Here is a 60,948-nt window from a genome sequence, read left to right on the forward strand (position 1 = left end):
GTAAATGCATGCATGTATTGCTATTTGTGAGGATTTCCAAGGCATGAATCGTTTTAAAATTTTAGAATATCCATTTAACTTTTTCCTTGTTTTGGAATTATCTATTCCCAGTGCATTTAAGTTTGCAAATTGAGCCGTTTTCTAATAGATTGCAAATAAATTGAAGTGATTTTGAATCTCTTCACTGTCATATGTAAGATGTCCTTGGAAATGTGATTTGCTTAGAGAATGAAACTGTAGATTACTCAGTACATGTTTCTTGAATGTGAACATGGCTGCTAAATAGAAAGTTAAATTTTGCCTTTCGGCTTGTCAAGTTGCGTCATTGTCTCATTGATTAAGGTTGCTGTATTCTATAGGTGCTGAAAGCATTCCCTTACCCAGTTACAGTGACTCTCGCGCAATTTGCTGTTGGCTCCGTCCTTGTAATTCTTATGTGGACTCTCAATCTATACAAAAGGCCTAAAATCAGTGGTGCACAGGTAACTTCATTGAGACAAATTAACTACGGTTAGGGGTTAGACCTGATTATGTGGATGTGTTCTGATTTTAAATTTTCAATTGGCAGCTTGTTGCAATTTTGCCATTGGCAGCGGTGCATACCTTGGGCAACCTTTTCACCAACATGAGTCTTGGAAAAGTTTCTGTGTCATTCACTCACACTATCAAAGCTATGGAGCCATTCTTCTCTGTTGTCCTCTCTGCTATGTTCTTAGGCGAGGTGTGCTTTAGATGAATGTCCTTTACATTTCTATATAAATATCTTGTATTCATTTGTGACAGCAGGGTGAAGCAACTATTTTTCAATTTCTTCTTCCATATATTTTCATCTTAATTCAGATTATATTTATGCCTCCACTACTTTAAAAAGAAAAAAAAGTTCACTTCAATTTAGTTGTTTGTCTACTGTCTGTGTTAATATAGTTAATGACATTGGATTATCTTGTTCACGCAGTTCCCTACCTTATGGGTTTTATCTTCTCTTCTACCAATTGTTGGTGGAGTGGGACTGGCATCAATGACTGAGGCATCTTTTAATTGGTGAGGGACTCAAATGTTCTGTGCTTATATAATACCATATGATTTTGTCGCTAGTTTAGTATATAAGTGGGAGATACTTTAGATCAAGTTTTATTCCAAAATTTTATATTCAAATCATGTGTTGTTGATTGCTAGGGCTGGATTTTGGAGTGCAATGGCCTCTAATTTAACCAATCAATCACGTAATGTCCTCAGCAAGAAGTTTATGGTTCGGAAAGAGGTAATTTTGGTCTGTTTCATGCTATTAGATGAGGGTATGAAGAAAATATGTACCCAAAGTTGAAGGTTTCTTTGGTTGATGTTTCAAGCTTATATGAAATGTTAGTTGTAAGAGAAAACTATGTGGGTTCTTTTCGAGAATTCTTTTCCATTTTTCATCAAGTAACTATCTTGTTTCTGGATTAACCTTATTGCATTTACTAGACAAAACCCAAGTTTCTTGCTAGTCTTCTTTGGTTTCTGAAATGCTGTGAAGTTTACATTTCCAATTTTTTCTCTTCAGGAGTCATTGGATAACATTACTCTCTTTTCAATAATCACTATCATGTCCTTTTTCTTGCTGGCCCCATACGCCTTTTTCACGGAAGGTGTCAAGTTCACTCCTGCGTACCTGGAAGCTGCAGTAAGTGATATATAAAGTGGATTTTTTTATTGTTTCTACCCCTTTGCTTACTCTGTGTCTTTTTTCATTGTTCCGTTGGACAGAAATTGCAGAAACTATTTTTAAAATTTTTCATTATTTTCCTTTGGTGCTAGGGATTGAATGTGAACCAGCTTTACACAAGGTCTCTCATTGCTGCTCTCTGCTTCCATGCTTATCAGCAGGTATAAGAATTCTGCATTCGGTTTCTCATTGATTCCTTGGAGTCCTATAACATGATTCAATTCAAATTCTAGCATACCTTAGTGAGAACACACAAAATTTATGTTGCTACAGTGATACAGGGTTATGCGAGATCTAATTAATGCATTTTTGGTCCACTTCATCGTTAGATAAGACCTTGACATAATTTGTGTAATACTGTACTTTGATTTTGTGCTGTTATGTTGCTTGCAATTTGTGGTTGCATGGTGTTACGTTGTTCTAGTAATGGATAGAACCTTCCTTTCCCTGCCATCTGTTTTGGACAGTATCAAGCATACTGGAAGTGCATATTCCTATCAACTGTAGACCGATTTGAAACACATGGCTCTTCCTTTCTATCTCCTTAAGCATAGTTGTTTCCTGCCTGCCTTGTTTGAATATAGGTCCATGCGATTTTTTTCCACTTCACACTGAAGCAGTCCGTTTGAAAAAATTGAAGATTTATATGAGGGAGAAAAGCTTCAAATTGCATGCTTTTAAATGTCAGAAAGACTCGGAAAATTTGAAAACACACAGGTGGATATTTCATCTGTTGGCGAATTTCGGCTATGATCAATGGCCATTTTAATGCAGAATTGGTTAAAAGTTTCTGTTACAGTTATATACTCATGGCTGTGTGAACTGCAAATCAGCAGCTTGGCTTGCTTGAGTAGAATTCCTTTTTTTTAAAATGTAATTCACAAACCAATGTGACAAAATTTGATGAATTACTGAAAATTTGTGACAACTGCTGGTTATGTTATTTCTTGCTGACACTGTATTTTTGGTGCAGGTTTCTTACATGATATTGCAGAGGGTATCGCCTGTTACTCATTCTGTGGGTAACTGTGTGAAGCGAGTGGTGGTTATTGTGACCTCCGTTCTCTTCTTCCGCACACCTGTATCTCCTATTAATGGTTTGGGTATGACACCTTACACTTTATACTTGTCAACCTATTGCTGATTGAGAAACCCCCTTTCCCCTTTTCACTCCTTCCTGTTAACAGCTCGAGTGATAATGTTTTGTTGAATATAAAAAGGTAGTAATTACCTTTTTTATATTTTTTTCACAATAGAGAAATCAATTTCTTCCTTTTTGATGTAGGAACTGGAATTGCCCTTGCTGGAGTTTTCCTATATTCAAGGGTGAAGCGCATTAAGTCTAAGGCAAAAACAGAATGAAATCTCAATCAATTTTGATGGTAGATTATGATCATTAGACGGATGACCAAAACTTGGTTGTATTGTAGGCAGGATCTTCTTTTAGTCTGTTGTGTCATGTTGGACGAATTATTCTTTTCTTAGGCAGTTTAAGTGTAATTGCTGCCAATTTGACGATTTTACTAGGCTGCGGGCACTGAAACATCAGAGTTTGAGAGAGTCTGTAATATTTGATAACAATACCGTTGCATTCAAAATATTTATCTTCCCAAGGTGTTAATTAGAGAATCGGAAACTTAAAGTTCCGTTTTTTTTGTGTGCGTGCAATAATTCTCGTTATTTGTCGTGCTCCTGCTTTTTGAAGGTTATGTTATGCTCACAAAAAATAAGAAGCGGATGTGCAATATGGGCCAGGTATTGAATTCTATATAATCGAATCTGAATTCCTATTTTATGCTTTCAATACTAGTGTTGCAGTATGAGTAGCCCAAATTAACAAATTGAATTTTATGCAATATGGACCTGATATTGAATTTCTATATAGAGAACCGAATCTGGATTATATCTTTGTCCAATATTGTACATACACTAGATCAGTCCATCAAACAGGAATGTTAATCAATGGTTGAGTGCCATTGCTGAATTGCCCGTACATCATTTTCACCAGTACTGTCCTATTGCTCCATCACAAATCCAGACAGATTCTTTTGTGTTTCTTTTAGGTGACCTAAATATCTCCTTCCATGTCCCATCTTCTAACAAAGTGGGAAAATCCAAATGCATATTAAAAAAATTACTTTTAGCCAACGCCAAAAGTGTGCAAAATTGAATTGTTATAAAAAATAATAGGCTTTGAATTTTTAAACAACGCCAGCTAAGAGTTGAAAAGAAAGAAAAAAAATTCCAAATAAAATGACCTAAGTAGCGTCTTCTTATTCTTGAGGGTACTCTGCATTGCTGAGATCAACAAGTGAAAATTGAATGCACCTGGTTGGTTACAGCCAAGTACATTTTCCAACACCTCAAAGATGTACTTTTTCCTTTTTTTGGGTGTTTAGTTAAACAAAAATTATAAAGAATAATGGTATTTTTTCCCGTTAAAGATCCAATATTTCAGCAAAAGATTGGTCAATCTTATGACTGTGTCATCAGCTTTTTATATGAATAAATAATAATCAAAGGGAAAAGAATTGGTTAGGTATAATCAGAGGCAGGTGTAAGCTAAAATCTATTTAAAAAGTATGCAAAACTTTGTAATTTCATAAATATTAGTAGTACTTATGTAGCAATTGCAATAAACAAAATGGAGCTCTTTACATATTACAACACCATATGAAGCTTTAAGAAAGAAAAAAAACCACGGAAGAAATGATAAAGGCAAAAAAATAAATTGATACTACTTGACCTAAATCACCTCCACAGAGTAGGAAAAAATAATTATACTATTTGAAAATTAATTAATACCCAGTAGCTACGTAGAACCCTATGCAGCATAAACCCAAAAATATTCCTATTGTACTTTTAGTGTTCGCCGCCGACGACTCTTTTTCTCCGAACCTCGGCGGTGAAGATAAGTGGTTGGTTGAACCGTCAATATCCGGCGAATTCACCGGTGAGATAGAAATCTCCGGTGGGTCAGCTGATGCAGGTGCTCCACTACTTGGTTTATTTATTACCTCAATTGAATTCTTTTGAAAATATTCTTTAGGCAATAAAACCTTCGATACCCCAAATATCACCACTGGATTCTGATCAAACACCGTTCGAGTCACCGACGCCTGAACGATCCCGGTATCGATCGATACATCCCCATTTCCTCTAGAAATGTTGAGGGTGAAACTTCCAGCCCCATTTTGCTCCGTCGCCAATGTTGGTTGAACTGGGTTCACTATCGATTGCAGTGAACCCAGAGGGTAGTACGAGTGCAAAACGTGGAACCTAAGCACATCGGTCTTTTTCTCCGCCGGTAAAGATTGAAATATCTTCGATGAGTTCAGATCCGAAAATGCCTGGTCTGTCGGCATAAATAAAGTTATTCCAGCACCCCTTTCGTCATCCTCAAACTCATCTTCCACTCTTGAAGCCATCAGCATTGAAGCGGCAATATTAAAGTCGTGCCCATCGATTAGTGTCTGGGTTATGTTGAGACCTAAAGTGGGTCGAGTTTCAGATGCCATTAAATTAAACCCATTAGGAACTAAAACTGAATCAACGGTGAAAATCGAAATGTTATACGGCACTGTCTTCACAGAATTGATAACAGTAGCGTTGGAATTCGGTGAATGGATAGTGATGGCATTTGAAATCGGGTCATGGGTAATGTTAACAGACCCGGAATTGCTAGGAGCTCGTCCGGTGGTCTGATACAGAGTAGTGACAAGTTTACCGGCGGGTGGTATAAGGAGGAGATCAGGCCAAGAGTAGTACTCGAGCAGAACATGGTAACGAAGGACATCGCCGAGACTAATGGAGGATGACGACGGAGAATGGTTGTTCATCACATCGGAGTTGCGGATGAAGGTATTGGGGACCGCGAAAAGGGTGACGGAGGATCGCTCCGCCAGATCGGCGGCGACGGTGGTGGTGGAAAGGAGATTAGTGAATTCGGAAAGCTCAGGGTATGAAGATAGAAGATGGGTAATGTTAATGGCTAAAATGGGTATGTAGGAAGTGGACAAGAGAAGAAAATAGAGAAGGGTGAGAGGGGTAAAATGGGGAATGAAAATCGTGGCAGCCATTGTTGTTGGTTCTGACTTGTGAAGATTCAAGAGGCAGAGAGTGATGAAGTGAGAGAAGCTTAGGAACTGAACAAAGATTGCTACCCACCCCTACCTTTTTACCCCTTGGGGTATGATAGTGATGCAAATTATTATATTCATATTTTAACATTTAACATGATTTTAAAGTAAGATAATTATAGGGGTAATTGGAGAAAATGGATACTTTTTGGCACACATAAAGTTAAATCATACATTAATAAGGGTCGTTATAGCCGGATAAGAAATAAATTATCTATAATTCTATATCTTAATTTTTGTATAACTTATAAGATATCTAATATGTAGATAAGAAAAACGTTATTTATGTATATAAATATTACGATATTTGATTGCCAATTTAGAAGCTTGTTTAACTAATATATGTATAAAAGTTATGAGGAAATTTATATATTATTTTATACGAATAGAAAATAAAATAAATAATATGTATATAACTATTCTTTGCATAAACTAATACATAAATTCACTTATAACTAATTTCTACATCAATAATATTTATATAACTCTAATTAGCTATCTAACGAGCCCTAAAATTCACAAGGCAATGTACTCTACATGGAATGTTAAACATAAAATAATACTCCCTATGTTCTATAGTACTAACAAAATTTGTGAGGTAATTCACATTTATTAAGAAAAAATATTAGTGTGAGAAATAAATAGTAATGGGATAAGAAAATAGTGATGGGATAAAACTTTTTTATGTTGTTTGGTTGTCATGTTTGGGATAATTTATTCCACCATTTATATCATAGATGGCCGATGGGATAAGTTATCCCATATACATGGTGGGATAAGTTATCCCAGGATAGCTAACCCAAGATAATTTATCTTGGATAACTTGTTCCCAACCAAACGATGAAGGACATAATTTGAATCATACTTTTTGCTATTGTCCTTTATAAAATCATAAATAGACTTCGTAAGTATTTCAATTTATCTCCTAGAAAATATCAAACTTAGAAAAAGGCAAATATGAAAATAATTCAAACATTTATCTTAAATTTTGAACAATTCAATTAATATGAAATAGAAAAAATACATTTTATTTATAAATAAATAGCTAATATATGCACCTATAATAGTTCAATTCTTTCGGAAATATTGTTATCAAGGCTGTCTAATAAGTACCTCCCCCATTCCCAGTTTACTCGTCAGTTTTAGCAAATTACTAATATCTTTTAAAAAATAATATTATTAAATAATTATATAAAATATTACCAGTTAAACTTAAAATTTAAAATATAATTAATATATAATTTAATAAAATAAATTTATAATAAAAGGGTCAAATGGAAGTAACAAAGGAACAGATGGAGTAATAGTAGCAAGAAGAAAAACTAGAGTTGCCCACAGGTAAAGATAAAACGAAAAAGAACAAAAGCGGTTGTTAGTTTTGTTACAATGTGAATTATATAGGAGTTAAACTCTATATACAAATAATAATTAAATGATTTCTTAGAAAATAGGTGGTTTCTTACTTATTTCTAGTATTTATATGTTATCTAGCAAAACACTGTATATAAGATGAAATGGGGAGTGAGGCTTTGGAGGCGGCGAAGGATTGGATGGGTGGGAGGAGAAAATAAATTTGAAATGTCATTGGTAATGTAACTTGTTTTCCTTATTTCCGTTAATTAGGAAAAACAACTTGTTTTTTAAGAGAAAATATTTTTCAAACATTTTTGATCAATCAAACATGAAAAAATTTTAAAAAAATTTTCAAACAATATTTTCCTCTAAACCAAACACACCTGGAAAGAGTTTTTGCCTGTCCTCGACATGTGAAGTTACTCTACCGTCTCAAATTATTTATCGTATTCTTCTTTTTACACATTCTTAAAGAAAAAGTTATTTATCAAGTAGAGTTTTTGATAGTTTTTATTTTATTTCAAAATACAATCTATTTTTATTAAATATATTTACTTTATATAAAATTATGGTATTTGTAATCTTTAAAAAGTTACTGCTTAGGTTAGTGTTTTTCTCACTTTGAGCTTCAAAATAACATAACTATTTTTAGAAGTCACGAAGTAATAATTACCTCCCACATAATTTCACTACTTTCATCAGAAAGTTAATTTTTCTCATTTTCAACAATTTTTTTTCTAAAAGAAATATTGTTCAAAGCATTTAATCAATTAAACATGAAAATATTTTCTGAAAAATATATATTCCTCCTTACCAAACACATTACAATATTGCACATATATATTAAAAAGTACTATAATATCATTCTTAATTTAAACAAACACCTATAATTGTCTCTCTCTATATGTAATATATGTAGCATCTCATAAGAAATTACAGTCATTTTCATGCACTATAACACTATTACTCTGAATAATCAAAATCCATCAAGTCAAGCTCCTTATGATTTTCTTCACCATCTTGCATCAGTTCATATGGAATCTCCAAATCATCAAACAGTTTGTTATCCAAACCAAATTCATCATTGAAATTATCGTAATTTGCAGGAACTTCTTCAATTGTTGGCTCTGTAGATTTACCTGCATTATTATTACTCTTTTCGAAGTTTAAACTTTGGATATAATTTTGGAGGATCGAACTTGGCCTAGGCCATTTTGTGCGACATTTTCGTCTCGAAAATTGTCTTCTTTTAGTAGCATTCCAATGGTTCTTTATCGAATTCTCAGTTCTACCAGCAAGTTTCTTTGCTATTTCTGCCCATTTGTTACCTATTTCTGCATGTGCTTTGATTAATATCATGTCTTCCTCCTCCGTCCACAAATCCTTCTGCTCAAACAAATCAATACACAAATTTCTGTTAAATCTAGTTAATTATAACGATTAGAGTTTTCTCTAGCGTAACAAGTGTGAGTTCAATTCTCACTGAACAAAAATTGAGAAAATGTCTCATCATTTAATTGACGATTATCAAAAAATCAGAAAATGTTAACAGCATTCAATATATATAAGGGCTCTAGCCATATTATGACTTGTGATCCATTCATAGATACCGACAGAAGATAAATAGGTACTCAAAATAAGTAACATGATAAAAAATTATTAGACAACTCATTATCAATCTCGATTCCTTTCGATATGAATAATAATTTAACTGATTTAATTGACTAGTACGTAATAATAAGTACGGTTCTCCTTCGTTCATCTAGTATTTGAAGAATTAAAAAAAAAGGAAAATTAGGTATATATCTAATTTGGTATGACAAAAATCAGTTTCTGGTATTTAACTACCATAAGGAAAATATTATCCATCAAAAGAAAAAAGTTAATTAAACCGACTTTTTTTTTTTTTCACAACAATGTTATCTTTTTAAATCAAACATTAAAACATTATTATTGATCTCTCTTATGAAAATAATAATTATACAACTCCAACACTCGATATTTCCATCAAATACTCTCCGATAGTCCGATTTGCTAATATAATTATTATTAATTTTAATATGTATTTAAATTTCACTTACTAAATGAGCATTGAAATTTTAAAAAAAAATTCAATATTCAGGTGTTTATATCAAATCAATATGTGCACACTCACGCATATCATCCAATTAAACATTTTAGCATTTTTCTTTATATTAAAACATACTTTTTTCGTATAAAATTCAAAATTTATATATATTCCTAATCAGAAATTATACCAAAAAAATAACCGATATAGAAAGAAGGACCTCAAAGAAAGTAAAAGACATTATCGATAGAAGTTGATAAACTTGCATTTAAGAAAATAGATTATCACTAATCAGGGAGGTGAAAAAAAAGAGGAAAGAAATAATTGATTAGAAGTAAAAAATCATACTTTGATATCAGGTCTAAGATGATTGTGCCACCTTTCTCTACATTGCTTCCCTATTCTCCCTTTCAACACTTGTGCTATTTGTGACCATTTTCTATCTCCAAATCTCTCTACCAAATTGATCAAAATCCTGTAAAAATGTAAAACAATCAAATAAATTAACATTGATTTTTTCCTTAAAAAATAATAATTAAGATTAATACCTGTCTTCTTCAATAGTCCATTGACCTTTGACTGATTTTGACTTATTTCGAGTAGCCCTTCCTATTTTTCTCATAGATGAAGAAGAAGATAAAATTTTCATATTCTTTCTTCCATCAATTTCTTTATCATCATAAATATAATTAGTACCATTGATATCAATAGTATTAGTAACACATGAACTTTCATCAGGTACAACATTGAAGTTGATAGGCTTCATATCTTGATTACAAATAAAGTTGTAATTCATATCCATAGAACTCTCAAAATTCTTCATGACTAATGTGCTACCACTTGCACTACCATTTTGCTCAAATGGCTTGAATTCATAACCAAAATTGAAATCTTGACCAATTGATGAGAAGTTATCATCATGATTTGAGAGTGGATCGAATAACGGGTCATAAATATTATTCCTATCGATCATGAAATTTTGATCGAGGTGACAAAAATCTTGAAGATAATCTTTAGGGGGTGTGCAAAAAACATCTTGATTATTACTATGATTAAACTCCATGGGATCAATTAGGAGTAAAGCATGAGAGAAAGAATTAGGAGGATTTTTTTTATTTCTTTTTGGTGATTTGTGTTTTTCAATTTTTGTTTTGCTAGTTTTATTTATTTGTGTTATATATATATATATATATATATATATATATATATATATATATATATATATGTAGTTAAGTAGTAATAAAGTGTGAAGAGACATTTATTACAGTGTGAATGTATCTGGACCCTCTTTGACCTTGATGATCCAATGGCAATTGTTTTGTCAAGGCTTGAGCAAAATATTTGACCAATTTGGGATTGTTTTATAATCATAATAATATTTCTCTTTTTGTCGAATTTTGTAAATATGATGACGTAATTTTAGATCTCTAAAAATTTGATCCAGCTTAAAAAATTATGGGGTATCTCTATTTAATATTTTCTATGTTTTGCACTATATCACTCTGAAATAATTTTGAATATATAATGTTGTAGTTTTATAGAACTAAAATTTTCAGATAATAGATGGTTAAACTCCAGTTTATGAATTTCACATAAAAATGACAATGATTCAAGTTAAAATTGATTATTGCTCTTAAATGATTCGTAATATCTATGAAGTATTGGACATTAAAATTTGAATATATTTAGACAAAGAACATTTTTACTACTTATCTTTCCCTTATATCCAATGATCTAACCGAAAAAATATTCATTCTTTTTTTTAATCAATTAAGGGAACATTTCTAACTTCAACTAATATGGTTGAAATTTAGGCAAAAATAATTTAACTTTAGATCAATATAAAATATTGTTGATTTATCTAAAATTTGGCCTTTTCAAAATTATCTTCCAATACTACATATCTAAAGTTATTTGAAAATAACACATATTAAGAAATCGATAAACAGAACATAGTTTAAGTAGCAACATCAAAATTAAGTATGCATATGCACTTCTCTTCCATCTATTTTTTTTTAATTAAAATTGCGACATGACTTAACGAAATATTCATTTTGTTTGCTATTAATTTTCAATTTCATGGTTAAAAAACCTATTCACTTTAATTAAACAAGTTTTCTTTTCAATGGAATTAATGTACTTATTAAGGTGCCATATCGATTATTATTATTATTATTAGATTAAATAAATATAAAATAGAATAAGAGACATTAGTTTATTGTTTTAAAAGAAGCCTAAGCTAAATATGATACTTTTGGTTTTGGCTATGAATTATGATGACGTTTGATAAGGGATAAGACATAATTCATTCTTATTTCCCATAATTATATCCCTTTGTTCAATAAGGAATTTCACAATTATAGTGCACTAATTTCTTTTCACCATTTTATAAAAAGGTAGTAAAACAAAAGAAGCCTTATGATAGTCAAACTAAAATGTCATTCAATAAAAAAAAGTCTATTTTGCATGGGAAAAATGGCTTAAAAGTTAATTAAATGAACCGAATTGATTTTGTAACAGAAGCTATGTCTACCTAACCATTTTTTTTATTGATGACATTAAATTTTATACTTACTAATTGTCATTTAAAGTAATATCAATACTAAATTGATCAGGTAAGACATAGAGGAACTTAATGAATGAATATTAATTACATTAATTAAGGTAGGATTAATTACTAAAATCAGCTAAACAGAGTATACTTTATATTTTAATTATTTATCGTAAGTCATTTAGGCAGATCCTTGTCAGTGCTTGATCCATCAGATCCGTTGGTGCTTGATCTGTCTGATCCGTCAAATTCGTTGATGCTTGATCCGTCAGTGGTTGATCCGTCAATGTTTTTTCCTTATATTTGAATTTGGTTTAATAAAAACGATAAAGATGAATCTTTTATCTTTTACACATATTATGAACTGATTTTATGGAGCGGGTTGTGTTGATTTTGAATTAAAAAATTCCAATTTATGAGTGAAAGAGAGACAAATGGAGGAAGTATTGTCCATAAAGAACATGTAAGTCCCTAACTTAAAAGTCATAAGTTAGGGATACTCAACTTCTGATTTTTGGTTTTTTTCTTACCTTTTTGCTTAGTAAAAAAAAACTTTAAAAGCCAAAAATTACTTAAATTAAGTTAATCTAAACACCCACTTAGTTTATTCATGACCATTCGTTTATGTTTTCATTATTTGTAAATGATTCTAAAATCTTCCACTTAGTTTATTCATGATCATTGTTTATGTTTTCGTTATTTGTAAATGATTCTAAAATCTTAAGCACAAGGCAATTCAACAACTTTGGGCAGGGAAAAGGATATGATTGCGGGTCTGTTTGGAAAGCCACCTGGTAATTGGAATTGGTGGAATTACTAGGGTAGTAATTACACTGTCTAGTAATTACACTGACCTGTTTGGTTGCCACAGTGTAATTACACTGTAATTACACATGTCCTGTTTGGATGTCACAGTGTAATTACACATGTTCTATTTGGATGCACAATTGCAATCATAAAATTATAATAAATTTTAAAAAATAAAAATTAATTATTTAAAATTTATACTAGACAAATAAGAAACTTAATAAATGACATTAAATTAAATATTTAAGATATATATTATTTTTTGAAAATATATTAATTAATAAACATATTTTCTGTAACTAATATTATGAAAAAATAATTGATTTATATTTTTTCAAATTAATATATTTCAATTGAATTGATCGTAACAACTAAAAGTATGAAGTTTCTACGAACATCATGAAATGTATGTTTGATAAAAAGAATAATATATAAATAAAATGTCATAAATTATTAACTGTTTGACAAAAATATAATTTATCAACTCTAATTAAAAAATGACGTGCAATGTACATTCAATAATACTAAAACAAATGAAACTGAAAATATAACATAAGTTATAAATTCGAAACAAAATTTTTAACATAATACTCTTATAACAAATTTCAACATAGCAATAAATATGATTTAGTTTTAGTTTTTCTTAATAAAGAAAACGTAAGTCTATAACCTTACTTAACAATAAATTCTATTTTAATTTAAAAATTAGATTATAATAAAATTATGCTAATGAGAAAATAAGCATGACATAAAAAAAATAGATAATACGAAAAAATTACATAGAATCACTTAAAGTAAGGTTGAGAATAAGAAGAAAATGAAATATAATAATATAAAATAAAAAATAAACTTTTACAAATTTTTAGAATAATAAAATTAAAAAAAGAACTTAAAATAATAGAAGTAAAAAAAATTAAAACAAAAAAATTAAAATAGAAATAAAAAAAAAAGAAATTAAAAAGTAATCAGGTGGTAATTACACCATGTAATTACCAGCAATTCACAGCCTCTACCTGTGATTGTAGAGTGTAATTACCCCATGCCAATTACACCAATTACCTGCTGACCAAGTAATTACATGTCCTTCCAAACAGGACAAGACAATGTAATTACACCAATTACACCAAATCCAATTACCAGGGTGTCCTTCCAAACAGGTCCTAAGTGTTTGCACAAATTGCTCCTATTTTTGAGTGATTTTTTTCTTTATAGTTTATTTCATAAAAAATATTATTTAAAGAATCCATCTATCTAGACCTAATTCAATCAATATATATTTAAAGAATTTTCATCTTGCTGGACATAAGTTCAATGAAAAGTAAGTTATACAAAACAAGTTATGTCATTGTGTTTTTCCGAATTTGTTGTAGCATTTGAAAATTAAAGCCATGTCTTTTGCGGTATAAGTTCTTTATCCTTTTTAGAGGAAAAAAATTGATAGCGAGTGTGAAATGATAGCGTATATGTATGGATCTATATTAGGATATGTTGCTCAAGCCAAATCACGCCAACGTTATGAAAGTTCCTTGATCATATGAAATAATAATAGCAACATAACTTGTTATGCCTTGTAATATAATCTATGAGATATTATGTTTGATGTCATGAGTGTAACTTGCCATATCTTTTATAACAAAACCTGTGGCATATTATGATACTAACATCCCAAATATAAACTTATACCTCATTCTTCTCAGAGTCCACTTATGGAATTAGATTGGACACATTGTTATTGAAGAGTTACATTTTTGGAAAAACTACGTAACCACACATACTTTACTATCACATATACATATTTTATCTCTAGTTTAAAATATTACACACAATACCATTTTTTAATAATTATACCATATATTTTAAAAAGTTATATCAGACATCCCTTAAATATGATATTGAATAATTATCTTAAAATATAATCTCCTTAATTAATATGACACTAAACATTCAAATTTTATTTTCTCTCACCTCACATCAACCGTTTCCCTCCCCAATCCCATTAACCGTATGTATCTCTCCACACACCCATGTAATCCATTTTCTCCACTTCTTCCTCAAACATCTCTTGCCTGTTCTAAATCAACAACCAAATTTTGAATATTAGTAATATATCAAGAGGTAAGATTTTCTTTAGGTTTTCGATTATTTTCTAATGTATCTCAAATTTATACAATTTCATGTATCTGGGTTAGAGTTTCCCTTTTTCTAAAGTTCGATAGTAGTTATTACACTGTTTGAAGTTGTGTTGTATCCATAGAACAATGTCTCAAAATTCCGAAAATAGTATGAGTTCTTTATCCATAGAGTATTGTTTGAAGTTGTTCAATCAATTTGTTTCTAATATTAATTTGATTTATCCAATATTAATTTGATGTATCAAGTATCAATTTTATACATTATATTAAAAACATGTATCTCGAATTATGTGTATCTAAATATGGAATATACAAAAAGAAGAAGCATATACATCTAATTATGTGTATCTAAATTTCATATGTTGTATCAAAAAACATGAATCTCGAATACATAATAATCATATGCATCTAATTATGAGTATCTAAATATGGAATGTAACTGAAACACGTGAATTTAAAAACAAATCACGATTGTAGAGTATATGTCGTATCATTAATCCAAGAAAAATAGAAAATTATAAAAATTCTTCTTTTTTTTAGCATCTGAATTTTTTTCTCATAAATGTAGAGTATAGCTCTAGAGTATCTATCGTAGAATATGTTGCTAGTTGTGCTTAGATTCAACGAACCTCCGTCAGATCCATCGAAAATTTTGCTTTTTTGTCCCTTTGATTAATGAAGATTTGGAAAAGGTCCTCAAGTGTTGGAGATGAAATTTGAGTCAATTGGAGAATGAAATTGTTAGGGAGAAACCATCACTACAATTTGGCAGGAAAAACTTACAAACAAACTGTAACACCTTGACTTTTCAAAGCGTCTAAATTAACTCGTATCTTTGTGGAAAGACAAAGAGAGTGAGTAATAAATTAAAAAGGATGTGGTATGTCATATTTTGAACAATATTTTAAGTGTTCAAGGGTTGTATCTCAAGTTTTGAAGTTAAGTAAGTGGCGAAATAAAAGTTGGCGGAAGTTATCATAAGGTCCTTTTTAAGATTTCTTTGAAATTTGGGTCAAATGTCTTTGTGATTTTCTCCCAATATATAAAGAGTTATGGGTCCCACGACCTATCGAATCGAAGGTCTACGAGTCTAGTTTCAAACACATTAAACTGTTTGTTCATACGACTTCAGAATAGAGAGATATTTGCGTTTTTGTGGGACTGCGCAAGCAGGCACGTGAGGTGGGGCCCTAGGTTGGTGGAACTTTACATATATCTTCTTCTTCGAACTTTTTCTTCATTTTTAGCTAAAAACCAGAGAAAAAAAAGAGAAACCCATTTCTAGGATCAACTAAGGTACATATTTTCTCGACTTAAGTCCTTGACAAAAGTTGTTCTACGCGTTGGGCTCATCATCGTGGTATAATTTGTTTTATTGATTTCGTAGCATATCACACTTTAGTGTTGGGACAACAAGAGTTTGGATATATTTGAAGGTTTTGAAGCGTATTACAACTTTAAGATCGAGGTAAGACCCTTTTTTCATCGACTCTAGCTTTTATAAGCAACAAATAGCAATTTGCGACAGAAATACATATATTTTATCATATTGTCATGGTATCTTTTATTTTTGTGTGTTGATTATGGTCCTACCTTGTTGTAGTATCGATGGAGTATTGAGTAAAAGTCGTTAGGCCACGTAAATTTAGCGAAAAAGGTATGTTAAGTTTATTCCCTACTTACGGCATGTTTCCTTAAAGCTTAGAAGCAATGTATTTGGGTTGTTGTCCTTGATATACTTGTAGCCGTGATTGTTGATTGTTGGCAACTCGAGTTGATATAATTCTCCCTTGTCGGGATTCTTATTCAGTTAGTAGCGTCCCTATGTTGGACATGACTTAGAGGCTATTTGTATAGGTTGCTTATAACTAAATTGCTCGCTTTTAGCGGTTGGATTGTTATTATTGTCGTTGGGGCTATTGTGGTTAGCTGCATGAATGTGATATATGCCTAGAAGGGCTATGTTCTGCCTACAGGGCTATATTGATGCCTAACATGGCTATGAGTTGCCTACGGGGCTATATTGTGCCTAGAAGGGCTATGAGTTTGGCTATATTGACGCCTAAGAAGGCTATGTGCTTCCTACAGAGCCATGTTGTTGCCTAAGAGGGCTATGAGTTATCTATAAGCTACGTTGATGCCTAAGTGAGCTATATGCTGCCTATAGGGATATATTAATGCCTAAGAGAGCTATGCGACTGCCTACGGGGCTAGGGGATTACTGATAGGGGTATATAGGCTGATTGACACCTTCCGGACTTATGGGGGCCTGGGTAGGTGGTCTTGTGTGCTGTTTGTACCTGCCGAGCTTATGGGGGCTTGGTTAGGTTGTTGTTTTATTATTTTTGATAAGTTTAGATTTAGGAGCAGGTCAGTACACTTATCTTATCCTTGATTTATTTATTAGATTATTCCAGTATATCAGGATACCTCATCATAGTCTATTGTCTTTCATACTCTGTACATTATTTTGTACTGACGCCCCATTGCCTTGGGGGCGCTGCATTCATGCATGCAGGTCCTGACAGACGACTGAGTAGACCTCCTCAGCAGTAGGATTGACTTTTATCCGGTTGGCTAGCCCCTTTCCTTCAGAGTTGTCAGAGTTGGGAGGCTTGTTACCTTTTGTTGTATATATCTTTATGTGTAAGCTGGGACCCTGTCCCGCTAATCTTTACTACTTTTAGAGGCTTGCAGACTAGTGTGTGAGGGTGTATAGCTACGTTATGGCCATACTGGCCTATGTTGTTGGTTTGCTGAAGCTTGTGAGCTGTTTGATGTATTGTATTGATATATACTTGCTTTTAGTTTTGGTATAGATATCATGGTGGCCTCGACGATCCAATCAGGACTTCTGTGCTAGTTGACTATTTATTTATATGATCTCCTGGGAGTAGCTGTTTCTTTTATAGATTAGTTGACAGGGGCCTTGCCGGCTGATGACTTAGTTTTAAGCCGAGATATACTTGTATTTTCTTGATTACGTGTGGCTGCCATGCGCTAGTAGCAAATGGTTCAGCAGGGTCGGCTCGGGCCTGAGTTTTGGCATTAGGAGTCAGTTGCGCCCCTCGAGTTTGGGACGTGATACAAACAACTAAAAACCTCGAAAATTGAAGCTTGAAAGGAAGAAATTGATGAAAAGACGAAGGTTTCAATATCAGATTTAATAACGTTTATGATTTTAATTTTTTAGCAAATTAGTTAATAGTGATACAAAATAATTCTCTAACCTATTTGTTAATTCCTAGAATTTGCTCCGCTACTTAAGACATTCCGTTATAGTAGTTTAATTCAAAAAATTAATCACGTATCTCGACCTTATACACCCAACAGATACACATATCTGATGTATCTCGACACATGTATCCATCATCCGAAAGTGGTTAGCACGTAATAAAAAAAACTATCGAGATTCCTAGTAATTAGGTTCTAAACTATTGGAATTTATGTAGTTTATCCTACATTTTTAGGGGAACTTTCACATATAGTCACTCAAAAATAGTCTAATTACTCTCCATATCTATAGTTTGATAATTACAATTCTTAGCTACATGTTATATGGAGGAGAGAGGCGAGCGAGACTGGGAGAGAGATGAGAGAGGGGGCAAAGAGTGGAGAAAGGTGAATTGTATATGTATATAGGTTAGATAATTGTATATTATACATATATATTTGTATATATGGCAAGAGATATTGGGAGAGGGAGGAAAGAGGCGAGCGAGATTGGGAGAGAGAGGAGAGAGGCGAGAGAGAGACGGCAGAGAGGGGAGAGAGATGAATTGTATATGTATATATGTTAGATAATTGTATATTATACATATGCAATTGTATATATAGCAAGCGAGATTGGGAGAGGGAGGAGAGAGGCGAGCGAGAGAGGGCAGAGAGTGGGAGAAAGGTGAATTGTATATGTATATAGGTTAGATAATTGTATATTATACATATGTATTTGTATATTCTGACGAATTATACATATACAAACATGACTAATTATACAAACTCGAAGTCAGCCCGCGTAATTAATGTATAATGTTAGTCGTGAGTGATAATTATAGCAAACTATAGCTATGATGAGTAATTAAGTAGTATAAGTTTGTTTAACCGCGTAATTTTCCCATTTTTTAAGTAAGGCCCAACTAGAAAGGGGTTGGCCCAATAACTAATTCTACATGTTGAGGCCCAATTCTTTTTCCCCCTCGATCGGTGGTACCGCCTCTCTTCTTCTTCCACACAAACAGGAATCTCATCATATATATACACAATAACAGCGACACACGTATCGACATAGCTCCTTAATTCCCAAATTCAACAAATTAGGGCAAATAACGAAGATGTTGAAGCACGTCGGAAATCGAATTTTGGGGTTAGGGCAACGATCGCCGGTGACGCGAGGGGTTTTGCCCCGGCTGTATCATGAAAGAGTGGTGGACCATTACAATAATCCCCGAAACGTTGGGTCCTTTGACAAGAACGATCCCACTGTAGGTACGGGTCTTGTCGGAGCTCCGGCTTGTGGGGATGTGATGAAGCTTCAAATCAAGGTCGATGAACAGACAGGGAAAATTACGGATGCTTGTTTCAAGACCTTTGGTTGTGGCTCTGCGATTGCTTCTTCATCCGTCGGTACGTTTCGTCATGCTTTTTTCTAGGAATTTTTTTACCTTCTGCACATATTACATTTTATCAACTTATTTTAATATTATGAATTGATTTTATTGAGCATCTGATGCAATTTACGAAAGGTTGTGTTGATTCTGAATTAAAATTTTCCAATTTTCAGCAACTGAATGGGTGAAAGGTAGACAAATGGAGGAAGTACTTTCCATAAAGAACACGTAAGTTTAGTTTCAGATTGTCCCCTTCACTTTTTTTTACTGCCTTCATGATTTCCTCCTCAGGTGACCCTGCTTATAAGTAATTGAACTGCTGGTTCTCTGAGTTATATATTCTGCCATGTTGTTCTTACCTGGGAGTCTGGGACAATATCAATATTGTTTTTGAAATGGTAAAGAGTGGATTCAGTGGCTTCCAAGTTGTGTTGGATTTCAGTTTTCAAAATATTTTGCTGCAAATTTGTATATTAACCAAAGTACGGGTAGCATAATCCCCCCTTTTTTGGTGAGGGGTGGTGGTATTAGCTGGAGTGCACGTTGACCAACTGACTGGATACATGTTATCTCTCACTAGTACAAGTGTACAAGAGTATTTTTGGTCTCCGAGATTTATACAGATGAAAAATTTACGGTGTCATTTTTGTTGAGATTTGAACCTTAAGATCCCAAGAATGTTACTTCAGCTCTTTGGATGCACGGTTTGCATCATCCTTCTAACACCCTCCATCAAGGTTGAACTTCTAGGAATTAGATGTTTTCTTTTATCGTGTATATGTCAGTTCAGCAAAATTGAAGGTATAAGTTAGTTTAGAATGAGTCTACACGGGATATCTCAGCCCCACCTGTAACAGGTCAATCAGAAGGTGGTCTCTTAAAATAGGAATTTTAAATTGAGCTTGAGAATACTTTCTTTTTATGAACTTACTGAAACCTTGGGAGAAAAGCTTATTGAAACTTAGCCAAAAAATACTAACAACTCCTTGTTACCTTTGTCAAAAAAAATACTAACTAAAAAAAGAAAAGAAAAAAGAAAATGTAGCCGAAAAATAAAAATAGAATGCAGCAAGTCTTTTGGTTGAGAAAAAGCTGAAAATATTCCACTTACTTTGGACTTGGGCTCAAAATAGTCCTATTTCTTTTTGGTGGAGCATTAATAGTCCTATATTCCTTAAAAAGTGGTGTGCATATTTAGTTCCAATCCTTACAGCCGTGAGTTTTGCAACAGGGCCACTAATATCACGTGATTTTTGTTCAAGCAAAATAAATTCCTCTCTCCATCTCAAAACAAAGCCGACTGGTTCTCCTCCCCCATTTATTTCCCCAATAACTTATAGGTTTATAAAAGGAAAGCATGCACTTTTTTGGTATTGTGATCTGATACCGTGGTGCATTTTTTTTTTGGTATTGTGGTGCTGCTACTGTGCTGTGTTTGTTTGTATTGTGGTCTGCTACTGTGCTGTGTTTTTTTGGTATTGTGGTGCTGCTACGTGCTGTGTTCTTTTGGTATTGTGGTGCTGCTACTGTGCTGTGTTTTTTTGGTATAGTGTTCTGCTACTGTGCTGTGTATTTTTGGTATTGTGGTGCTGCTGTTCTGCCTTTTTTGGTATTGTGGTGCTGCTGTGCTGCCTTTTTTGGTATTGTGATGCTGCTACTGTGCTGCGCTTTTTGGTTTTGTGGTGCTCTGCTACTGTGCTACATTTTTTTGGTATTCTGGTGCTGCTGTTGATTTTTTTATTGCTGTAAGAAAGTCCCAAAGTTTTATTAGTACTTTATTAACTCTCCAAAACGTCTTATCTTTGTGTGTAAATTTACTTCTTCCTTTTTTGAATTAAAAACTTCAAAAATCTGGGCTAGAACCGTCCTTTTAATTCTTCACATTTGGATCTTCACACATAGTGGGGATCATGAAAGTTAGAGTGTGTTAGTAAGTCAAAGACATCACTATGACTTCATAGTTGCATAAATGAAGATGAAATTCTGTTATGACATTGTCACCTACAGCTCAGCTTCCGCCAAGTTAACCTAAGCGAGATAAACCAAACTCTCATATTAAAGAGCCATGTATTCTTGCAAAGTAACAGTGCCTACTAATCATTCAGGGAAGGCACCAAGACTGCTGCAAACCTGTACCTTATAGAAGATATCTAGCCGTGATTATACTTTTTACACCAAAGTAGTCTGCATCCTTGAAAACCTCAAGCCTTGAATCCAATATAACTTGGAAATGGCCAGTCTTGTATCCAACCATTCATCACATTAAGTTAAGATTGAGGATGGAACCTCATCTGTAAGAGAAATCTCAAAAGCATAACCATGTACATGAAGCACCATTTTGGCTGGCTGTCGGTAACCTATTCAACATAATTTAGTTTAGAGCGAACTTACCTTTAGGTACGGGATATGTGAGGCATGGCCAACTTTCTTTTGTAAGATAATAGGTGTATCATTAATTAAGCACCAAGAAGGATTGACTAACTGGAGGCGTTGCTTGCTGACTTTCTGTAAGTTGCAGTTTATTTAACAGCATTTTTCCAATGCATGTATATATGTGGTTTAAAACATTTTAAATACCTGGATTCTTGGTACATCTGTCCCTTACTGTCATCTTTGATCCACCCCCTCCCCCCCTATTTCGTGACCTTCAACCTGCTTGATGGTTAATTGGTAGTCTGCCTGTGTGAGTATGTATTCTGAAGCATGTCTGACTTTACTGCAGGGAGATAGCAAAACATCTCTCCCTTCCACCTGTTAAACTGCACTGCAGTATGCTTGCTGAGGATGCAATTAAGGCTGCTGTGAAGGATTATGAGGCAAAGAAGGCAAAATTTAATGGCAATGCAGAAAATGCATCATCCGAAAAAGCAGCTTGATATACTAGCTGAGAAACGAAGGATGAAGTTGGGCATAAAAATACATGTATCCCGTATTTTCATAGATGTAAATTAGTTGTCTGACTGTTGGGTTTGTAATGTTGTTACTTTGGATGAAGAGTGGATCTTGCTTTTGCAAGTTTCTGTTACCCACGTCGCTTAGACGTTGTCTAAGTTACAGAATCCTGTTCCTATGCTTTTTCAAATAATGGCGATGATTTATTAGAGCCCGTGATCAAGTTGTAGTAGATGCATCACCTGTGTCACATAGTTGTAATATTGAAGTGATAAAGCTTGAAGCTTTGTATATGTATTTTTTTTACTAAAAACTTGAATTATTATTTTTTAAAATAAAACAATTATCTCTTATTCGAATAGATAAAAATGTGATATAGCATGTAAATAAAGTCAATTCTTTTGCCTATGGTAAAAAGCAAGACTTCGTCAAAAGAATTTATATGTTTGGGTATATTATTCTCTTTTGATCTAATTGGGTATGCAATGTCTTTGTTAGCTCTCTCTATCTCTCTTTCTATATAAAGAAAAAGTTGTTCCGACCTGGTAATTTTTTAAAATAATAAACGGAAAAGGGTCAAAATTGCTCTTGAACTATGTGAAATAGATCATTTATACCCTCCATTACATTTTGAACTCAAAAATACCCTCACTCTTATCTCTAGAGACCACAAATACCCCTCAAAAGTTAACAACTCAATTTTTTAATGACATGGCAAGCCATGTATGATTAATCCTTCCATCTAAGTTGCCAACTAGGATTACCACTAGCTTTTTTTTTAATCTAAATCTCCTAAAATTGTATTAATCCAACAAAAAAAGCAAGAACAAAGTTAATATTATCGAGCCGTAAATTTCCCCTCATACATATAGAAGATACAGGTATGTTATACAAAAAATCATCCTATCAAGTTAGATATATTATATATTAGCTATTTATCAAGTGGAAATATACTTTGTTAATAGTTAAACTACGATGAAAAAAAAACTTTTAATGGCAATAAATATAAATATTTTTTATGTAATTAAAAATAAAAGATTTATTTCTAATTTTAGAAGGATTTCTAATTGTTGGAAATCCTAATTGGCAGCTTAATGGTGGAGAGATCAGTCCCACATGGCTTGCCATATCACTAACAATTTGAGTTGTTAACTTTTGAGGGGTATTTGTGGTCTCTAGGGATAACAATGGGAGTATTTTTTTATCTCAAAATGTAACGAAGGGTATAAGTGATCTATTTCACATAGTTTAGGGGAAATTTTGACCCTTTTCCGAATAATAAATAATGAGGTAATTAACGTTATGATTTTGGACAAAAAAATCTTCACAGTAATTCTAAACAGGAATGAATGGTGTTCCGAATTATTACTCCCTCCCTTCATTTTACTTGTTACGGTTTAACTTGGCACCTCCATTTAGAAAATAATTATTGATATATATATTTTACCAAATTATCTCTTATTAATCGATTTTTTAAAATATAAAAAAAATAATTCCTTTTGTTCATTTTTACTTGTCCATTGTATGAGAGATATAGTTTTTTTTTTTTTTTAAATAATCACTTTTGGATTGAATGTTGTTGCAATAAATTATTTCATTATGAGACAAAAATATATATATTTTAAAATTAAATTATCAGTATATATAAAAAAGTGTTCTTAATCGACTATAAAGAAAGAATTCAACAATTTAATCAATACAATTTCACAAGTAAAATATGAGGAAGATGGTACATATGTGAAATAATTATATAAAAATATCTCCCGCATCCAAATCTTATCTAAATGTGGAAAACAAAATCAGTTTTGAAAACACAATTTTAGTATATTTTAAACATTAATAGGAATTTCACAACGAAAATATTTTCTCGCTGCGCTGCGGGTCTACTCACTGAGCGGACCATTCAGCGCTTTATTTATTACAAGACCAAACGCACAAGTCACAACTCAGAAGAACACGACTGAAAATCAAGAATCACATTCAATATTCAACTGGGTCGACTCACATTCAAGATTCAAGATTCTCTTATTAATAATCGTGGGTCTTTGTTGGGTTTGTTAGCACTCACTGGTAGTAATTTGTATGATCATCATCTTGTTTACTTTTTCTTTTCTGGGTCCCAATATTTTAGGTTGTTTTTCACTTGCCACTGCCATTTACGGCGAATTCATCAATGGAACTTATTGTTGAGATAGAGATAATTCAAACTTTAATCTTCGTCCTGCATAATTAAATCTCTACTAGTAGGGGAAACTAAAAGGCCGTCTACAGCCTGTCATCGGTAATTATTATTATTATTATATTAATAGTAGTTTTATTGTTTTAGTAGATATGGGTTCTGGGTAATTTTGAATAGTTGATAATGACTTTCACTGCCAATAAATACTTGTTTATTCGTCACAGTAGTTTGTTTTGGTTTGGTGGCTGAACTTCAATTTTGTTTGGAGTAAAGAAATGTGCGCTAACCAAATTGGACCCAATTGACTAAAGAAAAATTGTTTAGGTTTAGGAGCAAGGTAGGAAGGACATAGGGAGAGAGAGAGTTAATGGCAAGTCCAACGACAAAGGACCAATCTCACATTGAAATTGACGATATAAATGAGGAATCTCAACAGATCACTGAGAAGGATATTGTAGAGAAAGATATGGCACCTTTGCCTGGGAGTTCAATTCATAGGTCATCTTCTCGTCCACAGTTGGATGTAAGTGGTGCTGCAATTCAGGGGAATTTTGAGGAGAAGGATCCTGCAATTCTGTTGCCTAATCAGACTGATGATATTTCACACCTTGCTTTGGATATTGGTGGTAAATTTTCATGTCTTTATTGGAGTCTTAAAGAAGTTTGGGATTTGATGTTTGTGTAATTCTTATTGTTAGTAAAATGGAATGAAGTTGATATTTTCTTGTTTTTTTTCATACTTTCAGTTCAATGTTGCTAGTATGTTCTTTGATAACTTTGAAAATTTAGGCAAAAAGCTACCACTGATATGATTGTGGACCATGTTGCTCGGAATCTTAAAAAATGTCCGCACAACTTTTTCTTGCGGTGTCTCCAAGTTTGACGTTTGTCCCAACTTTATCTGCTTTTGTATGCTTTTTGGTGTAATGCTGAACTCTTGCACTGGTTCTGAGTTTGATGTGCGAAAAGCTAATTACGATTAACCTAAATCATATTAGTACTGGAATAATATTTTCCATGGATTTCTTAATCCAGGCTCTCTTATCAAGCTGATTTACTTTTCAAGACATGCGGACCGACAAGTGGATGATGGGAGAAAGAGGAAAGTTAAGGAGAGATTGGGTGTTACTAATGGCAGCAGAAGAAGCTATCCTATCCTTGGAGGGAGGCTTCATTTTGTGAAGTTTGAGACATCGAAAATCAATGAGTGCTTAGATTTTATACATTCCAAGCAACTTCACTGCGGTGGTATAGTTCTTTGATTTGTACATTATTCTTAAATTGCTAATTTTGTAAATGCCCTGTATTACCCCGTGATTTTCAAACGTTCTTGATCAACACCACGTACATTGGCTAGAGTAGTTTTTACATTTTGTTCATGATCTTGTGGCCAGGGATGGATCCACGATGTTGGCCTTCTGATGCCCCACCAAGTGAAAATGCAGTAATTAAGGTAAGCATCATATTTGTTGAATTGCGTGGCGACCTCATTTATAAGTTAAAGTTGTGAGGGAGGTGACTTTTATTAGTTTGATTATGTAATAGCACACTTCCTTACATTTGAGCTAGACACTTCATTTTCTTCCTTCGAATGATGTATTATTCTCTTTTCTAGGGCCAAACATGTAAAAGTACTTCTTTGATATCAGGCGTAGTGACATTTAAACCTAGGAACTTTATTTTCTCTGGTACCATGTTGAGCTTTGTGACCACGTGATAGAAAAATTTAAACTGTTAAAGAGGGGACACTTTTTATTTTACTTTATGTATCAATGCTATTGAGCCAGGATGTCTACTTCCAGTTTTAGTTTGATCAGAATCAAGTTATATGGAGGAAGAAGCAAATTGGTTTAAACTTTGAAGTACTCAAAATAAGTGCAAGTGAAAAAAAAGGAGAAAGAAAAATAAGAAAAATGAAAAGAATAGGAATTAAGAAACTAAATAAATGTTAGAGCTCTGAGGTCTCTAAGTGAAGAGAAACTGATTCCATGTACAGCTATACAGGCATAGCTAGACCGGTCTTATAATTGAACTAGTTTTCGTAATTGTACCCCCTTTTCATCAAAGAGCATCCCCTGTCTCATATGTGTGGTAATTTTTTTTTCCTGAGCTACTTAGACTACAGGATCATCTTGGTGTATATTTCATTTGTAATAAACTACTAATAGAAACTTACCGAAGACCTAATGAGATTCTCATTGCATTCTTCTCTGATGATTATGATAATAATAGAATCCACCATATTAGCCCCCAAGGCGTAGTTCAAGTGGGAAAGATCGAGGGACTTATAACTTGGGTCATAGTGATCCCTGTGCAATGTAAATCAAGCTTGGTATTTATTAAGTGGAGAAGGGTAGAGGGGTGGGCCCATTACCCTGAGTATCAAAGGTTGCAGCTGGTCTTGAGGATTAACCTCATAAAAAAAAAGAATCCACTATACTCTGGACTCTGGCTACCACTTCGGAGCAGTTATTTAGCAAGTACTTTAACTATATAATAACAAAGTGTAATGTGGTTTTACTTCAGTTTTCTGCTAGTTATTAGTTTTAATAATTTACACATACATTCACCTATTTAACTGGTTTGGTTTTTGTGAAAAGACTACAGGTTTAACTGGTTTGGTTCTGTGAAAAGATACAGGTTTAACTAGTTTGGTTTTGTGGAAAGGCTACAGGTGGTGGGGCATATAAGTTCGCTGATCTTTTTAAGGAAAGGCTGGGAGTCAGTATAGAGAAAGAAGATGAAATGAATTGTCTTGTTTCTGGTGCAAATTTCTTACTCAAGGTAAGATAAAAATGATCTTTTTTTCGCTCAACTGTCTCACTCTGCATTTTCTCCTATAGTGGCAGCTTTAGATCCAAGTCCTTTGTTTGACTGAATAGAGTGCATAAATGTTGCTTACTTGATCACTTTTCTCTTGGGAGTAGTACAAAGAACAACTCAATGCTGATTTTCAAATTTACTTGTAAATTGTCTTATAGAGGGCTTTCTGGGCCACAATTTTAGGATAGAGATTGTCATGAAGTATCTGACATTCAGGATTTGTTAATTACTTCAAGAAGAGCCTCCGAATTAACCAAGGAAGTTTTTTACAGTTTTAGTAGGATATATTGTAGATAGATCTGTTCTTGTTTATTGTGGAAGTACCTTCACCTAACTTTCAAAAAGTACAGCTCCTGACTATTTTATATCCTTGAAAACTGACTGCCATAGTGCCGTCACCCTTTAGCTCCAGATTAAGAATAGGAAAATTCAAGTTGTGAAAACCAGAACCATCCTAAGCTTTAAGCTGAAGATGCATAAAGAATAATGTGTTAATTTAATTTTTTAATGAAGAACATGCCAGTAAAAAATATAGAAAACTTATAGAACTTTTATTTTTACTACAATAACAAACCCAGTTTTATTCCACAAGTGGGGGCACGTTTTATTTTGTATAATGTTTGTGTGAGATGAGCTTAAATGAAGTTACATGGTCAATGAGGATTCATATAGCCGACCTCAACTTGTTTGGGACTCAGGTGTAGTTGTTGTTTATACTTTGTTTTTTACTGACGAATAAAGCAGCCATTCTAGTATTTTCTTTTATGTAGACTTTGCCTTCATCTCAAGGCTCTGGTTAGTAACAAAACTATTTTGGGATTAATTGATTTCTGACATAGGGGCGTCCTTGCATCTACATGTGTCGTGCTCTTAATGGATGAAATAGTTTGGTAGTAGGTCTATGCATCTGCATTTGTTGTGCTATTTTTTTTCTTGTTTATTTATTGATTTCTGCATTTCCCAGCTACTATTGAAGGAATACTGACTGTTGATGGCTGTTGAATATGTCAGAATGTGAAGTTGGAAAATTAGCCGCTTCAGCAAAATTTTCAATAAGTTTATGCTAGTCTTTGTTATCAATTGCTGATGGAATGTACTGAATTTTGCATTCTGGATACAGCTGTACGAGTGCAAAATAGGCTTAAAGGCTCTCTTTTTTATTTGCTTGACAGATTTTAGTTTTATTTTTACAAATATATTATTGCATGGCTCTTTCATTTATTTGTTTGCACAGATAGTTTCATTCTTACAAAGATATCATTGCGCACTGTAATTGATATTTTTACAAATATATTATTGCATGGCTCTTTCATTTATTTGTTTGCACAGATAGTTTCATTCTTACAAAGATATGATTGCACACTGTAATTGATATGTCCTTAAAGAGGACTCACTTCTTTGTTCTAGTACTTTCATCTCCTTGTTGTTATACTTCCTTTGTCATTGAAATATAGTTGTGCTCCAGCATCCAATCAGCAAGTTGTCCAGGGAGATTCTTTTAGGGGTTACATTTCCACTTAAATGATATCTGTTTTGTTAATTAGATTTGGGCATTCGGCCCAAATGAGTGATGTAATTGTTCTCTTTTCATATCAATAAAGCTGAAAAATTTAAACTAAAATAAATAAATATATATATATATATATATATTAGTGACCTGCAGAAGCTGCACTGGTTTCCTATATCACTGAAATCATACCATTTCATATATGTATATTCCTGAAATCAAACCATATAGCATTTCTTACTTGGCTACAGCTTTCACTTTATTTTGAGGAAGTTAATTCAGAAGTTGTTTTCTACTTTCGTTTCTATGTAAGAATATTCTGTGTCTATTGGATGTTCATGGTCAGGCAGGTTTGGCCTCATCTTTTCCTAGTTTAACGTAATATAGCTTGGGGGCTGTCAGACAATGATCTCTGACTTTTGCTTACATTATTGCCTTTGTTGGTTATATTGTTGAATGCTGTTTTTGAATAGGCGATCCGTCATGAAGCTTTTACGCATATGGAGGGTCACAAGGAGTTTGTGCAGATAGACCAGAATGATTTATTTCCATATTTGCTTGTGAATATCGGTTCTGGTGTCAGTATGATCAAGGTACTCTGCCTTAGTTCTTGTTTTGTGTTACTCAGCTAATAAAAAAATCGAGTACCCGCTAATGTCTTCTTTTTGCGCTATTATAGGTTGATGGGGATGGGCAGTTTCAGCGGGTCAGTGGCACAAATGTTGGAGGTGGTACATATTGGGGATTGGGGAGGTTGTTAACTAAATGCAAGAGGTACTTTTGATTAGACAGCATTCGGATAATGTTTGAAGATCATAAATTAGAGACATTAGTAGAAGATTTAGAATCCTGAGCACAATCTCTCACATCACTCATTCCTCTCGTTTTTCCCTCTCTTGTTTTTTGAGAAGTTGAAGTCAATATTATTATGTAGCACCAATAAGATTGTTGAGAGTTCCAAAGGGTAACAAAAGATTATAGCATCACATCTCTCTCAGCACGTGTATTTATGCCCATTCACAATGGGACAGTATTCCAATTTTTATATGAGTGAGAATGGGATATTTTTCTAGATTCCACTAGCCTTGGGTTATGACTTCCTAAACACTCTAATATGGGGGTAAATGTTATTGCAATTGATTCTGTCAGTTCTCTGTTACAGTTTTGATGAACTGCTAGAGCTCAGTCAGCGTGGAGACAATAGCACCATAGACATGCTTGTTGGTGACATCTATGGTGGTATGGATTACTCAAAGGTACATTCTAATAGACCAGGTTCTATAATCTAGGATTTATTTTACTGATTAAACAGAGGTGAACTTTAGTGGTCTGCTTAGGTGTTTAATCATGTGGGAAAATAAGATCCATGATTTTCTCCTGAGAGCCTGTAGTTGTTTTTCCTTTTTGTTTTATTTAGTTCATATTTGCTATGCATCCTAATGATTATCTACTCAAGATCTATAATATCTCTATAGATTGGCCTTTCAGCTTCAACAATTGCTTCGAGTTTTGGGAAGACCATTTCAGAAAACAAGGATCTTGAAGATTATAAGCCTGAAGACATATCTCTATCCCTGCTGCGCATGATTTCATATAATATTGGTCAGGTATCCCACGTTTAAGATCCCTATAATTCTACAAAGCATTTACTTCAAGTTCTATATTTAGGGTCTGAGTTGGCCCTGTTATTATTAATGGAAACTTTTACTTGATCAAAAAAAGGTTCAATATTTAGGGTTAAGTGCATTTTTAGGTCTATCCTGTTTTGTGCACCAAGTGATAATTTGTGACAAATTTGTAAATAGTTGATCTCGTAGAGACCAGGCCCAACTTATGGGATTACTCATAATAGACTGGATATGATATGTTGTTGATCTCATAGAATGGAACTGGACCAAGAAATCATTGTTTGCGTGTTTTCTTTTGATGAGAAAACGTATTATTGATAATAAACTCAGCACCAAGAAGTTAAACAACACTATCTAGGAATCCTCTAAGGCTGTAAGGGATCAATTAAATCTATCATTACATCAAGATCATTCGAGAATTCAGCATTACACCAGCCTTTTAAACTATGAATGCATCTATACTTCAACATCAAAGAATTCTGTTCCTTCCCCTCATGACATCTGTTGTTCCTCTCGAGCCAAACATTCCAGAATATGCTGTTTAGACTTAAGAACATCAAGATCGTTTACTATTACATATGAGTTATGACTGATATCTTGTTAAAACTTAACCTACTTGAATAAGTGGCTCTGTTAAGAAATAGATGAGAGGATACTGATGTGGTTTACGGCCTGAATAGCTTTTGACCAACTAGGATGCGGGCATCGCTAACCCCTATGGAAATTTGAGTTTCTATTTCTAGCTTCTATTTGGTTTAATATCAAATGCCTTGCCTTGTGAAGAAACCCAAAAAGAGTTTCAAGAACATGAGTACCTTAATAATTTAGTATCAGGCAAATTCTTCTGCCAAGTTCTCCATGACAAGAGGTTTATATTGTTAGTTCAGTTAGCTATATTTACTTTGTCCTGGAAAGAGAAAAATGGTTAGGTATATTTCTGATTCTTTCCTTTCTGAATGAGTAGTTTCTGGGAAATGAGTCATTGCTTGATGGGTATTATATACTGTTAGATATTGCCTAATCATGAAATTTATCTTTAAAACATTTTCTAGATAGCTTATCTCAATGCACTGCGTTTTGGACTCAAAAGGATATTCTTTGGAGGATTTTTCATACGAGGTCATGCTTACACTATGGACACAATATCTTTTGCTGTTCAGTTCTGGTGAGAAATTGATTAATTTTACGAGACTTCATTATTTATAACTAGTCAATAGATCTTTTTCTAGTTCTTTCCTCCAAACCATGTGCGTTTTTCTTTCATTTCATTATTGTCTCTTCATCAATTTCACCCCTACTCCAAATCTTCGAATAGGTCCAAGGGAGACGCACAAGCTATGTTCTTGCGACATGAAGGTTTCTTGGGAGCTCTGGGTGCTTTTATGAGCTACGAAAAACATGGTTTAGATGATCTGATGGTCCATCACTTAGTGGAAAGATTCCCAATGGGTGCACCATACATTGGAGGAAATGTTCATGGCCCACCGTTGGGAGATTTGAATGAGAAGGTAAGTATTACTTTAAAGTTTTAAATTCTTGTGCACTGGGTATTGGGTTTGAATGTGATGCAACTAAGCAATCTGAAATGGAATTAGTTAATCTAGGAGATGGAACTCGAAGAAGATGATGGTCAAATCAGGGTTATGACCAAGAATTGAGGCTGGATTGAATGTAGAAGAGAGAGAGAATCAGATATTATTTCATGAACGAATCCAATTACATGTAATGGCTATATTTATAGAAATGAAACTAGTAACAACTTCAACTACTTCTATCTAACTGGCCACATCACCTAACTAACTTGCTAATTCAGCTAGTTCACTCTTAAACTTGTGTCAGAATGTGATAAGCTTTCTGTATGGCAAAGACTGTTATCAGTAGTGTCTTTCAATAGTTTGATACCCTGCAAATGTTCCTTGCAGTTACTGATTTGACATTTTAGTTCTTGCTTTTGCATGGTGTTTTTTAGCTGCTTCTTATGCCATAGATTGTTGTAAGTAGTTTCTGAATGCAAGATGTGAGGACTTTTGTTTTCTAAGGGGTATATTTTCTTTTTTATATTTAACAAGGAACAAATTCCTAAAACTATAAAGCATATATTCTGTGGGGTAACCACTTCATAAAAAAAATAAAAAATTATGTGGGGTAACCTCTATGTGACAAGGTGGGAATATGGTATCCATTTGTGACCAACAATACATACAAGTAGAATAATGGGAAGTGGCATGTGAAATGGCACATGAAGTTGGCCATATAAGTTGAAGTGTCATGGGTTGTGTAAAGGTTATGAGTCACTAAACTGACCCAGCTAGTTCAATATACCCACAACTCTGGTTTTGTTGGGCTATTTGTCATTGCAGTTTGGTATTAACTATGCGACTATTGTTCTTTACTTCCTTTATATATATATATATATATATATATATATATATATATATATATATATTCTGAATTGTTAATGCTTTTATGAGAATAGGTAAAGAGTTGCTTCTAGAGATGGTTGGAGAACATTCCTTCTGTATAATTACTTGTTATCCTCCTCCTCCTCTTCCACTTCCATAGTTGCTTTACTAGCTTTATTAAATTTTGAACTAATAGAAGGTAAAGAGGTTTAATTTTGGGGAGATTGATTTTTTTTCCCTTGTTCTTCTCCATAGTTGCTTGACAAGCTGTACTGAATTTTGAATTGATAGAAGCTAAGATCAGCAGGTCAACTGGTTTAATTTTTGAGAGATCGATTCTTTTTTTCAAAGACTTATTGTAGCTTGATGTTTCTTGTCTACCAGTAATCGGGTTTTTGATGGGATATGTTACGTAATAAGCTTTATTTGATTGCAGATATCGTGGATGGAGAAATTTGTGCGAAAGGGAACTGAAATTACTGCTCCTGTTCCAATGGCTCCACCAGCTACTACCGGCCTTGGAGGCTTTGAAGTTCCATCATCTAAAGGAGTTTTGCGATCTGATGCAAGCAAATTAAATGTTGGAGTTTTGCATCTGGTCCCATCTTTGGAGGTTTTCCCACTTTTAGCAGATCCAAAAACGTAAGTTGATTTTGGGCAGATCTTTTACAATTTCTGTGTGGCTCCACAAAAGGTGCTGCTCTTTATTTGAGCTGGTCTTTCATAGTTCATGTCTTCCTAGTTGCAATCAGTTTCTGTCTGTACATTCTGGTTATTTTACTTTCATTTCTATCTCTGGCTATCTTAGTTTCATTCCATTGTGTTTGCTTTCTTTGAAGAGGCTGCTAGTTTTTATTCATCTTGGTCTCCAGACTTGGTTAGCCTGCAAACTACTGTCACACTAAAAGTTCTAGAAATGCCCCATTTTCATTTTATTATCTTTCATTATTTGTGTAGCTGTAGAGGGTACTTGACAAGGCAAGGATTTTCTTGAAGTATATGTATGTTTTACTATTTCTGGAACACTTATTTGGAGATCATTGTGTTTTACCGAGTTTTGAATTGCTTTTAACAGATATGAGCCAAATACCATAGATCTCTCAGATCACGGCGAGCTAGAGTAAGTTGAAATTGAACACTCCTAAGATGCTCTTTCTTTTCCCTCTGTAATAGCCAAGCTAGCCTGCTTTCCTGTTTTTAGTTTCTTTGTTCTTTTTCTTAGACTAAACTTTGGCGGTGCTGTAGGTACTGGTTCACTGTGTTATCTGAGCATTTGTCAGATCTTGTTGACAAGGTAAGACATTACCTTTTATCATGTCAAAATCCTTGTTTCAGCCCAAGAGAAGAAGGTTTCCATGTATTACGTGTCTCAATTCATGACCTATCAAACAATCATTTTTAATTAAAAATTTGAGTGCTGAAAATGCAAGACCAGTATTTCCTTGGTGGGATAAAGACGAAAAGAGGACTGTTATTGCTTTTCACATCATTGTACATCTGAATGATATCTTCATAAAGTTGCATTGCGAGAGAGGATTAGCTTCTAACTGGTGGAGGTAAAATGTTGATGAAAAGCTCAATTTGTTAGCCCAAAATCAATTCAAAAGCAACCTTTTGTACTTAAAGGACATGCTGCATTATGAACTGTTGTTGCATTTTCATCTAGCAAAATACCTACCTCAACTAATATGGTATTGAGGCGTAGTTGTTGTTAAGTCATCTAGCCAAACATATGCCATAACTGTTGAAACCCAATTATGTTGCATGAAAATCAAGCCAAAATGCAACATATTTTACTCAAGGATAGCTGCATTACGAATTATTATTGCATTTGAATGCATAACACATTCTCTCATTAACCCACCAAAGAGACCGAAGTAGCAGATTCTAAGTGACTCTCTTTTCAGTGTCCTTATAATAAGAAATACAGGATCTTGTAATGGACTCAAAAATGTATGGATGAATACCATGCTGAAATTACCAAATTAGTGTAAGGAATAAGTGGAGTATGGATTACCAAGAAATGTGTGGAGGAACTAATAAATGTTTATAACCTTGTACAATATCATCTGCAAAATATTGAGTCTTTAGACCTCGTATTCTTGTTAATCTCTTCATACACTGCTCTGAGTTCTGATCTCTTTCTGAAATTGCTGCTACATGTGAGGTTTGTGATACTCCTACTTTTGTGGATAGAACAAGCCAATATTATGAGTAACTTTACTTAAACTATCTTGTAGAAAACCAATATGTAAAAGTTGACTTCATTTTGAAAAGGGTAAAGCTTGACTTGACAGTTTTTCTTTTCCAGATAAAAACGAGGTCAGAGGGGTTCGGATGGAAGATTTCCACTCTCTCCTTGTCCCTTCCCCTAGGTCAAGGAACTGATTTTCCCTTCAGCTGTTCATTCAATTCATGCAATGTCATACCCAATCATTTGATTGCTTAGAACAATAAAGGGGAAATCAGTGCCATTTTGTTTTGAATTGTCGAATGTGCATCACTAATTATTTTTGTTTTATATTATCTTGTTTTATCTCCCATATTTTTATGGTTTGAGAAGCTAATCCTTGACTTCCAGGCAGTGGCTAGTGAAGGTGGAACCGACGACGCAAAAAGAAGGGGTGATGCATTTGCTCGGGCATTTTCTGCACATTTGGCTAGGTATCATTCATTGTTTATTTAGCTGCAATTTTTTATTTAGTTTCCCTATTCCATATCGATCTCTAGATTCTCTAGATGTTATTTTATAGTAGCCAATTGTTATGTAGGTCTTTAGTTAATTAATCTTATAGGAGTAATAGTTTTTGTTCTTGTGTAGGACAATGAGAGTTTATTTTATCTTTTTTTTTTATCAGGTAAATAATTTTATTAAAAGAAATCGGAAGTCTTCCATACTTTCTTAAATTTCATACCTATTCAAACTTTGCCACATAAATTGAAACTGAGGGAGTACTATTTTGTTGATGTAAAATATATTTGTATTCAATTTGAATTCTATATTTATTAGTTTTTAAATAAAGATTAATTATCCATATTCAGATGCTGAAAACCATCAGTTTTAATTATAACGTATTCAAATCTTGATACAATAATTTAATAGTGAGATTTATATTCAAGTTCTGTCATCTTAATCTTAATGAAAGCTAACAGTAGCTTAGGCCATATTTCTTAGATAAAGAGTGGAACTACTTCACTACATGCTTAACTGCTCTAGATCTTGAATAGAGAAATTAAAAAATGGAAGAATTAATTTTGTTAATGAAACTCAGGAGGTTATAGAGTTAACAGGAGTGTTAACACTTCCCAATAATATTTGTAAAGTTGCTACAAAATAATTTCCTTATATTTTGTTACAGATTGATGGAGGAACCTGCAGCTTATGGAAAGCTAGGGCTCGCCAACCTTTTGGAGCTAAGAGAAGAATGCTTGAGAGAGTTTCACTTTTTTGATGCTTACCGTACCATTAAACAAAGGTATCTTCATATGGAAGGGACACATTTTTGTTCTATTGTCTTGGAAGCAAGTACACTTATCATACCCACTCATTGAATATTTTATAGGGAGAATGAAGCTTCACTTGCAGTTTTACCTGATCTTCTGATGGAGTTAGATAGCCTGACTGAGGTATGAATTTTCTCATATATTTCCTTCTCTCCTCTTTTTTTCCCTTTCTCCTCCCTTGAAGTAGGTTAGCTAGATAATTAAATATATTTTGTGTATTTTTTTGTCTATTTGCTGATATATCTAGTTTCTATCTTGTAGGATATGAGATTACTTACACTAATAGAAGGTGTTCTTGCTGCTAATATCTTTGATTGGGGATCACGTGCCTGTGTTGATCTCTATCACAAAGGAACAATTATTGAAATCTATAGAATGAGTCGCAAGAAGATGCAAAGACCGTGGCGGGCAAGTGAAAGGAAAAACAATATTAGAAAAGTCGTACTAATGTTGTATTTTCTCTACTGCTAGAAAATGTGCATTTAATGACACACTTATGTCTTTAGGTGGACGATTTTGATGCTTTTAAAGGGAGAATGTTAGGGTCTGGAGACAGAAAGCCTCAGCCACATAAAAGAGCACTGCTTTTTGTTGACAACTCAGGTGCAGATATTGTTTTAGGGATGCTTCCCCTTGCAAGGGAACTTCTCCGGCGTGGAACTGAAGTATGGTTTGCCTTTAAATGAATCTAAATTTTTCATGTTTTGCTTCATGGTAATTTAGTGATACTTCCCTTATCTGATAATGTACAAGATTAGTGTTTATTTAACATGTAATAACCACTTTCAATTGCTACCTTGTTTGCTTTGTATGTGATGAGACTCAAGTTATAAAAACTTATTCTAGGAGGCCAAAATAAACAATTAAGAAACTTAGTAACTGTCTCAACATGTATTGGGTGGTTTTTTCTGTAGAAAAAGGGGCAGGGCAGTTAGAAATGGGATATTGAGAAAATAAAGAAAAGGGAATTCTGGGAGAGTTTCTAGCCTCTCGAATGTCTAGAAAGGTTGTAATCTTTATGATGATATAACTAAAGTTCATTAATGTCTTAGGATGTAATTTATGATGTTAGTAGTGTACTAGTGATTGTTTTGTTTTCAGACTTCTTGTTGTAATATCAGTGTATCTAGTGTGAAACAGCAGTATTTGTTCCTTTGTTTTCTATTAAAGCAGTAAAGTCTATCAGTATGATCCTTCCCTGTCTCCTTCCATATATGCTGAACGTTTTAGGTTCCAAAGATCAACCATTCAAAATTTTATGCAGGTTGTACTGGTAGCGAACTCGCTTCCTGCACTAAATGATGTTACTGCAATGGAGTTGCCTGATATTGTTGCTGAGGCTGCAAAGGTATGTTGATTTTCAAGGACTTTCTATTAGTTATAAATAATGAGATGTATACGGGGGCGGGTCTATAGCATCAGTTACAGGCTCATGTGAACCCAGTAATTTTTGCTCAGACTCTGTATATATGTTTGGAAATTTCTTAAATATCTATAAATATTTGACTGCTAACCCATATATTGTATATATTAACTTGAAGTCGTTGTAGGAACCCATAAACTTAAAATCATAGATCCGCCGTTGGATGTATAACTCCTCTAAATAGAGTAATAATGTTTTTTACCTTGAACTCTAAACAGGAATAAGTCTATGCACGAATAAGGCCTATTTGTATGATATTTTAGAGCTCTCTCTCTCTCATCCACTCTACATAATATCTCATTAGCTCGGTAATATTGCTTTGGCTTGCAGCACTGTGATATTCTTCGAGGAGCAGCTGAAGCAGGAGGCTTGCTTGTTGATGCTATGAGTAATATCCAAGATGGTTACAAGGAAAATACACCTTCCGTTCCTCTGATGGTTGTGGAGAATGGATGTGGCAGTCCATGTATAGACTTGAGGCAAGTGAGCTCAGAGTTAGCAGCTGCAGCCAAAGATGCAGATCTGGTATGATGCTCCTTTCTTTAATACACTAAAAGATGTGACTATCTCATTGAGAAAATAAGTGCAACTTACTGAGGATGTTTTTTCCCTGGGTACAGGTAATTTTGGAAGGGATGGGCCGGTCTTTGCATACCAATTATAATGCAAAGTTCAAATGTGATGCTCTAAAGGTAAGGATTATAGCAGTCACTTGAAACATTTTAAAGACGGTTTCTGCCATATTTTTATATGGCTCTAATGAATATCAAATGGAGCTCCATAAGTACCTTCCATGAAAAATTAAGTTAGACTAAGTTTCTTCCATATTTTATTTACGCATGATGCCCTATTATATTAGCTGCTTATTGAACCAGCTAATTTGGTTCTTACGCGGAATGTTGAGAAATGTCAAGTATAATGTGCTCTCTTTGTGCCTCAGTCTTCTTTGACATGGTTTATGTGATTTTTGCAGCTTGCTATGGTGAAGAATCAGCGGTTGGCAGCAAAACTGGTTAAAGGGAATATTTATGACTGTGTATGTAGATATGAACCAGCTAGCTAAAAACTTCCCTTTTTCATGTAGTTTCGATTTATCTAGTCTCTCAGAACTGTCACCCATGCTATGTAAGCAGGTGCCTCGACAAATATGGTTATAGATGTAAACCTTCAGAAATTGTATTATTGAACTGCCTAAGAGTCAGTTCATACTCGAGGATTGCTCTGAATAGGTTCTGTTACGCGTTAATCCTTCTATTGTAGATTGTGTTATTTTCTAGATTCAAGACAATGAAAGTTTTAAGATATTATTATTCTCTTCATTCCGCACTCTGTTTTCTCTTTCCCCATTTCCTTGATGGGGATGCTGTGTAAATTCAATTTGTGAAGTTCATGAGATTGATGTAATGTTTGTTATCAAGAAACGGATGTGTATCCGTAGAAAGCAGAGGGGTTGGTGGTTGTCTTTTTCTGATAATTTCTTTATGAAGTACTTGTTTTTTGCATACAAAAACACTTGTTGTCTGATCCTTCTGCGAAGCTTGGTCATAGCAAGAGCTTAGTGCATTGGACTGCCTTTTTTTATATTTATTGTTATGTGAGTTGTAATGGTGCTATTTAAAATAGTGATGGTCTACTATATATGTCATATTTAACGACTTTGTTGTTACCTCTTTTGTTGCGTTTCCTCCTTGCAATCCTACATAAATGGATGAACTACTATGATACTGAAGATCTACATAAATGGGTCATATATGAAACCATTAATTGCCTTCTAAAATTCTTCTTTATTTTCAATGGTTATATTCTCCTTCACTTATCGAGGTGATTAGATGTGACGTGACATTCCACACATGTATAGTTACTAATGACAAGACTGACTTTATATTATAGGAAGATAAGGAGGACGGGGAATTAGGGTACAAAATTAGTAGGTAGAAAATTGTTATTGTTACTTTTATAAGCTATCTCATTCTTTGATTGTGGTATTACTTGTGGTTTCTTTGCTTCCTATTTTTTGTTGCTATTGTTCTCTTCATTGTTTTACGATATGAATTTCTGCTATTGTATTTGCTTTACATATTTGAGTTTTGCTATGCTTTAATTGAGTTGAAGGTCTATCGGAAACAGTCTTTCTACCTTCACAAAGGTATACGCACCACCTTCTTTCTTACCCACTTATTAGATTACATATATGTTTAAGAATTTAAAAGGATTTTTAGTAAAAGTAAATATTATATATACTTATAACCCGAAATGTATTTACACGGCAGGGCATTTGGTCTAGTGGTATGATTCTCGCTTTGGGTGCGAGAGGTCCCGAGTTCGATTCTCGGAATGCCCCCACTTAAATAATATCTTTTTTTCATTTTTTATTTGTTAGTTTTTAATTATTCACATGTTGCACTATTTCAGCCCTCCAAAAGTAGTAGTAACAGCATATTTTGAGTTGTTTGTGATTATTTTTTTTAAACCTGTGGATTTTGGCTGAACAGAAAAGGTGTAGGCAAGTTTTGATGTTATATATTTGTCTTGTGGTGTTATGTTATTTGACCAGTCAAGAAATAAATAAATAATCAGAAGAAGGGAGGCAGTCAATGTCAGAAATCATGGTATTCCAGGCTTTGAAAGGAAAAAGACAAATATAAGTTTGAATGAATGCAAATATATGTATGGAGAGTAAAAAGCATCAATGACCAGAAAATGTTGTCTATAAATCTTGGCTTATCCAGAAAGCATCATTTGTAAAACAAGAATCTCTTGTCATTCATTCATTCAATTAAGGGGCATATATCAAAAATATCAAGTCTAATTCTCCGTACTAGGTGTTTAAACTAAATCATACTGCTTTATTATGATTAAGTCAAAACTTAATTTTGTTAGATTGTCCTTTTAAGTGTAATCCTCCTAAAAGATAGAGTTGCTTGAGTTGGTACACTCTGATTTATGCGGTCCAATGAAGACAACAACTTTGGGTGGTGCACTCTATTTTGTCACTTTTATATATTGATGACTATTCGGAAAAAAATTAGGTCTATATATCTGAAATATATCATGTATATTTTATTGAATTGGTGTAAACATTTAAGTTAGCTCCAAGTGATATTTGGAATATCTGATGCCGAAGGTGTATTTAATTTAGGTGAAACTTAAATAATTGAAACATTTATAAATGAAGGTGAATCTTTTTTCTTTCTTTTCATGGATATATATAAAGCCAAATTATTTGTACGTAGTTTGTAAAGTACTGATGAGTAAGCCAGTGTTATAATCATGACCATCGATCTTAATTAATAACATAAAAAATAAAATACTATTGATTGCTGAAAAGTGAAATAGGACCATCTATTCATTCAATTTTATGATGATACATGACACTCAGGCAAATCTCCTTATTAACAGAGACTCCTAGGAGGATTGCATCACTACCTATCATAATAACTAGATCTACAAAATATATAAAAGTAAAAAAATGTACCTTCAAAGTCCAACTACAATAACATAAAATTATGTTATTTGCAATTTCATAAGTTAAATCTAAGAAGATATATATACGCATATTTTTATAGGATGTGAAACTATCAAACTATATAACATAGATCAAAAAAACAAAAAAAATCGCTTTATTGAATCAAAGGACGGTGCTAACAATGGCATATATATATATAACTTACAATATTAACTAAAATATAATTGCTACCTGTTTATTAATGTTGTAAAATAAAATAAAAAATCAAATGTTGTGATTGAGAAGTTGTGTAAATATATCTTTTTAGTCTTGTCTTCTCCCCAATGTTGCCAAATACTGTATTTGAAAATCAGAAATCTTCTTGTTTTTAACAAATAAAACTATGTACACACAATCTCATATCAGTTTCAAGGCAGAAAAGGAGCAAATATCGCTTTTAGGAGAACGTTTTGTACATATTTAAAGCATTTAATTAGTTTGGTGTTCTTCTTCATACTTCTCCAACATTTTTCGGTATTTTAGTTAACATACATGAGATTAATTTATTGTTCATTTAACAACTCAAAAGAACAAATGGCATTATTTTTTGATTCATTTGAGTAAAAAACTTATCTTCATATTTTATCTTATTCTAATCATTCAGAGGGCATAAATACAACACTGTGAGCAAGTTGTGTGAAAAATCGCAGCTGTTTAAATCCCCGGTCGAAATCATTCAACATCAAATTGTATAAGACCTTAGTGATTAATCCAGCGTGTGGGATCCCAACTTCCGTAAAAGAACAATTAATTCCATTTTGGTAATTGGTATCTTTAGAAAGGATGAAACTAAGGCAAAAACCAATCAGAATGAATCTTTGGAAAGGTATGTGATACATACTCAGTAAGCTTGCCATTCTTTTTTTCGATTCTGAAATAACTTATTCATGTTTCCAATATTATGAAGATTACATTACCTCAATAAAAGGAAGAATCATATATATATCAAATTCTGCTAGATTAACCATGATATAATTATACGTCACTGCATAGCTTAATAATATCAATTAGTCATATGGAAGAAGAGAAAACAAAAGAATTATAAATCATACATCAAATTATTAATTAATAATCGACTTTCAAGTTTTTTCCCAGCAAAAGAAAAGAATACATAATATTAATTAACATCTTATTTTTATTTTCCCCCTCAATAATAATATTAATAATGATTTAATGAGGTCGAAATTTTTGACTGCAAGACTGGCAAGTAACTTCCATGCACGTAGGATCAATCCTACGAGTTGCTCTTTCTTTCAACTTTTCTGCTCTTTCAACTTCCTCTTTTGCCCTTTCCCACATACTCCTCGCACGTGCGAATTCCGACTGAGCCATCTCTATTTCTCTTCTTGTAAGCTCCCTAACACGTTCGGCGTACGCTTTTTCAATGGCTGCTAGCCGGATTTGCTCCGCGGCTTGCCATTTAAGCGCTTCAACGTAGCCCGAGTCGAACCGCACATCGGTACTGTAGTGATTGTGATCGTGGTTAATTGCAGGTCGAATTAAGATACCTTGATTATGATGTGATGGTGGTTTTATTGGTCGTCGTACGCTGATTGACAGTTGTAGGTCTAACGAAGGAGGTTCAATTGATTCCATGTTACCCGACGAATCTGATGGCCACGAAGACGAATTTGCTGCATTTTGGTCAGTAGACAGAAAATGTAGCTCCTTTTGGTCATCTTCCATTATTAAGCCCCCTCTCTCTCTCCAAGTGATGCTTCTCTGAAAACAAAAAACAAAGCAACTTAATTAAATCCTCAAATAAATTGAATATATATCAACATTGGTATTGTAATATTATATAGAAGAATTAGGGTAACGAACAAGGAGTGTCTTGGGATGGATAATTCCTTCATTCTTAGTTAGATGTTTTTAATTTCATTTGGATTTTGATAATGAAAAAAAAAATCTCTGATAAGGAATATATGGTGCGAATTTGGATTAGTCAAGCTAGTTAGGTTAAGATACCAGATTGTTATTATATGGGGAAAAAAAAAAGGAAAAAGGTAAGTTCAACTTTTGAAGAATTTGAATTATAACTTTAATCCAACAAATAATTACTACATATGTATAGATCATTGCATTATTCTTTTGTATCTTACCAGAAAGAAGGTTAAAGAGGATACCCAAAAAAGAAAAATCTAGCTAGTGACATTTCATTTTGGTCCTATATATCATCTACTCTAGGCTCTAGCTATATCTTCAGTACCAACTGATGATGAATGTAGAGTTTCGTAGGTCAAAATGAAATGCAGCTACATATTTTTTCTTTTTTCTTTTTTTGTCATATGAAACAAAGAAAATGAACTGTACCAATTATGACATTCTTTTCATTTTAGATACTCAAATTCCTAATTAATACTACTTATAATAGTACTATATATGCATGTTTCAGAATTCAAATCTATCTAACTAATCATATTTATGTTTTGGCATGATATTGTTTTACTTCAAACTAGTTCTTTCATTACTTAGAATTTATACCGTACTAGTCAAACTATTACCTTGAAAAGTCGTTTAGTATGAAGTATAAAGTATAATAATCTCAGGGACAATATGTAGAACTATTTTATCATGCATTTGGTTGAAGATATTAGGTAGTCTGTTGATTATTTTATCCCACCATTTATACTATAGTGATGGGATCATACTATAAGTTATCTCATATACCTGGTGGATAACTTGTAAGCAGGAAAACATATTATCCAGGGATAACTAATTTCCAACCAAACGATAGCGTCAAATCAAATGGGATAGAGAAGCTATGATAGAACAGACAAATAATGCAATTGGAATTCTAGACTGTGCTTGCCTTAGTTAACCAATTTTTTTTAACCAAACTAGAAAATGGAATTTACCTTAAGCTTGTTGAGTGCATGAAATTGGCCAAAGTATAAAATATTTTAAAGAATACCACTAAATTTTGACTTTTAACTCTATGGATTTAGTTTCCTTTTGATAATAGTTTCAGTGATATCATTAGAGCAGATGTATGAGAATCATATATATAGTTCTCTAAAATATCAAACGAGAAAAATGGAAAAATAACATTCCTTAAGTTGTATAAGTCTAACAATAAATCACCAAAGATTTTCTGAGTAAAAATGTTCTGATAATCACTATATCTTACAGAGAGACGTATGCCTGGATCATTTAAAAATACAATGAGTTTAATCCTAAAAATCTTAAAAATTGAAGACAGAGTTTAAATATTGAATTGGCCTCTCATCAGAAACGAGTAAACCGGAGTTGAGGTCAATTAAAGAACATATATATGTGACACATAGATCCATTAATTATACAGTCATGACTTTTAGAAAAGATATACTCCAGTAGTAGTAATGTTAGAATCATTACCTACAAAAATTATAGTATATGGTCCCTATAAATCTTTATTTGACCTAACCAAAAGAATGTCAAAAGCATAGAGTAGCTAAGAAAATGCAATTTCCTTTATTCTTCACTAAAAAAAAATTCCCTTTCTGGTAAGTAACTAAAAGATTTATAAATTGGAATTGAACAGAAAAAATGGTAACTAGCTACATATTAATTTCACAAAAATATATGTTTTGTACGTAGCTAGTAATCAATCGATCAATATGATGCACAAGAATACAATCAAAATTAAAGAACTGAGATGAAATCTTTTCAACAATAATTTCTATAAAGCACGAAAAAAGCCAAGAATGAATGAATGATGAAATAGTACCTTTGTGAGTTTCAGTATTCAATGAATTCGTATAAAGAGAGAGAGATAGATGTACTAATCGTTTTTTCTGTTCGAAAGCTTGAAATGATCAGACTGTGAAGGTAAGGAATTAGGTATATGAACAAATTTGAAGACAATAATTGGGAAGCCCTAAAAAAAGGACTTAAAACTTTTTTTACAAGACGTTATGGAGGAGAAAATGAATGAATGAGAAAACAACAAAGAGAAAACGACTTTTGAAACCGATAGATTTTGACAACAAATATTTGGGGGGTGGGGGATTAGGGGGGCACACATGTATATGTATGTATATATTATTTATATGTGTGTGAGTGATATATAGTAGTAGAAGACTAGTAGTAATTGTATGACATATATATACACAAAACCACATGGATGGTTTGCTAGTGGGAGAGACAAAGGCATTACCTACTTGCATGGGTTAAAGTGGACGTACACAAAGCACCAAAAATGTAATTACAAATTTCAGGAAAAAAGTGAATGTACTATATCACAATTGTGGGTCACCTCATCCGACCCTCCACCCCACACAATACATAAGGTGTATATATTCCCTTTTCTAGTCTGAACGAAGTTAAGATTTTGAATTTATGAGTTTAAATTTTACTTATTAAGTGCATTTTTAATATAAATATAAAATTTACATTAAAGTTATTATGTTCTGCTGAATTCATGGACTAGTTCCGGCTCTATCTTATCCTCAAGTTCATTTTTCAATATATAATTTATTATTATTTTCAATTAATGAAATTTTATTATCGAGATTCTTTCCTGTTTAATTAGATGTCTTGCGTTTGAATCTTGAGACTAGAAAATCCTGCTTCATTCGGACTATTAAGGAGGAATAGAAATTAGGTCGGTCAATCAACTTCAATATCAAATGAATAAACACAAAAAATATAGTTAATGAGAAGAGGAATTATTTTTTCTGGACCTAATTAGATGTCTTATTGTACATTTGTTTATAAGAGTCTTATGTTAACACATGAAGTTCTTTCTTTACGCTTTGGAGAAATTGGAGAAACGGAAAATGGAGAAGAGACGGATCTATATTTTTAAATATTAAGCCAAGTCATCTCAAATATACTTATAACTAGTGTGATATATATTACGTATCCATTTTGGATTAAGGATGTACAAAAATAATTCAAAGGTCTTAGGATCTCTAAACCTTATATATAGTTTTCCAATCTTTTAAACTTTCAATATTTGTTCCTTAAATGTGAAAAAATTTCAACACTTGTATCTCCTGTGTTTGAATCTTATTCCATTTATATACCCCTTCTGTTTTATATTAGTTGTCACATTAATTTTTCGAAACAATTTTTAAAAGTAAAGAACCTTTTTTGTGTTACATTTCTATCCTTTTTCCACCTATTACACTACAAGTAATCCCAAAAGTCCAAAAGTAAGTTATTCATGTCCCTTAAATAAACTCGTAATGGATAAGTTAAAAGTTAATAAACCCATTAAAAAGTGACCATTTTTAGGAACGTGACAATGTTTTCAGATATTTATAAACGGAAAGTGACAAAAGATACGGAATAGATAAAATAATTAATAAAACTTGAATTGATCTTTATCTTAATAGTGATTGATACTAATTTAAATCAGACATCTAATTGGGATTGGTGGAGTACATAATATTATTATTATTATTATTATTGCAGGAGAAAGAATTTGGAAAAATTACAGAAATCTCACATTTTAGTTTATTTATTATCATTATCCCCTATATAAGTTTTATAAATCTCCAAAATCCCTCATTTTTACGCATCAGATTAGTGTATCTCGCACATCAGATTAATGTATCAGCGCTTATATTATTATATCTCGCGTATCAGATTAGTTTATCATGTATAAAATGTATATCAAATTAGTGTATCATGTATAAAATGTACATCAGATTAGTGTATCATGTATAAAATGTAATGTATCTTACTTAACGATTAATGTATCAGCGCTTATATTACTGTATCCGTTTGAGGGATGTCTGTAATTATAAACTTTTAAGGGATAGATTGTAATTTTGCCTTAAAAGTATGTGATTTCTGTAATTTGCTCAGAATATTTTAAACATTTTAAAATTAGTGTAGAAGAATGAAGTGCTTAAAGTGACTAAAGTAATATTAAATTAATTAATTCATAAGTATCTTCCACATTATCCAAAAACATAAACGTGGAATGTTGAATTTCGTTCTTAAGCAACGTAGCCATCAGAACAACTAGCAAGATTTAGTTATGACAGCAAAATCTTCATGATTATACTCCCACCAAGTGTGTGCTACTGTTAAAAAAATTACCATTTAATTTAATTAATTTTGTTACATTGCAAATATACTAATTAGTACTTACTACGTTATAAGAGAAATAACGGAATTCAAAGTGAACTTCAAAGTGAATTTTGAATCCTCTTATATAAATGATCAAGCTAACCTCTAATTTAGTATTTTAGAAAATTCAAAATTTATATAAGTCAAAAAAATTATTTTATATATATCATATAATTTCTTACTGAGAGGGTTAAACAGAATATCATTCCGCCCCCGAATGAATAAGTTTCGTCATTCATTCGGTTTTAATTGATGAAGTAGTGTCATTTGTCTAGGTATGAATGAAATTTGTTATCTTAAACATGCTTAAGATTTTTATAGTGTTAAGAACTAATTACATCTTATTCATATTTTTTTTCAAATTACAAAAAAATCTTAAATTTTGTGGAATCCGAATACATCCCAGAAACGTTGTGAATTATCACATCCCAATTTCAGATACATCGCGTCTCAATTTCGTATATATCACTCAACTTTCTAATACATCGTGTAAAAGTGATGTATTCAAGAATAGAAGAGAGTGATTTTTTGTAATTTTTCAAATGATTCAAAATTTTAGATAATATGATAAAATAAACTGTATATTTTTTCCATTAAAAAGAAAAATAGTGAAACGGGGGAGTGTGTATAGTCAATAGATAGCGTTTGTTCATGTCAGCTGAGGAAACAGTGATGTCATGTGTCACCTCGTCGATGAATCACATTCATCGTATTAATAAGTTGAATAGTCTTCTCTTTCTGGTTTCTGTCTCTTTTATATGTGTGGCCTGTACAACTCCACAACAATAGTCTCATACTTCAAATACCAGAATTTAAACATTTATTTATAGTAAACATAACTATTTTGTAACAATTAACACATATGTCTACTCTACTCTCCTCAACAGTTAATATTGTTTGTACCGCACGTTAAGATAGACCGTTTATATCATATTTTGGGATATGAGTTATGATTTCTTTAAATCTTGCTAACGTTGAATGTTTTGTACGTCAAACAACTTTTTCAACTTATAAAAACATTTCCAACACCTAAAAGCATTCATTTTTTTAATCAGCTAACTCAAACAATTAGGTTGTGTATACATAAACTTAAGCTCATAAATTAATACTGAAACGTTTGGTAGAGAGTAATAATGAGATTCACACGTGCATGAAGTGTTGTATGTGTACTAATTTTTGTTACTAATTCTCCTATATTGAAGATGGAGCTTAGGGTAGTGTGGAAATTAGAAATTTCATTAACATGCATAATAAACATATGAAGAATAATTTATTTTAATATAATTTTTTGAGGAAAAATATTCGACTGACAATCCTTCAATGCATATGACTACGTTGTTGGCAGAGGCGGAGCCACCCTATAGAATGGGGTGCATGTGCACTCGTTAACTTCTGAAAAAATTATGTGTATATCTATCTTGAAAAACTGACGTGCACCCATGAAGAGTATAGATTAGTCATTGTGTTGCTGGTACAAGCTATAGCAACCACCCACGATACCTGGATTCAAATTTAAGATAATATTGATGTACCTGAAGTCTTCAAATCCTGAATTGGTCTGTGAGGCAGGGGCAAGGCCCAATATTGGGTGGGGGTGGGGTTAGTAGTAGTAACTTTATAGAAGATAGTGAGAGGTTTGAAGAGAGTAGCTTTATTGGTAGGGTTAAGTTGTCGGGGCTCTACATATATACCAAATGAATAAAGGTAGCTACTGATGGATCTCTAACTTTATTTGATCCATCGATGGCACGTGGGAGGGTGGCACAAGAAAATGAAATGATGAAGATGATGAATTTCATGATATATTTATAGTAATTATTTTTGGTTCTGCAGAATCTACTGCTTGGAACCTTTATATCTGTGGGTCCATTCTCCATGTGGCTTTCCACCATTTTGTTTCATCATGTGCTTACCCCCAGACTTGGTTTCAACTTTAACATCAAATTAACAACCATATTTCATATACTCAAAAAAGTTTGAAAGTTTCCGTACTCGATCAATTGAGTTACTAAAATTATATACTTACAAATTTGAAAGAGAAGGAAAAAATTACCAAGGGTGCGAAATAAACAAATTAAATAAAGATTTTAAAATTATTTATAAGCAATACGACTTAAGTTTGCTATGAGAAAAAAAAAATGTGTTTTTAAGTGCATTACTACTCTAGAGTGTCAAAGTCGTTTCATGATTATGTTCTTCATTTACTAGAAAATTGTCACACCAGTTTGCCTCTATCTAAATATGTTTAAGTGTGGCCTTGTTGGCAATAATAACAATGTAGTCCCATAAGGTGGGATCTAAAAGAGTAGATATGTGTATCCTTACGACCTTACCACTATCTAACAGAGAGGATATTTTTTGAAAAAATTCAGACTCAAATATATAACTCAAATAGAACATATAGAAGGAAAGAAATAAAATATGTAGAAGAGGAAGCATTGCATAACATGGAGATAAAGTCATGTGTTAACCAAAACAAAAGACGAGAACAATAGCAATATAAATCACAAGACAAGTTTAGACAGCTTGTTGATCTTCGACAAATATCTATAATGATCGATAATAGGTCAAAGTAAATAGTGTTGATATGTCCTCTTCATTAATAAGTAACGTTTTACTGTGATTAAGCAATATGTATCCTCTATTTATGCAATATTGTACTCTATTAATTTGTTAATGTACAAGTCAAAGAAAATTTTTATTTCTAATATATGAACTAATTAAGTAAAAAAGCAACACAGTATCTATTTTATCCTAAAAATATGACATGTCGAGAATAGTGCTTATAAGATAGAAATGGAAGATAGGAATGTTTTACATGCTATGGAGCAAGGTGTAAGCTGCCCCCACCAAATTAAATTATTTTCACTTTTTAAAAAAGAAATCATTTTTAAAGAGTCTCACATCCAATGAAAAGAGATAAATGAAAATTTCTTTATATAGCATCGCACAATTCTCTCGGTGTAATAATTTGATTTTTGACATGAAGTTGAGGATTTTTTTAAAATTGAGAAAGATGTGGGATGTAACCATTGCATCATTAATTAACTAAAATATGAATCCTCGTTTAACAACTTACAATAATTGGAATAATTACTTATAGTCTAAGATATAATAATTAATTTTGTTTTATAAGTAATTGTTGAATATATATATTAATCAATGAGCTCATTAATTTGTCTAGGACAAGAAATGAGGCGTTAGGTATAAAAGTCCAAGGGCCTAGTTAGAGAGAAATCAATTATATCCATTGTAGTTGGAATAAAAGGAGATATCTAGGGACAATATGAAGATGGAAAAATAATTGAAATAATTGAAAATCAAGTCAAATGAAAGTGGCCTTTCTAAGATAAAATAAAAAAAATAAAGGAGTCAATCTTTTCATCCTTGTTTGGTTGAGTTGGGAGAAAGGAGAAAATTAAAAGAAAAAAAGATGGTACTTTTTATGTGTTGTTGCTATTAATATAATTATCTTGTGATTTAGATAACGCCACCTTCTTAGAAAAGGCCATATGCCAAAGTACATTTATATATTGTTAATAATTCCAAAGAAGATTAAAGAACTCATTAGCAAACTACATTTAAAAGTGGCAATTTGTAAACAAAACTAATGGTGCAAAAATTCGAAAAGGAATGCATGTTCATGTCATGATTTGATAAGTTATACAAGTAGCTAGAGACCTTCTACCAATTCTCATGTTGTCTTTCTATATAATTTCATATTTTAACATATATACAATAACATATTTAGTATAATTTTATAAGTGAAATTTAGAAAAAATAAAATTTACGAAGACGTTACTCTTACTTTTATAGATAAAAATATTATTTCCAATTGATCATTAGCTAAAAAAAAATTAACTTGTATATTTAGCTAAAACTTTCAATTATCATTATGTCTTTTTACAGATTTAACACTTTGAATAAAGACAATTATTGAAGGGTCAAATACTATTAATTAACATTATTGAGTGTCATAATATAAAGTGACTTGACTTGTTTTCACTCGGACCAAATCGTATATATGATCTAAACAATTGAATGATGTCGGCAATATATATGGGAAAAACTACGTAAATACACAATTTATTTTATCATATTTTTTAGAATTTCTTACCATTTGAAAAAATTATAAAAATTTCTACTCTCTATTATTCTCGGGTACATCACTTTACAGGATGTATCGGGATGTACGTGATGTATCAGGACGTTGAGTAATGTATCCGAAACCTAAACGAAATGAATCAGGACATTGAGCGATGTATCCGAAACCGAGACGCGATGTATATCGAGACGTTTGGGATGTATTTAGATTCCATCAAATTTAAGAGATTTTTGTAATTTTGAAAAAAATAGAAATAGAATATAATAATTAGCTTTTAACACTGTAATTTGTATAAAATTCTCATGTATATATCACGACAAGAAGTGAGATTTATATTTTGTGACGATTTTCTACTTGGGTGACTCCTTTAATCACCACAACAAGGGTTGTTGTGATACCACAATAATATTGCTATAAAGATAATAGTTGTAATGGTGACTATATTCAAGTGATCAAAAAAACGTTGAGGATTTTTCTACTTTCTATGGTGTCTTTAATCATCATAAAAAGTCATATTTCACTATTAAAAATACTAGAATTGCCGATAGAAAATGTCAAAATATTATGACCTCTGGTTGTTTAGATATCATGTGTGTGTGACCATTTCATCTAAAAATTTAAGTTATTAAAAACTTATTTGTATTAATTAATTATATTTCAACATTATTCAATTGTTAAAGATTGGTCGAGACACATGAAAATCAAAGGACATGAAAGGAAAGAAAGATTTGGTGGGTTGAAAATTAGGAGCTCCAATTAATATATACTCCTAGCTTTTATGCACGAGATATTACTATACATATGTGTGACATAATGGAAGGTACATGATCACAAGTATGGAATCTTGCTTTATTTAATGATGAAGGGTTTTTTATTTGTCAAATTAAACTTCCCAAGTCATATCCTTTAACATCAAGTTCCTTCAATCAAAAAGTAAAGAAACTTCCAAATGGACAAGAGATTGAACATCTCATAGCTCGATTTAAAGTTTATGGATTTTAAATTTACCACATTGAACGTCTCATAGCTAATTTTAATTATTGAATTTGCAGCTAAATACATTTATGTATATTTAACAGATTTTCTAATACAAATATAAGGTCTAAGCAAAAAAAAGTTGGGTTTGTTTGAATCCATACCTAACAAATGGCAAAGGCAATATTTTTCGCTAAGAAAGTTTAACATCTACTATATGAAAAGATTGACATTATATATATGTATAGTTTAACTTTTCAAAGTATTCCGCTGATCTAACTTCTACTCGATACCTAATATTATAACTCCGCCCCGAAGACAAAGCACTTGAGAGCGGAGGACATGCTTTGCCGAAAGAGAAAAAGGGAATGGATAGTGTAAAAGCTGGAAAGTCTGCTAAAAAAAAATTACTACTAGCTAGCTAAGTAATCCTACTTGCTTTGCTTTATTATTTTCACTAATTAATATTTACTTCTAATTAATAAGCATGGTTATAACTTATATATGTACTGTACTTTAAAATTTGTGTATGTTTAATTAACTGCAGAAAGTAAATATTATGAGTTGTAAAGATGAATTATAATGCAAGTAGACCACAACGCGCGCCAGGTGACTTTATTAGGTCTGAGCCTTTGAGGTTGACTTATAAAGGAACTTTTAGTGTTTTTTCTTCATTACTTATAAATAATTAACCGACGTGGGTTGTGGTGCAGTGATGGAATTGCTCCATCCTTAATCAGTGGTCTCGAGTTTAAGCCCTAAGTATAGAGAAAATTTTGTTGGAAGCGTCACCTCCGAATGACATACCCTCCAATGCACGATTCAAATTTAATCGGAGCTCTAATGCGGGCTACGAACATCTGGGAAACAAAATAAAAAAAAGCTTAACAATTATTCTGACAAAATATCTTAAAAAGGGAAAAGACAATAATAAGTGTGCGTGATGAAGAGATTTGGATTAAAGCTGTTTTGGATCATCAATGCCATATGCTTTGGATCAATAACCATCTAATAATATATATTTTTAAAAGCCTGTGATGTATGGCATGCAAATGACAACTAGCTTATCAGTTCGTTTACACCTTTTTTTTTGTCTAATGGTCCATATCTTTCCTTTTTGTTTGGACTTATATTATTAAAAAAAGTTTAATCTTAAACTAATGTTAGTGAATATTAAAGGTGGACAGTCTCATATTTGAGAGTTTTAAAATGAGTTAGAATCAAAAAATGGATCATGACTCAAAAGATTTTATTGAGTCATGATGAAATGGTGAACTTGGATTTAAACTATACTCTCTCTCTGTTTCAATTTATTTATCTGGTTTTGACTTGAAATAAAATTTAAGAAAGTAAAGAATTATTAATTCAATCAATCCAATTCAAAATAATTTTTTTCATGTTTTCATATTTTTAAGAAATTTAATTACCTAACATGTCAAAATATATTGTTTTCTTCTTCTTTATAAATGGGGAAAAGATGTTTAAAAGTAGATTAGGAAGAAATTTCACATGAAAGCTATGTTTTTTATGGATCAAAATAAGCTATATTTCTCCAAATTGGCCCAAATTAACTTCCAGGTTTATTTTACTTCATGTTTTTTTCGCAATTCCTCCGTAGGAGTTTCCACCTTTTTGCTTTTTTGCTGATTAGAACCCACAATTTTAGAATTGGAAGTAGAAGATGTTTACCAATCGAGCAACCCCTCCATTTGGGTTGGTTGGCCATGTTACAAATTCTAGGCAAAAATGCTAAATTCGATATCTCTAGTTATCTAGGCAAATTGAAAACCTGAAAAGTTCTTTAAAGATACCAAAAAAAAAAAAAAAAAAAAAAATAATAGTTCGTAATTTCAGATTTTTCGTTTAAAGTTCTCACTTTGCTTTCATCTATATAATGTGTATAACTTGAGATGGTAAAGTTTCAACAGTTTGTTAAAGAAGAAGAGTGGATATAAGCTATGTTGCTCGGACTCTTCCAAAATGTCTATGGGTGAGTGTTGGATCCTTCAAAAATAGTGTATTTTTGAAGAATCCGCCGCTAGTGTATTTTTGAAGAATCCGACACGAGTACGGCATCATTTTCGGAGAGTCCGAGCAACTTAGGATATAAGTCCGTTGCCAATGCTGGGCTAGGACCCAAAGCTTCTTAAAGATCTGGGCCTTAAAAAATTGGATTGGACCAAATGCTTCACAAATATGAAATAGAGATATCTGGGCCTTGAGAGACCACTGGGCTAAAAATCAATGGTCTAAATTGTGATTCACTGATTTGTTGCATTATTGTGGTGGGCTTTTGTCCCTCCCCTGATAGCGCAAGTCATTATAGAGTCCTCAAATGAGAAAATTAAGCAGAATAACAAACATTTAGCCTATATTAAATATTATAGTTACAGTTTAAGAAAATTGTAATTCGCGGCTATAGTTTTTTTAATAATTGCTATTCTCATGATTTGTATATATTCAGAATTTGTATAATTCGATTCTTGATTGTATAAATTCAGAATTTTGTATATGCTTACCCTAATTATTTGTATACGATTATGAAAAATTCATACTATAAATTATCCTATTTGTATATTGGCAAGTGAAATATACAAGTGGAGTTTTGGAAAATTCTTAAACGTATAAATACATAATTTGTATATACTTATCCTATTTGTATATTCGCAAGCAAAATATACAAATGAGACAGAAATATACAAACTGTTGTATTCATAGCAAACGAAGCTAATAGCTATGGAGCGCAATTATCGAAACTATAGCTATAGAGCTTTATTATGTCTATTATGTTTGCTATTTATAGAGAATATCTCTTCTAAAACATGAGGGATAATTATATAAAAACTCTTCACAAATTGGGGGTAGGGGGAACGGGGAAGGAAATCACAAAGTGGGGGAATTGAACTCTTCGGAACAAAGTAAAAGTTTAGATAGTCAACTAATTAGGCTACTAAGATTTCTCGAAGTGGATGTTGGATTGTTGAAATTCAAAAAACAAAAAACTTTTTTGTGATAAAACAAATTCAGGCACACATGTCATACATGCACAACGCTAGTTTTTTTTTAATCTCATTCGTGTATGACTAAATCATTTTCAAAAATTGATCAACTTATTTAAAAAAATATCATACAACATGTATTAATTATAGACCTATCAAACCTCACAACATTTCTTATAGACATCCCTGAACTTGTTTATACTCATTTGAGCCCCTCCCAATTAAGTTAGGATGCGATTAGTAGTTTTTTTTTTTTATCAATGATCATGTACAAAAATTGGGATATCAAACTTAGTTAAATTATACTTTTTATATATGAATAATCAAAGTGGACTGGTTTTTTTTAAAAAAAACAATGAAGCTCCAACAAAATCAAATTCAAATTAAATAACTTAAAACGAAGAATACCGGGAGGAAAGGATACTATACACAGTTACACACCCGTTTCACATTTCAATTTACGCAACTCGCGTAGGTATAACGTTCAAGAGAAGAAGAATATTTTTGAAATTTGTGATTTTTAAAGTGTCGTCTTTTTTCTTTTTTTGCAATTATAATAAATTGAGAAATTTATAGTTAAATTGTTTTCTAATATCATTGTATCTTAACTTTTTGAATCAGACAAATATTATAATATTATAGGAAAGAAAGAATATTACATAAAACATAACTAAGAAAACATTAAACTAAACTTTGCGGATATATATATATATATATCTGAAACAAATTTACAAGCCAAAAAGGCAACAACTATGAATACCTTCCAGCCCAACAAAATAAAGATTTGAGAATAACTAAAAAGCAAATTTTAATAGTAAAATCTCTGGACTCTTACAATATATCCTCTTCACACCAAAAGTCCTCAACATGGATAAAAAGTTAGAGAGAGCAAACACACTTTTCACTCCAAAAAGGAGTTTATGCAAAATTTAAGAACAGGTAAATACTCTTTAACTTGCACTCATAGCATTAACATGAAACCCTAAACTTAATTAATTTTCAAACTAAAGGATTTGTTGCTGATGATCCATAACAATTACCATTCATCAAACCCGTCCAAGATCCTAGGCCGCCATTACCAGAATAATACCCAAATGACGATTCTTTGTTGCCACCTAATTGATCATCATGCCATTCCAATGACAAAATTTTGGGATTTGGCTTCACATCAACTGCATTAATATTTTGTACTTCCTCATGATGATGATGATGATGATTTTCATATGGTAACAACATTCCAAAATTGTTCCCAATATTATCCATAGTACTCGTTATTCCAAATGGATAATTTGTGGCAACAATATTATTATCATGAACAAATCCAGTAGTACTACTATTACCACTCATCATCATCATTCCAATATTATTATTATCACAATTCCCAAGAAATAAATCTTGGTTTAATCTTGAATTAGTAGTAGTACTACTACTCCCCACTAAAGCCTCGTACTTACTTTCCATGAAATCAATAATTGGTGCTTGATTTTCTAGCATGAAATTACCATGATGCCCAAAGTTAGTACTACTCATGAAGTGATGAGGAAAGGGCATTTCTGGAATGTTGTTATTATTATTAGTAGTAGTAGTAGATAAAGGTGTACTTTCATTAGTATTAGTAGATGATTTTTTGGATGAAACTTTTTTGTTCTTGCGGCAGCCACCACCAACAGGGATGTTTCTTAACGTGCCGCCTTTAGTCCAGTACCTACGACAAGTCTTGCAGAAGTATCTAGGTTGAGTGAGACTGTAATTGTTGTAGTAACAGAATTTGGTATGGGTAGAGTCGCAACGGGGACATTTGATGGAATGGTCATGAGGTGGTCTTAGTCTTCTTTGATCTACTATTATGGGCCTTGAACATGTCATTAGATTGTTAATGTGATCACCACCAGATGGTGAAGAAGAAGAATCCATGCCTCCTCCTCCTCCTGCTGCACAATCCTCGTGAATTGTGCCCTGACATAAATTAAACAAGTAAATTAGCATATATCAGTGTAGGGACATGATGTCAGAGTTACCTCTTATCAACTGTTCCATGGTACCCTTAAGGACATTCTTTTGTCCTCTATTTTCGTCTATGTGACATTATTTGGCTTCTTATAATTTTTTAAAAGTTATGACCTAATAAATCTTAGACAAGTATATGACTATAAATAACAATTTCAGAGTTAAATTGTTTTCTATACAGACTAAAGAAAAGAAAACGTGTCACATAAATTGAGACAAGTAAAAGATGTTCCAAACCAAAATTTAGAAGTCATGACAATGCTAGAGCCTAAAGTTGTAGCATTCCCAAGGACCTACAAAGATTTTGTGAAGAATGATTTGTAGATTGTGTTGGACAATCATGGATGTTGCTCCCTTCATTTTCATTGATTTGACAATTTTTAATTGGACACAAATATTAAAGAAATAATGAACTTTTTTTAATTATTTGTTAATGTTATCTAAGTATATAGTGTGGCAACAAGATATTATTTAACAGTACTTAAAAATTGAGAAATTTAAGTGTTAGAAGTTTTTCGTTTTTTCAGTAAGGAAATTTTATACATTTGTATGAATCTTGCTTGCTACATCTCCACCTGCTCGGAGGGAGTAGCTACTAATATAATCCTTAATTGAACTTTAAGAAAATAAATGTGCCATGTAATTGACTAAAATTCAACATACCTGTAACCAGTCAGATGAATCCATGCAAACTTGTAGAGAAGTAATCCCCATTAGTTCTTTTCAATTGCCAGAGCTATAGCTACAATATCTATGCAAATTTTTTTTCTAAATGTAACACAACAGTTAATATTTGCTCAGTTTCTTCTTCCTTGCTTCGACTCTTTTAAATATTCTTATAAGTGGATTATAGACTTTAATTGGTAGTGAGAGAGAAGTATGTATGCAGCTGAATGAAAATGGGTGCTGAGATTGTGAATAAGAAGGAAGAAAAAGGCACCCCGTGGGGCCTGCTGTGGGGTGTACAACTTGCACCTCATTTGCTGTTTATTATTATTACTAGTAATAAAATTACTTAATAATTAGTGCTTAAATTTCTTCATACTATATATCGTCGGTGACAACTATACCACTTTTGCCAATACATTAACTTATGTGATTAGTTCAAGACACTAGTATATGTATTTAGTATTTACGCTTCATACTCCTTAGACTAGACTAGACTTTATTTGTGAGATCAACGTACATTTTAGCTAAGGTTACATTAGAGAATTGCGGTTGGACGGCTGAGATTTTGTTGATATTTAGTTGCGGGAATGTGAGCCGGTGATTCTGATACGATTTTCTTGTACGTCAGATGAGTCTATGTCTGACGTGACAAGTAGTTGGAGGGGAGAATATTTGGGTCGTCGATAAAGACCATATTTTGGGCCCACTTAGCAAAATGAGCGGATAAACCGAAAGAGCACTCCATTTGTGGACCCGCTTTTGAATGTGGGGTGAGACATTTATGGACCCCTTTCCTACTCTTCTTACAAGCAAGGTATAAATTCTATTATCAATGACGTGTCCACTCATCTATTCACCACGTGGCTTGCTAAATATATTATGCTAGTGGTATATGTAAATGTTTGTTATATTAACACATTGTCACATACCATGATAATAAGAAAAAAAATTGTATAATGAACTTGGGTCTGTGAAATTGTTCCATCTTTAATCAAAAGTCTTGAATTTGAGTTTTAGGTATGAAAAAAATCATATTTGAAATGTTACGCCGTCACTCTCAAATGGGTCTTGATTCTTGCGGTGTGTGATCTAAATTTAGTTGGAATTTCAATGTAGATCTAGATCAATTCATATATCGCTTAGTTAATTTCATAAATAATTTGTCTAAAATAAGTAGAGGTGAAAACTGTATATATTTTATATTTTTTAAACTTCCCTTATGAAACTATATTGATATTATTGTTGTTACTAAAACTTTTACTACTTGTTTATAAATGTCCAATATGAAAGTTGTTTACTACTTGTTTATATATGTCCAAAATTCTACACAAACAGACGGCCCCATTCATTTACACTGTGACATGTTGCCATATTTATACTTATAAGTTTGAGGAAATAAGATCTCTTGTTCTTTTACGATTAAAATATTTTTTGTATAAAAATAAAAATCTCTACTGTAAAAATACACAAAACAAAAAAAAAAAGTTTGCAATGCCTTAATTCTTCTTTTTTGTCAATTAATCATTTACCAAAGGAAGAAATTAAAGAAATACTTATTAATGCAGCTTTCTTCTTCTGCAAAATAAAATACAAAAAGATAGAATAATCATCCTTTTACCACATTTTGAAGGAAAAAAATACAATTTTTCTCAAATATAACCTTTCTCCCGCTTTTCCCGGGCCAAAATTCATCATAACTTTGTATTAAAAGGAAAATGAAAAAAACAATTTAAAAAAAAAATACGGTCAAATTCCAAGAAGGGTTCCTTCACTTTAGTGAATCAAACTTCCAAAAAGTAAAAGAAAATCCTAAAGCCTAAGAAGAGAGGACCAAAGTTAAATCTTAAAAAGGATAAATTAGTCATCTTTAGTTAACGTTACAGACACGCCTCGAATACTTAACAATGTTCAAAGTACAAAGAAAATTACTCCTATTATAAAGTTGATTTAAAAGTAAAAAATGTCCCTCTAAAATATTAGACGGTACACCTGACAGTTTTTTTGTGACCATAATGATCTTCTATTATCAAGATCAATCATTAGATTGATTCAAATTTCAAAATTGTACCCCGAGAAAAATATAGTCCTTTCGTCTCAAATTATTTATAATCTTAAATTTTCAAGACAAATTAATTATTGTAGTATTTTTTTCATTTAGCTTTAGTACTTCCTTTGGTTTATTTTACTTGTCGTGTTTTATTTTGTACACCCTTTTAAAAAAAATATATTAACTAGAGGATACTTGCTCCTATTAATTCAATGCCCTTTTTTTGCACCATATTAATATATTTTCATATTTATGACCAAGGGTAAAACATCCTTACTAATTATACCTTGATTTTTAAAGTGACAATTATTTTGAATCGTCTATTTTTAGTAAGATGACAAGTAAAATGGATCGGAGGGAGTAGTAATTGTTCTTGAAAAATACGAACACTTCTAGTAAATGTATGGAGTAATATTTAATGAAGAACATACGATTACATTTTAGGCCATAAATAAAGGTAAAATAATCAACGAAAGAAACTTCTAGTTAATGTTTTCTTAAAGCACATGTAAAAAAAAAATACGATAGATAACTTGAGATAAAAGAGAGTGCTTTATTATAATCATAAGGCATTCATTTTCATTTCATTACTTACTATATAGTACGAATTAGTACCATTTTATTTTCTGAATTGAGACACAATCATTAATTTAGTTAATGATTTTTCCTTTTCTGTTTCCTGTCGTATACTCTTTTTTTCTTGTCTCAATTCCTCCAACGTGAAAGCTAGAGCAAGAAGAAACAAATAACGAAAATGATGGGATTGTTGATTGTTTGAGCATTTTACATAATTAAATTGGGGTTTTACGAAGGACCAGGATTACTAATAATTCTAGCTAGGTGTCTAGTTTTGAATTT

General features: G+C 32.4%; 7 protein-coding genes and 1 non-coding gene across 9 annotated transcripts in view; 4 read left to right on the forward strand and 4 right to left on the reverse strand.

Moving 5' to 3' along the window:
- Nucleotides 1-3,366, forward strand: part of LOC125830913 (phosphoenolpyruvate/phosphate translocator 1, chloroplastic) — a 4,000-nt gene extending 634 nt beyond the window's left edge. Inside the window, exons 2-9 of the mRNA XM_049510102.1 lie at nucleotides 360-482; nucleotides 569-721; nucleotides 956-1,041; nucleotides 1,177-1,261; nucleotides 1,544-1,663; nucleotides 1,798-1,866; nucleotides 2,679-2,808; nucleotides 2,991-3,366. Of these exons, the coding sequence (XP_049366059.1) occupies nucleotides 360-482; nucleotides 569-721; nucleotides 956-1,041; nucleotides 1,177-1,261; nucleotides 1,544-1,663; nucleotides 1,798-1,866; nucleotides 2,679-2,808; nucleotides 2,991-3,067 (843 nt within the window). The 3' untranslated portion in view covers nucleotides 3,068-3,366. The remainder of the gene's footprint in view (nucleotides 1-359; nucleotides 483-568; nucleotides 722-955; nucleotides 1,042-1,176; nucleotides 1,262-1,543; nucleotides 1,664-1,797; nucleotides 1,867-2,678; nucleotides 2,809-2,990) is intronic.
- A 1,137-nt stretch (nucleotides 3,367-4,503) lies between these two features.
- Nucleotides 4,504-5,894, reverse strand: LOC125830912 (fasciclin-like arabinogalactan protein 4). Its single transcript, XM_049510101.1, has one exon. The coding sequence runs from the start codon at nucleotides 5,782-5,784 to the stop codon at nucleotides 4,504-4,506; it is 1,281 nt and encodes a 426-aa protein (XP_049366058.1). The 5' UTR covers nucleotides 5,785-5,894.
- A 2,266-nt stretch (nucleotides 5,895-8,160) lies between these two features.
- LOC125830919 (transcription factor MYB98-like) lies at nucleotides 8,161-10,328 on the reverse strand. The gene is made up of 3 exons (XM_049510110.1): nucleotides 9,814-10,328; nucleotides 9,614-9,740; nucleotides 8,161-8,583 (listed from the first exon to the last, which is right to left on the reverse strand). The coding sequence occupies exons 1-3, from the start codon at nucleotides 10,326-10,328 to the stop codon at nucleotides 8,161-8,163; spliced, it is 1,065 nt and encodes a 354-aa protein (XP_049366067.1).
- Nucleotides 10,329-18,954: 8,626 nt separating this feature from the next.
- Nucleotides 18,955-22,615, forward strand: LOC125830932 (iron-sulfur cluster assembly protein 1-like). Its single transcript, XM_049510122.1, has 3 exons — nucleotides 18,955-19,378; nucleotides 19,536-19,590; nucleotides 22,085-22,615. The coding sequence occupies exons 1-3, from the start codon at nucleotides 19,087-19,089 to the stop codon at nucleotides 22,236-22,238; spliced, it is 501 nt and encodes a 166-aa protein (XP_049366079.1). The 5' UTR covers nucleotides 18,955-19,086; the 3' UTR covers nucleotides 22,239-22,615.
- A 2,009-nt stretch (nucleotides 22,616-24,624) lies between these two features.
- LOC125830906 (pantothenate kinase 2) lies at nucleotides 24,625-39,027 on the forward strand. 2 transcript variants are annotated; one of them, XM_049510092.1, is made up of 22 exons: nucleotides 24,625-25,059; nucleotides 25,469-25,681; nucleotides 25,828-25,886; nucleotides 27,101-27,217; nucleotides 29,237-29,356; nucleotides 29,443-29,537; nucleotides 29,926-30,019; nucleotides 30,239-30,370; nucleotides 31,444-31,556; nucleotides 31,707-31,899; nucleotides 33,230-33,435; nucleotides 33,869-33,913; nucleotides 34,039-34,087; nucleotides 35,375-35,457; nucleotides 36,153-36,269; nucleotides 36,357-36,420; nucleotides 36,559-36,735; nucleotides 36,804-36,962; nucleotides 37,562-37,645; nucleotides 38,051-38,245; nucleotides 38,341-38,412; nucleotides 38,694-39,027. In XM_049510092.1, exons 1-22 carry the CDS (start codon nucleotides 24,801-24,803, stop codon nucleotides 38,781-38,783), a joined length of 2,736 nt encoding a protein of 911 aa, XP_049366049.1. In that variant the 5' UTR covers nucleotides 24,625-24,800; the 3' UTR covers nucleotides 38,784-39,027. The 2 variants fall into 2 exon arrangements, with proteins under 2 accessions (XP_049366049.1, XP_049366050.1); XM_049510093.1 differs by having other exon boundaries at nucleotides 36,559-36,705.
- Nucleotides 39,028-39,989: 962 nt separating this feature from the next.
- Nucleotides 39,990-40,061, forward strand: TRNAP-UGG (transfer RNA proline (anticodon UGG)). The gene has a single exon. It is a non-coding gene; the product is annotated as a tRNA-Pro (tRNA).
- Nucleotides 40,062-42,385: 2,324 nt separating this feature from the next.
- LOC125830931 (zinc finger protein SHOOT GRAVITROPISM 5) lies at nucleotides 42,386-42,911 on the reverse strand. Its single transcript, XM_049510121.1, has one exon. It carries the CDS (start codon nucleotides 42,909-42,911, stop codon nucleotides 42,396-42,398), a length of 516 nt encoding a protein of 171 aa, XP_049366078.1. The 3' UTR covers nucleotides 42,386-42,395.
- A 13,347-nt stretch (nucleotides 42,912-56,258) lies between these two features.
- LOC125830920 (dof zinc finger protein DOF5.6-like) lies at nucleotides 56,259-58,234 on the reverse strand. Its single transcript, XM_049510111.1, has 2 exons — nucleotides 58,038-58,234; nucleotides 56,259-57,323 (listed from the first exon to the last, which is right to left on the reverse strand). Exons 1-2 carry the CDS (start codon nucleotides 58,086-58,088, stop codon nucleotides 56,367-56,369), a joined length of 1,008 nt encoding a protein of 335 aa, XP_049366068.1. The 5' UTR covers nucleotides 58,089-58,234; the 3' UTR covers nucleotides 56,259-56,366.
- Between the last annotated feature and the right edge of the window lie 2,714 nt (nucleotides 58,235-60,948).

The sequence above is a fragment of the Solanum verrucosum genome, unplaced genomic scaffold, assembly GCF_900185275.1.
Source record: "Solanum verrucosum unplaced genomic scaffold, falcon-dt-bn FXZP01000049.1, whole genome shotgun sequence".
Classification (NCBI taxonomy): Eukaryota; Viridiplantae; Streptophyta; class Magnoliopsida; order Solanales; family Solanaceae; genus Solanum; species Solanum verrucosum.

Coding starts and splice junctions, on each gene's coding strand:
- LOC125830920 (XM_049510111.1), bottom strand. CDS start 58,088: ATGGGGATTACTTCTCTACAAGTTTGCATGGATTCATCTGACTGGTTA. Junction 57,324..58,037: donor ATTCATCTGACTGGTTACAG/GTATGTTGAATT, acceptor AATTTATGTCAG/GGCACAATTCACGAGGATTG.
- LOC125830912 (XM_049510101.1), bottom strand. CDS start 5,784: ATGGCTGCCACGATTTTCATTCCCCATTTTACCCCTCTCACCCTTCTC.
- LOC125830932 (XM_049510122.1), top strand. CDS start 19,087: ATGTTGAAGCACGTCGGAAATCGAATTTTGGGGTTAGGGCAACGATCG. Junction 19,379..19,535: donor GATTGCTTCTTCATCCGTCG/GTACGTTTCGTC, acceptor TCCAATTTTCAG/CAACTGAATGGGTGAAAGGT. Junction 19,591..22,084: donor GTACTTTCCATAAAGAACAC/GTAAGTTTAGTT, acceptor ACTTTACTGCAG/GGAGATAGCAAAACATCTCT.
- LOC125830919 (XM_049510110.1), bottom strand. CDS start 10,328: ATGGAGTTTAATCATAGTAATAATCAAGATGTTTTTTGCACACCCCCT. Junction 9,741..9,813: donor TGGACTATTGAAGAAGACAG/GTATTAATCTTA, acceptor ACATTTTTACAG/GATTTTGATCAATTTGGTAG. Junction 8,584..9,613: donor ATCTTAGACCTGATATCAAA/GTATGATTTTTT, acceptor TTGTTTGAGCAG/AAGGATTTGTGGACGGAGGA.
- LOC125830906 (XM_049510092.1), top strand. CDS start 24,801: ATGGCAAGTCCAACGACAAAGGACCAATCTCACATTGAAATTGACGAT. Junction 35,458..36,152: donor TTTTCTGCACATTTGGCTAG/GTATCATTCATT, acceptor ATTTTGTTACAG/ATTGATGGAGGAACCTGCAG. Junction 36,270..36,356: donor TACCGTACCATTAAACAAAG/GTATCTTCATAT, acceptor AATATTTTATAG/GGAGAATGAAGCTTCACTTG.
- LOC125830931 (XM_049510121.1), bottom strand. CDS start 42,911: ATGGAAGATGACCAAAAGGAGCTACATTTTCTGTCTACTGACCAAAAT.